The following is a 66,051-nucleotide window of genomic DNA, read 5'->3' as shown; positions in this document are numbered from 1 at the left end:
CTCGATCCTCGCTCAATTTCAAGTGCCACAGCGACAGGGTCGTCCCGTAACCATATACTTGGAATCCCCAGCCACCTTGGAGATCGAGGGAAACCGAGACAGCTAAAATCTTTTCACTCCATCCTTCCATCTTCAATGTGGTCTCCTCCTCCTCCTCCTCCTCCTCGTCCCCTCCAAATCTGTCACAACCTCTCGTCACTCATTCTCTCCACTACATCCAAACCATTTCAGCACACCCTCTTCAACCTTCCGAACCACACACTTCTTATTGATACACATGTCTCTCACCCTTTCATTACTTACTCAATCCAACCACCTCACACCACATACTGTCCTAAAACATTTTTATTCCCAACACCTGAACCCTCCTCCGCACACCCTTATCTACAACCCATGCCTCACATACAATATACCCATTTTCGCCCTCCTAGATAACGAAGAGGCCAGGTGAAAGCAAAGTCTGTGGGACCTGGTTGTGGGTAGGGAGCTGTGGTTTCGGTGCATTACACATGACAGTAAAAGAATGGATGTGAACGAATACAACCTCTCTTCATATATATGCAGGAGGGTGAAAGGAGGGCAAGAAATAGAGTGAATTGGAGTCATGTGGTATACAGGGGTTGACGTGCTGTCAGTGGATTGAAGCAAGGCATGTGAAGCGTCTGGGGTAAACCATGGAAAGCTGTGTAGGTATGTATATTTGCGTGTGTGGACGTGTGTATGTACATGTGTATGGGGGGGGGGGGGTGGGGCCATTTCTTTCGTCTGTTTCCTTGCGCTACCTCGCAAACGCAGGAGACAGCGACAAAGTATAAAAAAAAAAAAAAAAAAAAAAATATATATATATATATATATATATATATATATATATATATATATATATATATATATATATATATATATATATATGGGCCATTCTTTCGTCTGTTTCCTTGCGCTACCTCGCTATCGCGGGAGACAGCGACAAAGCAAAGTAATATATATATATATATATATATATATATATATATATATATATATATATATATATATATATATATATAGTTGATAAACTGCGGTGATCTAAAGTTTATGGGAGTTCGTATTCATTTCATGCAAGTGTGAAGGCAACATGGGTGTATGTACGTCTGGTTTAATTAACAGTAGTTTAAATATCAAAAGCAAGGATCTATATCTCAAACTTACGTACATTACAATAAAAGTTATCATCAACAACTAGAGGTAATTTCTCCAGAATCCAGATCATACGTTAGACATGGGATATAAGACTTATAGATCTTATACAAACTTCACAAGAAATCTCCCTCGCTGCTGTTTATCTGTGACATCGTCTTCTGACGGTCGATAATGGAAGGAATAAAGGGGAAAGTGTCAGCGAGAGTTTTAGCAGAGAAACAAAAATCTAACAATAGAAAAAAGGGATAAAGCTCACCTAAAAGAGATAATCCAGCTCAATTAAACTATAATCTACTTCTTTACTTGCTTTTTAACAGCTTTTGCTATTTCACCGCTGACTGAATGCAATGATACTTGTCCGTGACATCTTGTCACTGATGAATACGCCCGAGGAAGTTTTATTATAGTATACCACCAGAACTTGAAATACTCGTTTTCTATAGCTCTTTAAAGACTACCTAATCGTCTATTACATTTATTAATATTAAAGCTTACTGTATTGTTCTGGGTTAATTTTTCTATTTCATGAATAACGTTTTATAAATGTATATACTTTTTATGGAACAATGTATCTTTAATGACTCAAAATCACATATTTTTGTATAAACATTTTTCACAATCATTCGGTGCTTTATGGTATTATATATTCCCACTAACACACTCAAAAATGTAATGTCAGAATACCGGAATATGTAATTTTGGAGTCCCGCACGGGATGATGATTGACGTAATCGTATTCTTTAATTCATTATCACTTTATTTTAAATTTAGAAAATGTTTTTCAGGAGAATATGTTTGATCAAACATCTGTACATCATGCTAAACAGACGGGAGCTACTTAGGTGTTTATTTTGAATGTATGCATAAAATATCAGTATATATACAACAGAATCACTCCTATTTTAGTGATAAAATAAGATTACAGATTCCTAGTCCCTTATGAGACTGCAAATTATATTCAAAGAAAAATAAAATGATCTCGGTGATTTGACTCTGTTATTCTTCCACGAACGATAACTGGATAAAAAAAAAAAATTCAGCTCGGTTCCATAAATAATCAAAAATATTTATTACCGACAACCTTGACATAAATATATTTTCTACAGATTCTTTAAGATTATCATAACCTACCCTTTAACCTGCAATGTTACTGTCACACAATTTAAACTTTTGTTCCACACTCCAGTTTGCCCGATTTAAAAGGCTTCTTTTTATCATTAACCTGTACCTTGTGCAAATCAATATACTTATACTTTTATAAAGTTTCCATAAAGGCTTTCCAAGAAACACAGACGTGTTGGTCATCGGAGACAATATGTTTTTCAGATGTTTCCTAAAGTTCCGGTTAAAAAGATGTTCTCCAGTAAAAAAAAAAAAAAAAAATATCTTGCTTCTGTACACTGTTGGTGCTTTCAACTTTTTTCCAATTTGCGGCAAACTTCTACGTTCTTTTTTCAGATTTATGACACAGTACTTGTTAAACGTATGAAAATGGCTGAAGACCTGTGACAAGAATACGCTCAACTACGTTAAGGATACTCTACCACGAAAGTAAAATACGTATCGATAAAAGATCTTAATAGAATTACTTTAGTAATATACCCTACATATTTTAATTAAATTCGACTTTGCAAGGGTAATTCTTTATCTTCATTTCTAACATCTTGTTCTCTCAACCAAAACCAGATCCCTCATATCAATCCTCAAAAATTCTCTCAACACACAGAAGGGTTACTAGTGGCTAGCTACTGGTGGCACAGCACTGGGCCTCTGAATATTGGTTGAAAGCACTGTACTATTAAAGTTTAACCTAACAGCTAAGCAACTATTTTCCTGGGGGAAGCCTTCTGTTCCAGGGGAGTAAAAATTCAATGTCTCCATGACTGTACTCAGGCAAACCTTTCATACCGCTTCTACACATCAGACTTGCCTTAACGAAATTTTGTATAAACTTTGGGCGAGGTAAAAATCTTCCAGAAATCGATAACACTGCGATAAGAGATGACATGATTTAAGCTGGACCACAGCTTAAAATGAATATAGTAAAACTCTTGACTGGACACTAACCTTAAGGGCCTTCAAAAGCAGCTTTTGACGGATTCTCAAAAAAACTTAAAAGCAGGTAATTATGAGATGTAGCAGTCGAAGCGCTTCAGTGACTACAAAAGTAAGGGCCGCCTAACGTATTTTTTTTAAGATCCACTTTTTTTGCACTTCACAGGTTTTCATTGAACATGTGGATGATGTCACTGATGATTATAGTGGACTCCATCACTGTTCTCCTGAAATAAAACAACAGATTCAAGGAAGGTCATTCTCTTGGTCTCTTTAGAGAAAGTAATTTGGAATGTAAAGTTTGGAAATCAAAGAGCATCCCATTTTTCAAGTTCAAGCGCATTTTTTTGTGCAAAAAACATACAGTTGTGAAATAGTACCACGGTTTATATATACCTGTAATGAAACTCGTCTTTAAAGTAAAGAAGTGTAAAAATAATATTATTCTTTTGCAGAGTTGGAAAATTCCCAGACTTTGCTATGATTAGATTCTCATTATACAAATATATTAATACAACTATAATCAGAAATCTAGACAAAATGAAATTTTTGGGCTGCATTTGTCTTAATAGCAAACCAAATAAGCTAAAATCATAACTTTTCACCACAGATGTGGAAAATAAATTTTGACAGGTATAATCATCCGTATTTAAAAACCAGTGGATGAGGACATCTCCCTATATTAATATGTCTGTTTAACTGTTCAGGTTCTTGTCAAACAATTCATTTATAGCAGCATGTATATATATATATTTTCTCACAATGTGCTCTTATTTCCCATAAGCACACCTCTAAGAAAACCTCTACCTTTTCATCAAATATTAATATAGGATCTCAACAACAGTCTTTCCCCTCATAATTTGATCACCTAACTCAGGGAAGTAAAACTCAAGTTGGTGAACAGGACCTATTCTTGGACATGTGGGAGCTAACTTACTTCCTTACCTTACATCTTGCAACATACTAATATCTACACTAACTGCAGTTTTCAGAAATATCAAGTTTCTAAATCATGGATGAACAAAAAAAATTCTAAACTACTCCAGCAATAAAAAATTTATTTTTAAAAAAATACTTCCAAACGTTCTTTAATGGATAGTAATGAGAACATAATGAAGTGAATAAAACTCTCTGGTCCACAGTAACTTAAAAATACCGAGTGCTGACACCTGGCACTGCTGCCTGACACCTGGCACTTCTACACTACATCCAAGTCCTCAAAATATGCCTCCATGGAAAGTGCCAAGGTCATTCTAAGGCTGGCATCTAAGTGCTTGTTACCAAAATCTGCTTAAAATTATTGTCTTGGATATGGTGAACATCGTCCACACAACTCTACTGCAAATAGTATTCTTCCACATACTGTATTGATAAATTTAACAAATTCTAACAACTGAGAACATATCTTTGAACAGTGTTGTACTGAAGATCAACAAATTTTATTTACATCTACTGATGGGCATTGTGAGAATGGGGTTCTGAAAAATCTGAACTTGGGTACATGAGTTTTGGCACACACAATTTCCTGGTATAGTATACAACAATAAGCACCTAGTATCAGCCTTGTATTGATGTTCTAAACTTTGTTTCTGATTTTTACAAGAGAATTTTGCCTTCTTTCTCATGGTAGAATAAGCACTGTCTGTTGCAACACTCACTAGCCTTTTCTCTGAAAATAAGATATAAACTGCAAATCATCAGATAAGTTTGAGACTACTGGCAACTATATTTCTTGAAAGGTTGATATCCGAAAAAGATTAGTATTTTTCAGGCACTAAATACTGTAGTCTTCTTCAAACATATCTTCATAAACTCTTCTAAAAATGTCCTTCAAGCAGAAGCTATTTCTTAAGAAAGGATACAGTTAATTCTCACTGCTCCTTTGATTACATGAACTGTTCGTGCCACTTTTGCTTTAACAACGACTGTTACACTTCATTTTGTTTGCCCTGAAATAAGTTTAATATAATCCTGTCATAACTATTCCTCTGACATGATTTATATCTCCCACCATTTGTGTTTTTTGTAAAAAGCACTGCTTGCTTATGTATCACATAAATAGCTTTCCATTTACCTCCATCATGAAGATTTGTATAAGCACCTCCATTTCTCCCGAAACACAAAGAACTTTCTGTTTATGTTCCTCTTCAGAGACATGCTATCCCTAAGTTTTTTTTTTTTTTTTTTTTTTTTTTATACTTTGTCGCTGTCTCCCGCGTTTGCGAGGTAGCGCAAGGAAACAGACGAAAGAAATGGCCCAACCCCCCCCCCATACACATGTACATACACACGTCCACACACGCAAATACACATACCTACACAGCTTTCCATGGTTTACCCCAGACGCTTCACATGCCTTGATTCAATCCACTGACAGCACGTCAACCCCTGTATACCACATCGCTCCAATTCACTCTATTCCTTGCCCTCCTTTCACCCTCCTGCATGTTCAGGCCCCGATCACACAAAATCTTTTTCACTCCATCTTTCCACCTCCAATTTGGTCTCCCTCTTCTCCTCGTTCCCTCCACCTCCGACACATATATCCTCTTGGTCAATCTTTCCTCACTCATTCTCTCCATGTGCCCAAACCATTTCAAAACACCCTCTTCTGCTCTCTCAACCACGCTCTTTTTATTTCCACACATCTCTCTTACCCTTACGTTACTTACTCGATCAAACCACCTCACACCACACATTGTCCTCAAACATCTCATTTCCAGCACATCCATCCTCCTGCGCACAACTCTATCCATAGCCCACGCCTCGCAACCATACAACATTGTTGGAACCACTATTCCTTCAAACATACCCATTTTTGCTTTCCGAGATAATGTTCTCGACTTCCACACATTTTTCAAGGCTCCCAAAATTTTCGCCCCCTCCCCCACCCTATGATCCACTTCCGCTTCCATGGTTCCATCCGCTGACAGATCCACTCCCAGATATCTAAAACACTTCACTTCCTCCAGTTTTTCTCCATTCAAACTCACCTCCCAATTGACTTGACCCTCGACCCTACTGTACCTAATAACCTTGCTCTTATTCACATTTACTCTTAACTTTCTTCTTCCACACACTTTACCAAACTCAGTCACCAGCTTCTGCAGTTTCTCACATGAATCAGCCACCAGCGCTGTATCATCAGCGAACAACAACTGACTCACTTCCCAAGCTCTCTCATCCCCAACAGACTTCATACTTGCCCCTCTTTCCAGGACTCTTGCATTTACCTCCCTAACAACCCCATCCATAAACAAATTATATGGAATATATGGAATATATGGAATGTGACACTTACTTATTTTAAATTTGAATGATGTGTTTTCCTTTACAGTCATGTTGGCAAAGGATAGTGTCTGTTAACAAAAGAATTCAACAGTGTGCCAACAAAAAGCAGATATTCACTAGCTGTCAAAATGGAAACAACAGCAAGTCCAGCACACCCTCTGCCACGGAACACCTATCCCTATTAAATGACGAGTGGAGAAACTACTTGATATCTAAATGCCCATTTCTTCATTGTTTTAGGTTGATATATTTTTCAATTTTTGATTAATCCCAAGAAAAAATTTCAGCAAATGCTGTCAATGAACACTTGCCTGATATGCCTGAACTCCAAACTACAAATCATCTTGAGATCCAGATTTGTCGTCAAATGTACCTGAATAGTATGTAAACAAACGTAGCTCCCTATAATTTAGTAACTGGAATTATATATACGAGGAATTCCAATCAAATATTACTGATAAATGGTAATATGATGCAGTTTTATTTCAGGTTTGCAGTTGCTTAAATCTCCAGCCCTGTAGCTTACCAGTGTTATCAGCTGAAAACAAAAGTTTCTCCTGTGATGGGTGCCACAAATGTGTTAAAACATTTTGTACATGACTTCCTCTATGACCATCATGGGTAAAAATACATCCACCCTTTACCTCAGGGCATTTGAAATCAAAAACTTGTACATATGTGTCATAACCAGACACTGATAACAGTGAGTCAGTGGGACTGATGCACACCTTATGGTTAATGTTCTTTTTCTCCTGCACCTCCAAGGCACATACATATATTGCTTTGCTGACATTTCTCAGATCATACACATTTAGGTCACCACTGGCATTAGCAACAGCTACAACACATCCATCATGATTTACATCCATTGTCCACTTCTCATCAAATTTTTTTGGTGGCTCTATTTCTTGCATAACCATTCCAACCCTAGGTTCATACAGAAGTACATTTCCTTTGTCTCTTAGGCCTATGAAGAGCCTTTCAGATACATAACTCATATTGCTTATCACATCCACAGAGCTCCAGGTACTTGCTGAGATGTTTGAAATTCCTTTGAGATTCCATGACTTGTGAGAGCTCAGATCAAAACTGGAGATGCTGGAGAGAGATGCACCAAAATAAATGCTGTTATCTGTAGCAGCTAATGATGAATCCCTCAGATCACTTCTCAATGTACTAGTCAAAGAAATCACATCTGCAAGTATATGAATATCAGATGTATAAAGTACCATGTACTGTGTTATCCATTTGTAGTTATACCTAAGCAATCTTGTAAACTTTATCAGTATAATCAAGTGATAACAGACTTTCTCTAAAAACTTGACCACTGTTTACTTTTGGACTTAGTTCTCATTCACAGATTTACACCACATTTCAGTATAGTTTCCCTAAAATATCCAATTTAGTATAGTCTCCCTAAAATATACAAAAAATCCTATTTCAGAAAGCTTACTTGTCCATACTGTGCTATGAATAGCTAAAAATATACATATCTTTTATATTATATGGGTATAAAAACTAATCCTTGCTTAATATAACATCAAATCAAATGATACACAGCCAAGAATTTACACACACTTGCAATGAAATAAGAATATGATACATATTTTTTTTTTTAATTTTCCAAAAGAAGGAACAGAGAAGAGGTCCAGGTGAGGATATTCCCTCAAAGGCCCAGTCCTCTGTTCTTAACGCTACCTCGCTATCGCGGGAAATAGCGAATAGTATGAAAAAAAAAAAAAAAAAATTCAATAGTTCAAAAGAAACACTAAATAAAGATCTCTTTTTAAGAAGGATCTAATTCAGTTCTTAAAATATACTTTAGCTCATTTCTAAATTTAGAAAGAGAAGAATTAAGGAAAAGTTTCTAAGCATTATACCACATAAACTAAATTCATTCACCTAATGAGTAAATTATCAGCCTAAACAAATAAAAGCTGAGGATACTTTTCTGAGCACTATACAGTTCCCCAGTAAACTGAAAGCACATCATCTAACAAAAAATAATTCACATCTATTGATTCAACATCTTGAAACATAAATACACATGATACTTATTCACACTATCTTCCTCTTCATCTTGTACAATGAAACCTTTCTTAACTAAAATAATTCTTGTTCATACATCTTGGTTTTATGGGGGTCTAGGAAATATTTTTTTTCCCTCATGTTATCCAAATATTATGCATGTCATTACACCCATGTTAACTGAAAAAAATCTTTCTTACAATAGAATATTTTCAAATGAGTAGAGCTTTCAAAATATTCCTTTCCTAAACCATCTTTTACTAAGAAAAAGTTTTGTCTCCAAGTCAATTTGGTTATAGGATAGTTTCTGTTAAAAGTATCAGTAAGGTATTCTCAAGAAAAATACTTTTGTTACTAAACTAGATTATATGATGAAGACCTGTACTACTAAGCTATCATCCTTTAATATCCCCAGCTCCTTGTTCAAGATGTGGAGCAACACCTGTTATGAGATTCTGTGCAAAACAAAAACAAAAAAAATGGGCATAAAGCACTTTAAGAAAAAATTCTATTCCCACACTGAATGAAGGACTTTATCAAGCATAATACGAAACCAGTTTAATAATTCCAAGAATTAGCATAAAATACAATAATTAAACCCAAGACCCCTATTTATTATTATGAGTAGCACCTATAATGAAATTTCAAGAATCATAATTCTGAAGCAAATAAACCCCTAACTGCTACCTTGATTAGCACCAATGATGATAATTCAAAAATCAAAATTCCTAAACAAAAAGTGCCAAAATTTACTTTTTTCTTAATTACAAAATATGTTGATAAATGCCTATCAACAGACATCCTATAAAAAGGTACCAAGATGCCAGCTGTAAATACTTTCCTTTTATGTCAGCTGATATGGCATGGGCAGCTGAGGCCCTAATCATTACAGGTAGGCACCAAGATAAGTATGGAATAAAAAAAACACATGACTGATGAACCTTACTTATCCTGTTTTGTACTCCTCTGAAACCAAATGCAGTTCTGAGTGAATCAACACACTATACTCTAGGTTGATCTTGGCATGTCCTATTCTCCACAGAGTTAATATGATAAATAATCTCTATCTTTTGATTCAACCTATGCTAACTTTTGTTCACGTGTATTAAAACTCCTTACCTTAATACTTTATAAGTAATTGAAAATAACTGATGAAAAGTAGCTAACAAAATTTGAATTAATTTATACCTGAGTCATCCTTGGGTTGTGGAATGGTATATAAATGTACACCATCTGATCCTGAAGTTACAACATTTGATGACACATACAACATCTGTAAAAAAAGGAAAATATTCTTTGAAACTTAGGAAAGAAGACATGAGTTCCTGAACACTGCAGGAAATATAGGAAAGAACATCTCAAATCACTTTTAGTCAATTAATTAGATTTTGGCTATAAGAGAGGATCCTACAAGTGAAACTAAACCAAATAAGCCTGTATTCAAATCATAACTAACCAACACTGCAAGGTACCCTGGACCTACATCCACACTGAACTGGGCAGCCACTGGTGTCACTCACTCATCCATAAATGGTTACAATCTATTCTACTTTGTGATATAATTTTCAGTCATAAATCATATTTCTTAACATGTATCTCCCTATCCATCTATATATTTGATGTCTATTTCCTTCGAGAACTCCCATCAAGGGGGTGGCCATGGCAAATAGTCTCCACTTATCCCTGTCCCTGCATGTCTCCCTCGCAAACACTTCGAACCCCATTTTTTTCCTCCAATGCTCTTCCACTCTATTTCCCAATATCACAAGTGGTCTTCCTCTCATGTCAACCCCTTTCAGACTACCATACACTCTCCTTGTAAACTCCCTGTCCTCCATTATTTCTATACATCCAAAAGTGTTGTTTCACCCACTCTACCACTTTACAACACATTTTCTTTCGATTCCCTGCCATATCAAATCTCTCATAACCCCCTCATCACATTCTTCATTCCATCTTGTCATACCACATGCTTCTCATTTTCACAGCCTGGATTCTTTACCTCTATGATTCATCCCATGTCCATGTTTCAGCCACATATGTCAGGGTCAGGAAGACTATGCTGTCCCTTAATACTTTTTTTTTTTCACTGCCATACCTATACCTCTACCCTCCATTATTCTATAAAGGGACCCAGAGACTCTACTACCCTCTACTGCTCTCTCCCTTATCTTTCCCTCCATACCTTCTTACATACTCAAAATAGCTTCCAAATACTTAAATTCTGTCACCTCTTCCAGTCTTTCTTCCCCCAAATATATAACACAGATTAGTACACTTTCTTCTCTTGCTCTTGAGGGCTTTGCAAAATCTATACATTACTCTGTTTCCTTTCAAAGACCATTACTTTATTTTTACTTGCATTCATATCAATCACCTGTGCTTACACATATCATAAAATACACTTGCAACCTTCTGCAACTCCTCTTTAAAAAACAAATGACACAATATCATTCAGAAACAGGTTTGTCACTGCCACCATACCTCATCACAACACTCCATCTCTATACCCCTTTTCTCTAGTTTTTCTTTTATCTCTGATCACTCCATCCATATATCATCAAAAAGATGGTGCCACCACACAGCCATGCCTCATACCCATACTTATACTGAATCTTTCACTCAACTCTCAATCCACTCTTACCCATGCATTAGCTCCTCTGTATAAGGTTTTCACACCACCCAATTGTTGTCCCCCTTCCCAAATATCTTTAAAACATCCTATAAAGCATTCCACTTGACTCTGCCATATGCTTCCTCAAGATCTATAAAAGCTGCATACAGGTTCTTATCTTTCACTAAATACTTTTCCACTCATCCCCCTACCTTTTCTAAAACCCACATGTTCCTCACTCATTCGGCATTCAGTCACTTCCATCACTCTAATGGACACTCGTGTATACTTTTCCAGGTATACTGAACAGACCTATTTCCCTATTATTGCTACATACATCCTAAGCACATCCTTAGCCACCAGCCAATCTTCAGGATTCCTTCTGCTCCCACACTAAATTACATATCAAATGCACCCATTCCATCACAATACCTCCTCCATACTTAACATTTTAGCTGCAATCCCATCCACTCCAGGTGCATTTCCAACCTTCAACCTTATTACTGCCCTTTTTTCCTCCCCCCTGCTCTTGTATCCTTTTCTTTCCATCCTCCATATCCATGCGAGTAACGACTGCCAACTCACCTTCTCCTGCATTCATCAATTCTTTAAAACTCTTTCCTTTCACTTCCTCCTTTTGATTCAGCGACTCCCCTTCCATACTTATCGTATCTACATTTCCACATTTACATCCACCTCTTCCCTTTTTTACCTCCTTTTAAAGGAATTTCTTATTTTCCTTATACTTCTCATTCACCTTCCTTCTAAAACCTTCATCTACTCTTAACTCTTAACAAATCACACTAAAATGACACAACAAGCACTAAAAAAATTGCCCTCCGAACCCAGTGTTGAACATCATCCCAGCAAATAAACACTCACCTGACACTACACTCACAAGACATATATGAGTTACATTTTCTCATCTGTGATCTTGATACCACCTATATCTTAAACAGTGCAAGAACCAATTCAGCACACCACAGGACCCCCTCATGCCCAAAATGCAATTTCATAATTAAAGACATTGAAAACTTCCTCCTAAATTGTCCTGCACACACTTCACAAAGACATTCAATACACCACCACTCTCCTTGACCTGCAGTCACACCCAGTCAATGTGGCAAGCTCCCTGAGTAGCAAAGGATCCCCATAAAAGGTGGTTTCTAAGGCAGGATGGTAGTGGTATATATGATATATCCATATATATTTGTAAACAGACATCATACAATATCAGTAATCAGTTTTCAAAATTGTTATAATCTTCAGTTTGAAAATTACTTACACAACAGAGGAGAATGTTATCAAAACATCTATAGATCATTCATTTCTTGGAATATTTTTCAAATCAAGGATTTGAACTGCAAATTCATACCTACTCTGGCCTAAGCCTTCCTTACCTCCTTCACTAGATTTTCAGTGTAACCAGCTGTAAGAAGACTAAAATCACGATTCCTAGTGAGTCCAGCATCTTTCCCAGCGATTAACTTAGTTGGGATGCTCACTTCCCACACTTCATGTAGGTGCTCTAGAATATATGAAAGGAATGCAATAATACTCTTACACCTTCAGTTCTAAAGTAATATATGATATCTAGCTTCATATCTATACTTATTCAGTACCAAGTAGAAACATACTTTGTGGCTTTTTTCTAAGCCTTAACATAGCAAACCCAAACATTTACTGAATAGCTGCTCCTTAAACCACCACTGGTAAGTGATCACAAGTAGTTAGATATTCACATACTATGGAACAAAGCCAGATAAAGCTCTGCTTTACATGAATCCAAATAGAACTGTCCAAAACAATCAAACCAATGGACAGGCATAAGGGCATTTTGTACCCTTAGCTTATCCCATGTATGCTCAGAAAGTTCCTTTATAGATCAAAAAAATAATACCTGAAAAGGAAAAGGAAATCAACACTTTGCTAAACTATTAGATCACAGAGACATTATACTGCCTACAAGGCCAGATATCCTTCCATCCTGTTCTCACTTAGATGCTGGATATCCTTCTGTCCTGTTTTACTAGGAGGCTGATTAATCCTTCCCTTCTGTTTTACTAGGAAGCTGAAAATCCTTTCCTCCTGTATCACAAGGAGGCTGGAAATCCTTCCTTCATGTTTTATCACTTTCTGAAAGTGGAAACAGAGGAAGGAGCCAAGCAAGAGTTTCCCTAAAAGGCTTATTTCTCTTGTTTCTTATGCTACCTTACTGACATGGGAAAATGTCATCAGGTATTGCAGAAATAAAAATCATGAAACATATGTATTAAAAAGTATTCACTTGATAAAAGTCCTTATTCTCTTAAACTGAATGAAATATCTTCCAATTCCTTACTGGGTTTCAGTCGAAAAATAAAATGTGTTTAAACAATTCAGCCAACATGATGTATGAAAGGGAAATACAGCATTTGTGTAATTTAGAGCCAACACTAGAAATTCTCTCACACTCGTCTTTAAAGAGCTTTTCAAAATGAGGTCCTGCTGATGACGACAAGGTAACTGCTGAACTATCTCACTAATCCTATCTTCTGTACTGAAACAAGTATCACCAGCAAACTGAACTGCAATTATCCCTATCACTGATATTTGTTGATTCAGGATATCCAAAAGTGTGTGAAGGCAGAGACCAAGTTCACTGAGCCTTATGAAATGCACATCCAATATCAGACTTTAATATGGATATATATTGAGCTTATTCTAAGTATAAAAGATTCTCCTCTTACATTCCTGTCCTCCTTTTACTTCTAATGATAACCCTGAGAACACATAATAAACCACATATAGCTTACCTCTGTGGAAGGTATTAAGAATATATGGTGTGGGAGGCAAGTTGTTAGAAGCAGTGAAAAGTTTTTATCGAGGATGTAAGGCATGTGTACGTGTAGGAAGAGAGGAAAGTGATTGGTTCTCAGAGAATGTAGGTTTGCGGCAGGGGTGTGTGATGTCTCCATGGTTGTTTAATTTGTTTATGGATGGGGTTGTAAGGGAGGTAAATGCAAGAGTCCTGGAAAGAGGGGCAAGTATGAAGTCTGTTGGGGATGAGAGAGCTTGGGAAGTGAGTCAGTTGTTGTTCGCTGATGATACAGCGCTGGTGGCTGATTCATGTGAGAAACTGCAGAAGCTGGTGACTGAGTTTGGTAAAGTGTGTGGAAGAAGAAAGTTGAGAGTAAATGTGAATAAGAGCAAGGTTATTAGGTACAGTAGGGGTGAGGGTCAAGTCAATTGGGAGGTGAGTTTGAATGGAGAAAAACTGGAGGAAGTGAAGTGTTTTAGATATCTGGGAGTGGATCTGTCAGCGGATGGAACCATGGAAGCGGAAGTGGATCATAGGGTGGGGGAGGGGGCGAAAATTTTGGGAGCCTTGAAAAATGTGTGGAAGTCGAGAACATTATCTCGGAAAGCAAAAATGGGTATGTTTGAGGGAATAGTGGTTCCAACAATGTTGTATGGTTGCGAGGCGTGGGCTATGGATAGAGATGTGCGCAGGAGGATGGATGTGCTGGAAATGAGATGTTTGAGGACAATGTGTGGTGTGAGGTGGTTTGATCGAGTAAGTAACGTAAGGGTAAGAGAGATGTGTGGAAATAAAAAGAGCGTGGTTGAGAGAGCAGAAGAGGGTGTTTTGAAATGGTTTGGTCACATGGAGAGAATGAGTGAGGAGAGATTGACCAAGAGGATATATGTGTCGGAGGTGGAGGGAACGAGGAGAAGAGGGAGACCAAATTGGAGGTGGAAAGATGGAGTGAAAAAGATTTTGTGTGATCGGGGCCTGAACATGCAGGAGGGTGAAAGGAGGGCAAGAAATAGAGTGAATTGGAGTCATGTGGTATACAGGGGTTGACGTGCTGTCAGTGGATTGAAGCAAGGCATGTGAAGCGTCTGGGGTAAACCATGGAAAGCTGTGTAGGTATGTATATTTGCGTGTGTGGACGTGTGTATGTACATGTGTATGGGGGGGGGGGGGGGTTGGGCCATTTCTTTCGTCTGTTTCCTTGCGCTACCTCGCAAACGCGGGAGACAGCGACAAAGTATAAAAAAAAAAAAAAAAAAAAAAAAAAAGCTTACCTCGAGAAACAGCTAAAAGCAATCTGTCACTGTCACAAAATGTTGCACAAGAAACAAAGCCTTGTACATCATACATTGACAAGTCCTCATACCTGTGAAATAAGAAGAGGAAAAATTATAAAAAGGAAAACACTGAATCACTACACTAACATTGACACATATATTTGCTCCAGGAAAAAATTAAAAGATACAAATCTACTTAAACCATGACATGGTCCAGTGGGGCTTAGCTGTAGATAGTGGACTCTGGTTCTGTTGCATTATTCACGGCAGTGAGAATGTCTACCCTCAAAGTTCTGACTAATACAATATCTAATGATAAACTACCAAGAATATGAATACCTAAAAATGGTTCTACTAATTACAACCATCTATCTACTGGTATTTCTTAAAAAATGGAGTGACTGTGTTGCTGTTTGGTTAGTTACGATTTTCACTGTATGTATGTATCATGGCCTGAGGAATGGCAGAATGCATGCATGTCAGAGGTAAAGGGAACAAGGAGAACAGGGAGATCAAATTGGAGATGAAAGGATGGGGTGAAAAAGACTTTGAGAGATCATGGCCTGAACTTGCAGGAGGGTGAAAGGCATGCATGGGATAGAATTACTGGAACAAAATGGTACACAGGGGTCAATATGCTGCCAAAAAATTGAACCAGGGCATGTGAAGCAGCCAAGGTATACCACAGAAAGGTCTGAGGGGCCTGGCAGTGCATAAGGTGTTGTGGTTTCGGTGCATTTCACGTAACAGCTAGAGAATGGACATGAGCGAATGCGGCCTTTCTTCGTCTATTCTTGGCGTTACTTTGCAAATGAGGGAAACAGTGATAATGAATGGCTAAAAATATCAGAAGTGAATTACCCTAAGTAAAACTGAAGAATACCTGGTAGTTGAAATTTAAGCTAAGGGTAATGAAATTAACACCACCAACTCAGGTAAATTTTCCAAGGCAACAAATTGTGCATAACAAAGCAAATCTAAATGTTTTATAAAGTAAAAAATACTAGGTTGGCAATATCTCTAAATGTTTTATAAAGTAAAAATTACTAGGTTGGCAATATCTCTAAATGTTCTATAGAGTAAAAATTACTAGGTTGGCAATATCTCTAAATGTTTTATAAAGTAAAAATTACAAGTTTGGCAATATCCCTAAATGTTTTATAAAGTAAAAATTACTAAGTTGGCAATATCTCTAAATGTTTTATAAAGTAAATATTACTAGGTTGGCAATATCTCTAAATGTTTTATAAAGTAAAAATTACTAGGTTGGCAATATCTCTAAATGTTTTATACAGTAAAAATTACTAGGTTGGCAATATCTCTAAATGTTTTATAAAGTAAAAATTACTAGGTTGGCAATATCTCTCAATGATTTATAAAGTAAAAAATATGATATTGGTAGGGAATGACTTGATCCAGTTTTATATTCTATGATAATAAAGCAGGAAGTGGGGAGTGATGTGAAAACCAGAGATAATAAGAAATTAAGTAAGAGAAAAGTACGTAAAATACTTTCTGTAATGTCATTAGTATTTTTCTCTTACATCTCTAAATATAAATTTCGTTCCCTAAACTCAAGTTGTTTGGTTATCATGGATTTATTTTGTAGAGGTGTTTACTTAAAGTTTACAAAAAGGCCTATTCAAGCCAACCTTCGTAGCCCTCCCCACTATCGAGTTACAAGAAAAAAAAAAGCAATCAAGTTCCCTAATCTCTAGCATATATCTAATTCAAAATATCTAATTTCAAAGTTTAATATACTTTCAAAGATTATAGGATCGCGATATTTGAGTAACCTCTAACCCTTAAATGGCCTACTAAATTAAAAGTACCATCTGTCTGTTCTGTTTTCCATCTCATGGTATAATTAAGGAAACCAAGAACACTTACATAGTTGCCAATCTAACTTAAGGCATTATTAAATATGATGCAAAACCATTTCATACCTCTTAATAGACTCAAAAAACCACTCATCATCTGACTCTTCACTATCGGGGGATGCGTAAGAGGCATCCATCTTAAAGGAAAAGGCGATAAATGGAGGAATTGGAGATGGCAGCTGGAGATGTCATCATCTGTGTATATTTATAGTCATAATGTTGTGCCCGTGACGTCACCAGGAGGCAAACATTCGTACCCTGCGTTCGTGACGCGCATTCGTGGATTTGCGGATTCAAGTATCTCATTAAAGTACTTTTTTTTTTTTTTTTAACCTCTGCATTAACATATTACTAATGACATTAAGTTGCATCAGATGCAATAGATGTTGATTTAATAGGTTACATAGCTTATAGAGTTGTTTTTACTGACATTTCCCTATTTAAAATCTGCCAACGCTGGCCACATCATTTCTAATAATTTTTTTTTGGTTGTGTTCTCCGGTGACCTTTCACTGTGGGTCTATGTTAGGAATCACTACAAACAGATGTAGTGTTCTGGAGGAGACCGATTGATCCAAATGACATGGTTGGAGGAATAATGTGATTCATCAGCAACCTACATGACCGTGGAGCCCGGGCCAATGCCTCCCAAACCCCCGCCCAGAATTGGACCATGATCACATATGTCGTACAATACTCATTCAGAGTTCTTTTTCGCGTCAGATTTGATATGCTTGATTTTTTTCCCTCAGTAAGTCATCTTTAACCCTCCGTTTCTCTCCTCTGTTGTCGAAATAAAAATATTTTTTCAAGAGTTAGTTTCACTCGCCAGGTTGTTTACGCGAGGAAGGCGCAGATCAGGTAATGGCTGACGTGTTGAGTTCTATTTCTTGAAAATTTTCAGGCAAGGCATCACCATTTTACGGCCCTCTTCGTACGAGCTTAATGCCCCATTTCTGTAGGTTCCGTTGCAGTCATATTGGATGACTTGTGAACAGAGGGTGAGGCGGTGGAGGCCATTATCGTGTACTATACAAAAGAGCGGGAAGGACGCGGCGGCATGGCTTGCATCATTGTTGTGGGACGCCGCCGCCCACACACACCTCCTCGCGCTCCACATAGGACGGCCCTCGCGTAGATTTCTTTATAAGAGCACGTACACTCAAAGTAAGCCATGAAACCGAGGTGGGAAGACGGGTGTGTGATAAGTGCCTAGGCGTGGGTTAGTTTGGCCTAATAGGCGAGGGTTTAGGGAGGGTGGTGGGGGGTGCACGAGTGCCTGGCATTAACACTGGTGAGACCCGTCTTGACGGGAAGCTGGGATGGGTCAGGGTTTGGTGGGCCTGACATTATTTGAGGCTTAGGATATGCTACCGGGGCACTCCTTATTTTTAATTGTGAGGTGGGGTATATGGTTGTTAACGAGAGGTTGGGTTCTGCCTGTCTTATAATGATAAGCTGTGCTGGTATGGTGAACCATCACTCCGGTGTTCTATTTCTTTGTACAGAATTGATTGAAAATGGTATTGTAGTTACACTTGTTCGGCAGATGATGTGGAGCTTTTTCTCTTAAAAGTTTAGTGTAGCTTCACATCGCTGTTGCTTCTCTATATTGAGTGATTTCCTTCAACAGTATTAGTGTACTATTTAGAGAAAATGACAGATGCATATCTTGACCTTCAGCATTGTGATTTAGACAACGATATTAATAAGGCGATAGTAATTGTGATTTAAGAATAATGTGAAGGTTCAGAATAATATTCTGATATATCAACAGAATTTTTGACATTCTTATAAAATCTTCTTTGAAATTCTTATCAAATCTTCCCAGCATTTAGAGGATTTATCTTAAGGTTAAACCTAACCAAACAAATTTTGCTAAATGTTTGAAGCAGTAATAACAACAAATAGTCGTGAAAAAATGTCAATTATGAGTCATCCTTGATTGATTTTAGCGTAAGTGGACTGGATGCAGACAAACATATTACACAGCGAGTGGCCATTCAATCCCTAGCAGCAAGCAAGTATAATGTTGGTGTATTTCTCAAATAACGTAGGCACCAGGTCAAGTTTTTCATTGGTTTAGGTGATGCTATTGTTGGTTCAGCTGATATTTTAGGTGATGTTTTTGTTGGTTTAGCTGATTTTTGTTTTAACAAGATTTACAGTATTTAACCTTATATTTTCCCCTAAATACCCTTCATAATTATTGCATTATGTTATCTTGTTTGATATTATACTCTGCTCATATTCATGTTCCCCATCTGTTATTGTATTCTCTGAACAGTATACATTGTCTATGCATAATGTTGGAGATTTGCTACTGGAAGCTTAGTTGAATCACTGGATAGTGAATCCTCTTTTACCATATGAAATGGCTCCATGGCCAGTATGCATGACAGACATGGAGTCTGCAGCCTATGAAGTAAGCATAATGGTTTCATAGTTACTGATATGGTTGTCAGATGGAGAACCTGCAAATTATGCAGACGAGAGATATGCTTACACATATGGTCGTTTGTGCACAGATGTTCTAAAATACTGTCCATGTGACGCTTTATTAATAATTATTTGTAAATGATAACTTATATTGATTTATTACATGAATGAAAAATAGAAACTTCATTTACCACCCATTTCTGGGATTTATAAGCAAGTTATAAGTAAATCCACTTCATTCTGTATCAGAATAGTCAATCTGTCCATTGTTGACATTTTCTCAGGATTCAAGCATCTTGAACAGTGACTGAAAGGAAATGAAGAGGACACTTACGGGAAATTCTCATGCAGACAACCAAACAGTATCTGTTGCTAAGAATTTTCTAAAGAAAAAACAGCTGATGTGAGAGATGCTCTTTGATCACTTACCTGTCAAGCCAACAGAAACTAAATGAGGCAGTTAGAGTTATAAAAAAAAATGCTTTAAGTCAGATTCAAGAAAACAGTACAGCATTATTTGATATTATCTACTGGCAAGGTCAGTCTTCTCAAAGATTTGCATACCCAACAGACAGGAATAGATCACAAAAGAGACATTCCACGGTGAAAATATTAGAAAACAACTAGGATGGTTAGAGTCTAAGCTGGATATATGTTCCAATATGTTACTCATGAAACCTGTCAACTGTACATGATTCTTCTGCTGGACAAGTCAGTGAATACATTAGAAAAGTGTTCTGAGGAGTTATCACTGATGTTGCATGCTGCAGATTGAAAGCAGGTGTTGCTACATCTACACTTTGCTGACTACATGTGATTAACCAAGATGTGTATTTTGGAAGAACGGTGTAGGAAATACTTTTAAAGGATATAACCAAGATGTGTATTCTGGAAGAAGGGTGTAGGAAATACTTTTAAAGGCTATTTTAGAGTGGTGTGGCATGGCCAAAGACGTAGCAGGTATTACTGTTAGATGCATAAGAGCATGTTGTGGCTGGGGCTGCTGAGGAATTGTGGCACTTTGAATTGGGTAGCAGTACATATATAACAGCAGTTGATTGTGACCATCACCTCCCATTGATACTGGAATAGACATGAGGGGTTAAGTGATTGCTTGCTACTGAGTTGGCAGTGCAGCAGGAGATGGAGTATACGTAACAGCAGCAAAAGCATACTGGTTGTCATGAATCTCATGACTTTTTACTAAACTTTCTTTTCGTACCCAAAAAAATCAAGTTATTTATAAAACATATTTAACCCAACAGTTTGAAAGATTCTTGTAACATTAAGTCACTTCAGAAAATATGTTTAGTCTTTTTCTTTCAAAGAGGGTGGAAGTAATGTCTGAGTGTCGAGTGATTTGCCACTGGCATATTTGTCATTTATTTTACCTTCACCAAAAACTTGACTACTGATTATTATAACATTATCTTTTATAATGAATATTTTCCTTTATGATTCAGTTTTTTGCCCCAGCAACATTACAATCTTCACTAATTAAATACATTATTGTTGAGGTCAGGCATGTGCTGGCAACATTGTCCCCACTTTTGCTGGAAACATCCTCTGCTTTGTCTTCCTCAACTTTCAGTGCTGGAAGAGCCAGTATTCTTGAAATCTTTCTCCGTGCAATATCTTGACATTGTTCTTAGCAATTCAGGATCATCTACCTAGTCTCTGAATACAGCTTTTCTTCTCAGAAAAGACTTGAGAATGTGTGTTATTGGCATGGCTGAAGGATAACTAATTGCAGAATGAGGTTCTTGCATACTGTCCCCTCAGCTACCAACCAGGCCTAGCATGCAGTCTTGAAATACAGATGCAAAACTCAATGCATAAATATTTATCTAGAGGAGTTGCTCAGTGCACGTAAATATTTTTGTCTGGAGTGTTGTGTTCCTAGAAGCAAGTTTTTGAATTGGTCATAGTTTATTAGTGTGGGTGGTGGTGCAGTGGAAATCACCATTAAGGTGGCCAGTAAGGCTGTGGGTGGCTTTAATGGAGCTGGGATTTATCTCCTTGGCATGATAAGTCATGTTGCGGGTAGCTTCACTGGAACTGGGTTTTGTTTATCTAGCATGACAGTTAAGACAGGTAATTCAACTAATGGTTTGAGGAGCCAGTTGACTTATGGGGTTTGGAGATGGGAGTGAGTCGTGTACCCTTATGCCTCAGAGTGGGCATAGACTTTTTGGATCATGTGGAAAAATGTGACCCAGTCCAACTTGAAATAGGTAATTATCATCTTTGTACACAGATTCTTTAATTGTGTCTAATATTAAATCTTCCATGCCCTCTTCCAAGTTGGACACATAAGCCTCTGCAAGCCAGTTAGACAAATGGCCTTGGGATCTAGGGCCAGACTGGTGGCAGTTTCATTATCCCTCAAATGGGCTTTATGAATTGGCAGTTGGCTTGTTCTTCAGTTAGCTCATGGGCTCTTAGTAGAGCATCTTTTATTATATAATATTTTCAGTTATGTCAAGGCATTTAAAAACTTCAGCCAAATTGTCTTCAAAAGATAAGAATTACTGCATTTTTATCTGATGTAAGAGCTTATAACCACCATTGATATTCTTAAACCTTCCACTTGATATGGCCTCATCCTCAAATTTGAGGTTGCTTGTGAACTACATGTTAGTTTATTGAAAGGCCAGATTCGGATCCCATTGGTGAGCAAACTGCTGTTTCTTCTTCCTGTCCCAGGAGAAACTTCTGTTTTTGTTTTCACCTTTGGCATTCATACCCAGGCTGCTGCTCCTTGAGGCAGGAGTTGCTAAAGCATATCAAGTTGTTTGTGTGCTGTTCACCAGAATCAGTGAACTTGGCTTACACATAGTGTAGGATACTCATTTCCTCTGTAATGCCATAATTTAGCACTTCTTGACCCCATTGTGGTAGAGCCATGATGATAATCTCATGTATAACTCAATGTCATTTAGATAGAGTGCTTTTAAGGACAGAGTGTGTGGTGTGTGGGTATGGGTTACCAAAGAATGCTAGAAGCTCTCTCCCTACTTCAGATGCCAATCATCATACGCCTGGGTAATTAATAAAAGGAGCCCCTATTAAAAAATCAAGATCGCACTTTTACTGTATTTCACCTAAGGCAGGAAAATTGGTCAGATATAATGATTAATGATAGATGTTTGCATGACAGGATGGTGCCAAGCTAGTGAAGCCCCAGCACAATAGTTGCACATAGTCCATAGGACTTATATCATTTGGCATACTTTGCTGAGACAAGGTTCTTGTGCAACAGTATTGAATTGTGCACCAAGTGTAGTGTTCGTAAACCATGTTGCATGCCCCAGTAGTCTTCCATAGACCACCCATACATCACTCAGGTCCTCAGTTGCATCACTGTCAACATTGAGGACTCATGAACAGTGCTGATTCTTGTTGGCCTAGTACCATCTGCATCCCACAGCACAAGTAGAGTGTGAGGTTAGTTTGGAGCAAAGAGCAGTGGAGGAAAAGCACAAGCTTTATTTTATTTGAAAAATAAACTTATGTACTTCTCTTAGTCATTTTTTTTGTGTTTGAATATCCTAATTGGGACTTGAAGCATTTGTCAGTACAGTAAACCTACTTCTTGGAGTGGCACAAGTAGTGTGTGAGAGAAGTCTTGGAACAAGGAAGTGTTAGTGAAGCAAGCATATATACTTGTTTATATCAATTACTCATTTTTTCCTCAGTTTGGATATCTTAACTATGACATAGATCATTTGATGATACAGTCTTCTACAACATTTCACCTAATATAAGATTACTATGCCACTTTTAAAAACTGCTTGCCAAGGCCTGAACTCCACTGACACCTTTTTCCTCCCTTTTCCCATTGCCATGCACTTCAAGCCCCTCCTTCATCCCCTACTGTTCTCCAAATGGCTCGGCTAGACAGCCCTTAGTTGCTCACCTCAGCATTCCATCACAGCAAAACAGAGGTACACTACTGTCTTGATATTTCACTCAATAGGGAGTGGGAAATTCTGTGAATCTCAGTTGTGCAACTTTCAGTTTTGTGGTTTTCATTGTGAAGACAGTACAGGGTTAGTGACCAGGGGCCCCTGATAATACTCCAAATATTGCCCTTGAAGCCTCTCTGATTTCGAAAAAAATTTGATCTTAGATATATGTAATATGTACATATAGTCAGGAAAAGTTAATAACTATTTACACTCGGAAAAATGAAGAAAAAATTGGCAGTAACAGTAATAATTGCCTTGTATCATGAATGCTTGAATCGACTTGGGTTCAAAACACTTAACTTATAATCGATGATTGATATGGTAAATTACATTTTTCATTTACTGTGTTATTTTATTTAGGCTTCTGTTTTTGATCACATAGGAAGAGACATCATGAAGTCATGCTCCTTGTGTGGATGGAGGTCCTCCATTAGTCTACATCCTGTTTAATGGTTTCAGTACTTCCCTTGGTCTCTTATCTATCTTATAAATGTTCATGGTAGTATTTGTATTTCCTGTTCTAACTACATATTAGGTAGAAGTAGCAGGTAGGAATATTTAGGTGGGTGCGTTTGGTAATATTAGGAGATTGGAACATTAGGTAGAAGTAATCAGTAGGAACATTAGCTAGATGCCTTTAGAAACTCAGTGGTAGAGTTGCCCTCTGCCAGTTGCCTATTAAGGATAAGAAGCAGTGACTTTACCAGTTATGGAGGCTTTTGCCGTGACCACCCAATTGAGGGAATTCTTGGGGGAATGGGCATGAGAGATATAGATAGTGTTTTTTCTACCCAGTTCTCTTCAGTATGTTCTTAACTAATGCATGAAGTAATAATTCTTTACATATTTAAGAAAATATTGGAAAAATTAGGTGAAATAAAGTTTTACCTCCTCCCAGTCATTTGCATTTGTAAGATATTTTTTCTACACTGTACCTTTGAGAAAGGTCTTCCCTAATGCTTGACTTAATAATCATTGCATATTTAGAAAAATATACAAGAAAATAGCTAAAGAGATAGAATTCTTACATACCTCTTTCTGGACTGCAAAAGCATTCAACTTATAATTGATAAGCTAATACAGTAAATTTTATTTTTTCATTTTTCATACAGAATTCTCTGAAGAAGGTTCTCAGTTGGTGATAATTTGATGATCATGTACATATTTAGAAAAATACAAGAGAATATAGCTGTAGGAGCTGGAGAGTAAAAAAAAAAAAAAAAAAAAAACATTCCTGAAATGTACCAGAATAACGTAGTATGTTATCTGGACTGGTAATATTTTGTTCAGTTGAGTTAGCAGAACAATGTTTTACAGGAAAAGATTTGTAGCTAATTGAAAAGAATGTTATTTTGTCTTGGTGCTGTCACCAGACTGGTCTCCCAAACACTTATCATCTGAACTGTTGAAATTGTAAAATGAAAACCTGATTCTCCCTGGGTAAGTTGAAGACTATATCATGTTTCTTGGTTGATCTACCATCATTATTGTTGTTATTATTATTATGTACTTTCATTTCGTAAGCAAGAAATGTTCTTCCACTTTACTATTTCAGTATTTAGGATGAACTCGGTGTTTGGTAGATTGATTTGGTAATAGCACTAATGAGAACTAGTAGTATTTTGTCCTTGATTATCTACAATTATTTTCTTATTTTATATCAAACATTGTAATGTTTTACAAGCTCAAATGATGGAAAGAAAATAGAAACACCATATGATTTTGGTGTTGTGGGTAGCGTTACTGACCATGAGTTGCGTATGGACCTGCCTAGGTTAGAACCCTAAGAGCTGTATTCAACCCGCACCCAACCCAGTTGTTCATCCTTCCCTTTGGATTGTTGATAAATGGGTACCTGGCTTTCTCAACAACCAGCAAACAGGTCAAGTTAGAAGCTTAAGGCTATTTGGTTCTTTCAATCATCAAAGAGCACTGAAGGGAAGGTTCCATATCACTGATTTGACATGAGATCTGATGACCCATACATACAGGCTCCAGTCTCCTTTTGCTGTCTCAGAATTCACAGCTTTCTCCAGGATTTTATTAGATTCAGTGTGATTAGTCTGATGATGTCCAAAGAAGGGTAAAAGCTCACTGCATGTATTCTGAAAATATAGTGAAAAGGGCATTTGGGAATTCATTTTTCCCACTCTCTCAAGAACAATGAACATGTGTTTGGAAATTAGAAAAAGCCAAAAAGAAATTCATTAGTGAAAATTCTGCTCTGGTCTTTAGTGATACATATGTGAATTAAAATATTCTGCCTGATTACATGTATATGTTGGGCATTGTCCATGACTTCTTGGCTACCATAAAATAAATTGATGGTTTGAACTGTGAATTATCACAAGATTTTGGAAGACGAACTATGCAGTCTAGAGAAAAGTGAAATACGCATGGGAATCAAGCAGAAGACATAATGTGGAACATTATCAAGCTGAAAGCATCCTCACAAGGAAGATTACGTCAAGAATGATTGCTAGGAACATATCAAAATGATATCAACTGAAAATTTCCTTGTTTCAGCAGTAAAATAGAATGCATAAAAGATGATTAAAGACGAGATTTATGGTTTACGTTAGTCCTGGATGAATTAAAATGTATGACTGCAGTTACGAGAAATGGTATTATCCAGCAAGCAAGATGTGGGGTGTGCCCCCTTCCCCTTTAACTTGTTGGTAGGTATGTACTCTTTCTCTCGCTCTTTCAGGTTGTTAGACTACCTGTTCTAGTCATGTGGAAGGGTTAGTGACATCTGCATAGTGAGGTAGCATTTATATGGCTGCCAAGTTTCATTTTGTTTTGTTTTGTTTTGTTTTGTTTTTGTTTGCCTCACCCGCATATGGGCTACTGGTATTCATTCCATAATGATGTACATCTCGCACAGAACACTTGATAGCACATAAATCACATGACTTGTTCTTCATACTTAAACTAGATTTTTGTGTAGTGAGCGCAATGCACTAGTCATACCTCTTTGCAAAATCTTGTCATAAGTGTTCATAAGTAAGTATGCTCTGTCTTTCCCTCCTGTATCTTTATTAACAAGCCTTTTAGAACGGTAGACTCTCTTATAATACTGTATTTGGGAGACAGGGAGGCAAAAAAGGTAAAATGAGATCAGCATTAAATGCAGTCATTGATGTAGTCACTAGAAATGTGTGTCTAACCTTAACATTAATTGTGTACTACAGCATAAAAAATCACTAATTACACCCTCACAACTGCAAGTAATTTTTTTTTCCCAAAATAATGGTTTCTATTTATGCATACTCCAATAGCATAAATAGCTGAGCAAGGAAACTTTAACTCTGCTGTTGTGTTTCTTCTTTTATTTAATCTGACCTTACTACAATAGAAATATCGTAAGGAACTGGATTCCCTTGAATCCATGTTTGCAAACACCCATCCCTTCGGATTCACTTGAATCCATGTTTGCAAACACACAACCCTTCATATGGGTAATACTTTCTCTCCAAAATTTTATATCTACGATGATTTGTCTGTACTCCAAAATGTACATCTCAAAAAGCTCTTCGCCTAGTTGGTATTCCTTCACAAGATTTAAAGAAGCATACCTTTCGATGAACCTCAGTTCTTTACAAGCTCTTCAACTCCTCCCACCTGGAAACTTGCCAACAAACAACCAATGCTTAAAATGAAGACTTCATATTGTGCTTAAATTTCAGAGATGTAACTCAGCTGAGTCATTTCTGTAAACAAACATCCATCACATAGCATTACACATTGTAACATCAAACATGTCACTGGATTTCATCCGGGTTATTATGTTGCAGGTCTTTTTTTAATCATATTTGAAGCTGACACTCCTTACTTTAATTGCTCTTGATAACCTAAGAGCCTTCAGCAAAATTTCACATCAGTCTTTTCATCAAAGACTTACAACAAATAGCCTTCATCATCATTTCATCAGTATGTTTTTTTCTGTCCAGGTGTACTATCTTTGCAACAGATAATAGATCACAACTATATTTTGATTTGTTTTGGATTGTCCTATGCTTTGTTATTTCCATTAACTACATATTACCCCCAAAAAAAATTCCTCGTTCAGGTGATGCCAGTATTGCACTGACCAGACTTCTAAACCTTCTTCTGAAAACTGTCCGAATATTTTTTCTCATTTAAGCTGCAGCCATTGTATCATAGGGAAGCACTAACCTTATAAAGAATAATGCCTTAAAAGCACTGTAAAGACCATCTTTGTCACAGAACTTCTGTAGCACACTTTTCCTATGTAGATATTTTTGAATGTACCATGACTAATAGTCTCTTCAAATGAACAGTCAGTGAAGTTGCTTAAACTTATTTGAAAACTTTGTTTTCTTTACTTATACATGTAATGCATTCTATCTGTAATTAGCTTTGATGGAAACTGTTGGCACTGCAGTGGATTACAGCTCCAGCATATGGGAAATTGTTTCTTCATCCTCTTTAGTCTTTAAAAGTCTTTCTAAAACTATTACCAGCTTTGCAACCTAAAATGCCACAGAAATTCTTTCATGGTGTTAGATCATTTATGTTCAGCAATACTTATCTTACCTCTTACATCCTGATCCTACATCAGTGTTTTTAGACTAACCATTATTAACAGTGTCTTGTGATCACATTTCTGAGTATACAAAATAATGCTGCTGAAATATTTCATCTTCACAACTTTTCATCTTTTTTATTGTAGACTTGTTTGTACACAGTGGAATATGGAATATAGCTTTCACACCTGGCCTGCTGCATCCTCAACCACCTTATTTCGACAAATTTCGGTTTACAGTACACCTGCCATATCATGTCCTGAAATGGTTCAGACATGTGGACAGGATGAAATGAAAATCACTGATTGATAGGATCTGTGCATCAAAAGTTGAAGGAGCAAAGGTTAGGGGAAGACCAAAGAAGGAAATGGAAGGATGAAGTGATGAAGACTTTTGGATATCATTGTCTGAACATTCTGGAGGGCGAGAGGAGTGCATCATATATAGGGAATCGAATCTGCTTGTCATGTAGGGGAGGAAATGCTGTCATTGAATTGAATCAGGTCATATAAAAGTCAAATACACCATGGAATAGTCATGTAGAGTTTGGCTGTGGAAGGCAGGCTCAAGATTTGGTACTTTTACGTGACAGCTAGACAGATGATGTGTGCAGTCTTCTCCTCTATGTCCTTCATTCAGTATGCCATACTATATTTCCTTACTTCTCCAGTCATTGTCCTTTTAAAGTTAAATATGTTACTTCTCATTCCTTAACACCACATGCTCTAATTGTTTAGGGGGTCCTTTGAAACAGCCATTATCTGCTGAAAAAGTAAACTTCATGTGATATATTTTTTTTCCAAATCTGTCTCACAGTTTACAGATGACAGCAGACACACCTTGCAATCATGTAAAACCATGAAAATTGCAGTTTGTAGGAAAAAGGTGATAGATCAAAATGTACTAAGAATTAGTTTCAATTTACTTAACTGAAATTGATAAGAATGGTGAAATATCAAGCTGTTATTAACCAAAAAACATATGAATGCAGTACTGTGTACATTCCATTTTATAGAATTTTGTTAGAAATACGGGATGACCATGATTATTTTGATTGAAAATCTTACGGTGAAGGAAACTGTTTTAAAACCATTGGGTAAATCCAAGTGTTGCAGATGAGGAAAAACTTATTCAAATATCAATTGTAGCAATAGAGGTAAAGTAGAACAGTCATTTCTGTCTTGCATTGCTCATTATGAATACTTACGAAGACCTTAAACATTTCATACAATGAGATCCTTATCATGGAAAGACCTGCATCGTTTTATTTGTTTCATTTCACGAGCTTCATTTCATAGTACTACCCACCCATCACAAGCTTTTTCCTGTACAGTCATTCAAGAGATAGTAAAAATTATAGCATTAACGCATGTCATATATGACATACGAACCCCATTCCGTTAGTAAGTATAAGACAGGTATATATATCGTTGCATCATCACCATTACTCATTCCATTTTTATCATATGCATCCTCCATTGCTACATTCTGAGCTAGATTAAAATCCTTATGGAGAGTATGTCTTTACTCTATGGTATTTTATTTTTATTTATAGTACAGCAGATATATTTGGTTTAATCATACATGTGAACCTATCATTTCTGGTGTGTACTCTTATTCTTGTTTTAAAATGACAATTTTATTACAATTTCTAGCAGTTTCACCAACAGTTCTTGGAAGAGAGAGAGGAGACTACCCTGCAGCTAGTTGTAAGCTTCTGCCTTTGCTGTTGCAGAAGTTGATAAACTGTTCTGTATCTGAAGAGCACCAGACAGGTTTAATGCAGCTGTTGCCATGTGTCTACTCCAATTTTCTTCTCTGTTACAACAACTGTTCTATCTGAGATTGTTGACATGCCAGTCGATTGTTGCTGTTGAAAGTGAAGTTCTTTGCTGCTGCACTTTCAGCAAAAGGTTACCTTGCTCTTGAAGACAAAAGTGCAAATGGGTCTTCTGCTGCTGCTAATGGAGCTGAAGCTGCTGCCGCTGCTGCTGCTGCTGCTGCTGCTGCTGCCACCGCCACCACCGCTGCTGCTGCTGCTGCTGCTGAAGCCATAACATTGCCATCACTGAAGCAATCAGCTGCTGCGGTTGCTAAAACTGTGCCAGTCTAATGCAGCTGTTAAATGTCCTTAGCCCGTTGTGTGTATTTTTTCAGGTCACAAGTCTAAGCATGGTTCATTTGTAGAGAAAGGAGCTTGAGGGTTTTAACTACAAAGCTTACATTTATATTCATTACACCTTTAGTTTCCCTACGTGATATCAAGATGACCGTATAAGCTCTTTGGCTTTTTTTTTCCGTGGCTTTAAGTCATCAGGTTGAATACCAAATCCAGCTTTAAGAAAATTATAAATTTGCATTAAATTGTATAATGATTTATGTTTGTTTACCATGGCTGGCCATTCAGATTACATATAAATATCTGGAGCAAAAGTTTAATTATAGATTCCACGCTGTAGTGTAAGAACACTTGCCTTGTTACTGATAATGCCTGGGTATCAAGTTACCAGTTGATTCAGTAATCCACGGTTACGTAAATTGCACTTGATGATCGATTAACCCTTTTGCAAAGTTGCATATCCAAATTTCTTGATACACTTTACAAGTTGCATGTATACTAAAATTTGCATCCGTAGTTTTGTACGATGGTGTAACTTCACCAGAGGCCTCCTTTCTCTTCACGGACCTGTTATTTTCAGATGATTAGCTGATGTGGAGTGTATGGGGAGGCGTTTACTTGTAGTTGTGTTTCCCTGGTCTTGTCCAGAATGACAGCAAGTTTGGCTAAGTTGGTCATCCCTCTGCTTCCAGCGTAATGGCCACTAAACTGTCACCGAAAGGAGGGGAGCAGAAGAAGGTGCCTATAACTGCTCCTGAAGCGAAACCTGAGAAAGACCCAATAAAGGTAGAGAAAAATGTGAAAAAAGATGATAAGACTGTTTCTAAAGGAGGGAAAGAGCCCCTGAAAGATGTGAAAGATGTCAAGAAAACTGGAAAGGATGTGAAAAAGGTAGATCCTGCTCAGAATCGTGATCATGGACGCGATCGTCAAAATGACCAACACCGAGGCAGAGATAGGGCACGGCATGGCCATGATGATAAGTCTGGTCATCGAGAGCATGAAAAAGAGGTTTGTCGCAACTTCCTTAACAACCGATGTGATCGTGGAGCTCTCTGCAAATTCTATCATCCTAGGTCGCCCAGCCGCTCCCACTTAGGTCCAGATGACTCCAGTCGAAAAAGAAGTCCAGTACGTGCCCCTGGTGGCGATGACAGTGGAGGTAGAGTTGTATGCCGGGACTTTCTCCGCAACATGTGCAGGCGTGGAGATGAATGTCGATTTTACCATCCTCAACCTGAACCTGGCAGTAAAAAACAGCGTAGTTCCTGGCTCACCTTCTGCCATGACTTCCAAAATGGACACTGTACTCGCTCTGACTGCAGGTTAGTGTCAGCCAGTGACAGCTGTTGCATAGATAACATAGGATTTTTTTCAGATTTGTTCAATTTGCTTTTGATATTACCAAGACCATACTTTTATGTTGTGTAGTTAGTTGTTTTCACAAGCTGAAATAATTACAGTTGTGTACAGTGCTCTTAAAATCAGAGATCTGTTGTATGTTTGTAAATTTAAGTATATTATTCTTTAAATATATTTCTTGGAGCAGTTTCCCAACAGGAAAACTTGAGTATGTGAGCAGATGCTATTTCTTATTTGAATTTGGTGTTGCTTATTCCTTGATGAAACCCATAATTGTGGGGGGGATTTTCTTACTGCAGTAGGTGCATTGTACAACTGATTCTTAGTAGGCTCATGTTATCTGTTGTTAGATGGTGTTTCTTGCCTACACTAGGAGAAAGTTATTTTTAACATCTTTGCCAGCTTATGAACTGCAGCTCTTGTATTAAAAAAAAAAAGTTAATTCCCAACTGTTTTGTCTTTGCAAATTTATATTTGATGGTCTCATTGCCCCCTTTTGTATGCTGATGTACAACATAGCCAAGCTGCTGTAACCTTTGAAATATTTTTTCCTTTTGTGAAAACTAGTGCTAAACCTCAAAATACTGAAAGATTTAATACTCAATTCTATGATGAAGTAAATGCTGCATTTTGACTGAGCAGGTTTCAAGATCAGAATTTCATACATTTGTGTAGGAAGCATTGTGATTCCTGGATGGTCTCTTATTTTCAGTTTTGAAAATGAAGCTTAATGCTATTACATGAGTAAAAGGCATGAGGCTTAGTATCATCACCAACATTTTAAGAAAAAACCTTGAGATCACATAATCTGGCATTTGGTACGTGATTTTCTTTAAATCTTCTTGAAACTTTTACCAGTTTGGGAGAGAGAGTTCCAGCTGATTTCAGCCCGTGATAAATTTGTCATACTTGATATCTTCATCTTTGCAGATGTTGGATGAGACTGAATACTGCTTTAGATTTTGCTCCAGTTTTGTGTAAAATGTATTGGTTGGGGAGCATTGCTATTTGTGTGGGAAAAGGCTAGCCTGATGGTGATTGGAATTAATGCTGGTTTGTCAGAGCTGGTTCGGGGCAAGCCGTTGATGTTATAGCTTGTTGGTTTTCGGTTGTATTAGGTACATTGATACAGAAAAATATCTCTGTTGATGTAATACAGTCCTTATTTTTAGAAACAGTGCTGTTCCTGCAGGGATTGTGCATCTTGTGATATGTTGCACATAAATGAGAAATAGAAATGTCATCAACAGACTTTGAAGACTGCACAAAATTAATGGAAATATAGGGGATGGGCTTCATCTTTTCTACATGCAATTGAGTTTTATCCTTTGAAGAAAATGATCACAAAATCGTTTATTCCCAAAATGTGTTGTTAGTTGTATAACAAATGCAAGCAGTTTCCTTAGACAGACAGTAATCGAACTAGTTGGCTTCAAGTGTAAGATTCATCAAGTCAGTTTCTTGCGAGAGTTTGTTTAGCAGCAGCTTTTATGTTGGTTATTGAAAGTTACATTACTCAGTGAAATTCTTTTTGTGAATTATTGAATGCTTAAATGTTGCTGGACCATTTTCTTTGCTTCTGCCACTTAAAGGCCCTTGTCTCTCTCCCAGTTGTAATGTTGTGAAGATTATTGCAGCCATTCAAAATTGGCTGGCATCCATGGTTTGATAGGAATCTGGCATCCATGGTTGAATGAGAATTGGGAATTTTTGGTTCAGTGGGAATGAAATAGAAATATTTTTACATTTTTATCTTGAGAGTTGCTTTAAGAGTACTACCTAGGCTTAGTTACAAAATATTTTTGTGTATGCTTATTAACCCTTTTACTGTGGCAGGCTTGTGACCCAGTACCCAACTCCAGTATGGTGGATGTTTGGAAGTTTAAAAGAATCCTCTCAAATATTGAAAGGTATTGAATATGGAACAAATTTGTTTGAATGATGTGGTTACTGCTCCCACTGTGGTGAGGGGTTTATTGTAAGTGTTCATGTTGTTTGGTGGTGTAAATCATTTATTGCTACCAGGTGTACGAGTATACTGCTGTGTTTTTGTTTCATCCATAACACTAATACAGTTGTCTGATTACTTATTGAACTACACAAGGATTGAGCTTTACACTTGTGGTGTCCTATCCCAAACATTCAGTACCAAACAACTTTTTAGATATATGTGTGCTGTTTGTACTAACCTTATCCTCAGTCAATTTATTCCATTCATCTACTACTATTATACCATAAAAGTACTTCCTTGCATCTATTTTGATGTCCTTTAATAATGAAATGTTATTTCCCTTTCCTTGTTTTATCCCTACAGTTCTCAAAGGGCTTTATTTTCTGCATCATTGATCTGTTTCAGAAATGAAGTTTGTGATCAAGTCAGCTCCCTCTCTTCTCTTTTCCAAGGAGGGCAAATTAGAACCTCTATCCTTTCCTTGTAGCTCAGTCTTCTTAATTCTGGTACAATGTTTGCTTTTCTATGGACCCTTTTTATTAGTTTTTTGAGCTTTAGGTGCAGGGGCCAAACTGGAGAAGAATTTTAGTTTTGGCCTCATGTATGACATGAACAGCTTTTTTCATATTTCCTTAACAACACACTTGAATGCTATTCTGATATTTGCTAGGACACAGTTGGTCTCAATTATTCACTCAAGATGGAAACTGAGTGACAGGTTAGGGATAGTGTAAGACCCCAAAGTATTTCTCCCGTTTTCTGCAGCTTGTTTCCTGCTAGATGACAATTTTATCAAAGCCTTCTTTCACTGTTACCCATCCTCATCACTTTACACTTATTGATGTTAAACTTCATTGGAGTTTTTCAAGATTCCCTGGAAAGGTTATGATCCTCTATGCTTTTCACTTACCTTATAACCTTTGCATCATCTTAACATGTTGAGGTAGGAATCCATACCTTCAGGCAAGTCATATACATAGATCATGAAGAGTAATGGTCCCAGAACAGAACCTTGCAGCACTCCACTGGTGACACCTATTTTGAGAAGACTCTTTTGACATTTCATTAGTTCCCTTCCACTTAGATAATCTATCCATTGAAGGAGTATCCTCCATTATTCCTCCCTGGTGATACAGCTTCTTAATCAGCTTTCCATGCAGTATGGTGTCAAATGCTTTTGATTAATACAGACAGTCCACCAAGTCTTTCTTTTGCCTTCGAGAAAGAGAAGGCTTTCTTTTAGAAATATAAGGGATTTGTTACACCTGACCTCCTTTCCAAAAAACCATGCTCTCTCACTTAGGTAATTTCTCCTTTGTAGAAAGTGAGGCAGTTGCTTTCTGTTATCTTTTGTAGAACCTTACCGATCATTCATCATTGAGATTGGGCCGTAATTCAGTGCCTGTTCTTGGTCCCCATTCATATAGATAGGTATAATATTTCCTCATTTCCACTCCCATAGCCTTTGCCTTCCTTTGTTGTGCATCAACAATTACATGGAATATATCTTATAAATATATGAAATTATCTGGATTTTCCATATCTGCCATGCCATGGTAGCACAAAGTTGTGGAACAGATTTCTCTGACATCTTGAGTGTAAGTTGCGAACAGAAGGAAAGTATTGATTTGCTGGTTGGAAGTTGACTACACTAACACTTATTGACATTTCTACACCACATAGCAATTTTAAAAGTGAAGTCCAATCACACCATACGGGGAAAAGAGAAAGGATAGACGATACTGTGTGTGCGTCATCCTTATTGAAGGGGTGAAGACATCCTTTTTGATATTTGCTTCTTCTATAAAGAAGACACCTCTGTTCTGAGAAACTACACCACCCCAGCCACCACACAGAAAGCACTTAACCAAAGCAAAATCTCTTTTAAAGAACACACAGGCATACCCATGAAACAACTAAAAATTAGCAAGAAACCAACTTCACCCCTATTTAGGACAGTCATGAAAAAACTACTTAAAATCCACTCCAGAACAACTGCTCACCCTCCTTCAAAGCATAAGTAAACCTTAAAGGTTCAGAATGCATATAAAACCTTTACAAAACCCTGAGCAAATGCCCATAATAACATCTCAAACTTCCACTGAAAACACTCACCCAATTGCAATCAAAGTCACAGGTACCTTCACCTAACAACTCACAGATACTTTCAACTATTGGCTACACAGTAGATCCCAGAAATCTGGAACCTTGCCAACATTTTGTGTTGTACCCATCCTGAAACCCAATGTCCCACTAATTCTCCATCATTTTATTGTCATAACTATGCTGTTGTCATTATTCAACACTGAAAAACTGACCATTGGAAGAATCAAGCAAGCAGTTTCACTTTCACCCACATTGCACGAGTTTATCAATCAATCACAACACCCCTATCCCCCCTCACATTGTAATTTTGGCAGTAGAGATCTACAAGGCATTTGACAGTCCCCAGACACATCCTCAAACAAAGGACACAGTACACAACCTTTCAGAAATTGATAAAGTGGTTTACAAATTCATCACTGGCCAACAAGCTAGAATCATCCATAAAGGTTTAACATCTGAAACCTCAACTCTATGGTGAGGTTCCCCAAGGAAAAGTTCTTTTTCCAGCTGTCTTCAGTCTCTTTTATGTATGACATTCTCATTATCTCCTGCATACCATACTGTGAAATTCCTCTCATATGCAAATGACTTGACAGTTACATCACAACACCCCAACACTTTTCAAGAAACAGCAGACATGTTAAATTACATCACACAATTGGAATGCTGTTTCACACGCACAAAAATGATGTCTGTGTATCCTCCCAAAAAATGCAGTCGCCCTCGTAACTCCAGACTGACACAAGTCTAACTTCCACCCTTCCATAACATAAACCTGAACGGCCAACCACTTCCACTTTACAGAACTCAAACCATACTGAGTATTGCTGGGGGCATTTGGAACAGTGCCTGGGTGCTGAGTAAGCTAGGCAGGTACAGCTGCAGTTTCCTTTGGAGCTACGTTTTGAGCCAGGCATTGTTCATTGCTGTGTGGGGTAATGTAGTGATAATCACCATTTCTTATTTTTAAGGAGTGTGTTGCTGTGGATGGCCTTGTTGCAGGGACTTGGAAAGCTGTGAATAACCTTGGTTCTGATATTTACAAAGATGTAAATATCATTGATGCAGAGTTGTATAAGAATGTGAAAGCACCTGTGAGCAGTGTGATCAGATTGATGGATTGAGCACGCGTTTTGGCAATTTTGAATGCTTGTTGGTTTCTGAGGCTTACACTGGCAGTAGTTGTCATTAGTGGAGCCAAAAAAAAGGGTCAATATTGCTTGGAAATGCCAATTTGGGCAGCCCCTTTTGGCCTCAGTTAGGGTTCATTTAGTAAACATACATGTTTATGAAAACCCTAAAGTGATAATCAGACTTAATTTTCCAGTAGAGAAAAGGGCAAGGCATCATTTACAAGTCTGAAAAAAGCACAAGATGCAAAGCTGAGAGGGCAATGCATTGCACTATCTACAATTAAACTGATGATTGTTAGGGGATCTACAAAATTTTTGGAAAGCATCATGAATTAATTAGAGCTGTAAAGCTTTACAGTGATCTTAAGGGCCCATCCTCCGTCATTTTTACATAGTATATTTTCTCTGCTTATCTATCAGACTTTAAAAGAAAATTCATGGGTAGTATGCCTATGCATTCTGCTCCAAGACAGTTTCTCAGAACTTTTCTTGTGTTAAGAAAAATGAAATTCTTTCATCACAGACATCGAATATTTTGAGGAAGGAGGGCTTGAACTCCATTGTAATCCAAATATGTCTTAAGATAACTATAGAGGAGAAAGCAGAGCATTTCCAAAAGACCACCAACCAGTAACATTGATTAAGTATTAGAATTTTTTGAGTAATAGGTTTTGTTAACTATCATGACTTCTTAGAATTATATAGCTTATATATCCCTTGGAGAGAATATGGAAGAAAAATAGCATATTGGTTAACTAAGGAGGCAAAAAAGAACAGCTTGCTTGACTAGGAGGCAAAAGAAGGCAAAAAAAAAAAAAAAAAACTTGACTAAGGAGGTAAAAGAAAGCAGATGGAAGTAAACAGCTTAGTTCACTAAGTAGGTAAAAGAAGGCAGAAGAGAACAACTTAGTTGACTTAGGAAGTAAAAGGCAAAAGAATGAGGACAGCTTCCTTGATTAGGAGGTAAAAGAAGGCAGAAGAGAATAACCATGTTGATTAAGGAGTAAAAGAAAGCAAAAGTGTCAAAGCACAATAGCAGTGAGTATAACAGAATATGGGGTACAAAGAAATAAAAAGAAAATAATTGTGGGAGGAAACTGGTCGTCATCTGTTGAAAGATTTGTCTTACCAAAAAGTATATATATTTTATTTAAAAGCAAATGTTTTGTGGACATGTTAGGAAGCAGATCCCCTGCTTAATTATTAAAGATACAGAAGGGCATAATTTGACAAATAATCCAGTTGCAGAGATTGATAGAATATTTTTGGGAACTACTGACAGTCAACATTCAGCAAATAGCCAGTGAGAATGAAGCTTAACTAGATGATGATGGATGGATGGATGAAATAACAGTATAGGAAAGATAGCACATTTTGAAAAACAACCCAGTGTCAGGACCAGACTTCTTTCCAATAGAATTTGAACAAAGGATGGTGAATGTATGGTTTATGGTTAACTCCAGACATTTCTCTTTTCATGGAGAAAAAAGCAAGTACCAAAAGGTTAGGGTAAGTCATTGATTTGTCCACTAAGGCTAAAGAAGGAGAATGAAACAGTCAGAAATAAAGAGGAATTTCCTTGATGAACCAAATAGGATAGCTGTTTGAGAGAGTGTTGGATTGAAATTAATGGCTAGTGGTGTTGAATAGATTGCATGGAAGTCGGAGTGACTATTGTGTTGTGAGTACATTAATTCATTTACTGGCACAGAAAGTTTAGGTATGTAGTAAGGAGCTGGGAATATGAATGTGAGCAGCATGTGTTTTCAAGACCCGGTAATGGCATTCAACTGTATCCTCAGGAAAAACATGGGAAGCACTTTACAGAACTTGAAATACCAACAGATTTGATAAATATCAAGAGCACATTTCAGTTTTACTTATAGTTGAATTGTAGGATTTGACAGGATGTTTGATGTCAGACAGGGTAGTGTACTCTTACCACATTTTATTATGTATGAAAAATTTTTTTTTGCAGAGATGAAGGAATGTTCTGAAAGTAGAACTGAATGTCATAGACGTTTGGATGATATTGTACATATTACTGATGCCGAAGGAGGATTATAGCAGATTATGTAGCAATGGAAGGAGTAGTTAAAAATTATTATGAAAATTTAATGTGAAGACTTGTTATATAGCAATACAGGAAGAACGGGAAAAGCAGCACTTTCCCGTCAATGACAGCCTGATCCAAATCTTTGCAATTGTGAATATGGTTATTATACCAGCTGATTCCACCATTGAACTGGAAAGTAAATCACAAGATTAATTAATTCATTTAGAATTTAGTTATGTATTACCCTTTGTTTAGGGATGCAAATTTTCTGCTAGAGGTTAAGCTGTCTGTTAATATATGTTTTTAAACCAGTTCTCATATGTAGAAGTAAGATACAACTGATAGATCAAAAAATGAAAGTAAGATACTAGCAGCTGGAATTAATATACTGTTACAACTTAATACTTAATGCAACGAGAAGAAACAGAAGCCATGTTAATAGAGACAGAGATTGAATGCAACAATATTCATTGAGGTCAGCTGTAATGGTATGGAAGAATGCCACGTGAAAAGACACTTGAAGAAAATGTGACTCTGCCAAATGAGAAAATGAATGGAATGCCAAGAAGTGGCTAAAAACAACAGCTGGCCATCTGATGTAGAATAGGTTCGGCATAGATGAACTGTGTGGCAACCATGAAAGACGAAAGAAGTTAGTTCATGCACTCTCAACTGAAAGGCCTGAGGGTCGGCTTTTCTTCATGTGAAAAGGGTAATACAGCTTCAGGGTGGAAATATCTTACAAATAAGAAGGTTGATTGGTTTGAGTTTTAGGCCTATCAACTCCAATGGTCATTAAGGCCATCAATGTCAAACTACATCCATCAACCAAAAGCTTAACACCTTATTTAGATGTTAAGGATATAAGACCATGTGATTTATTCCAGTGCATGTGATCCTTCAAATATCAAAACAGCATGATCACTGTTAAATAAGTTGTGGCATTAGAAAACAGTCAGTATTCTGATATAAGATATGCAGTCCTTTCAAGAGCCTTAACCAATGTGACTGTCGAGTCAAAGCACAAAAACACTGAAATGATAATTACTGGTGAAGTAGGAAAATGTATAAATAAACTCCTGTCCAAGATACCAAGAGGGGAAAACGATAATTTTTCAGGTGTACTATTATTAAGTTCAGTTTATCAAGAATTATACTTACACCTCATCTATTTGTCATTCTCATGTCCAGCATAGCTTCATATCATTTATGAATAATGCCAGAATAAGCCTGAAAACATCTCCAGAGGGCTCCAGAAAGTTTACAAGTAAATATGAATTAAGTCTTCCTGCAAGCCATATGACATAACATCAAGGAAAGTTTCATCTCCTTTGTTTTGGGAGATAGAAAATCAACTTTATACAGACTACTGGACACAAGCAGACAAGGAAGAGGGACATCAGAGACGATGTAAAATTAATATGAATAATTGTTTTAGATGACCTTACTACCGTAGATACCATAAAGCAACCATCACAGTTGCAAAGAAGTTATTTTGTGAACTTATGGAACATGGAAATTATGACAGATTCTGAAGCCCATGTAAACTCTCCATTAAAGGTGGAGAATTTTGCTATTTAATAAATCTTCAGAGAATTCTCAAAATTCTTACTAACTCTGCTATGTATATGCTACCTGGGATTATTGAAATCATTTTGACTTTATTCTCTGTAGTATTGGTGAGGTCCTCAATCTTGACTTCAAAAATATTAAGGAATGAATGACAGAATTCAAAATAAAACCAAAGAGAAGGGCACCATTAGTATGGTTAGAAAAGAAAATAAGTGGCTTTGCCCATAGCCTGTGACTATTCAGTACACTACCTTTACGAACTGTATCATAATACTGTGAACTAGCTCATGAAAAATTAAAGATTTCACTGGATGAATATTTACAGTTTATTGTACGAGCTGGGCTGTAAGAGTTATATAGGCCTGGGGACTGCAGCCACAAATAGCCTGATAAAACAGAAGACCTGCAGTGTGTCATGTTACCAGACCAAGCTATTTTAGTTGAGATGACTCCCTAAAATCAGCACATGTGTGTATGGATAATGGAGCAAGAACAGTGCAGAACTCATGTATACAGAGTTCCAGACAAAATCAGTTTAGAAGCCATATTACGTATTTTATGATTAATCAGGTATGTAGGTCGTCCTTGTTTCCACAGAATTTAGTGTTCATATGGACAGACTTATCCAAAGGTCCGGTGCTAAATATTTCATGCCCCTCAGGTTCTTCCATATTACAAAGGAAGATGAAGAGCTTTACCGATCAACTGGAGAAATTGCACCACAAGTGGTGGATCAAGCAGTGCGGAAGGCCTTGGTTCTTGATGTTGCTCTTACTGGCACCAGGCCCACCTGCAAGGTTAGTATGCCAGTGTGCTATGTAAAGTGAGTCTAACCCTACAAGATTTTTTTTTATTTATATATATATATATATATATACATATTAAAGATAGAGCACATTAACCCTTAAACTGCAGCTGTTGTGACTTGAAGATCTGATCTGAGATGGCAGCTCTCATCACACGACAATTAACTTCTCTTGCCTCTTTTTGAATATCCAGCTGACTGATCTCACTGTTAGTTGCCCACTGAGGTATTTTCCATCACCAGGCAGGCATAAGAAAAAATTCAACTCTCAATACTCCTGCAATCTCCGCTGTAGGTAGATGTCCATTCTACTCTGAGGCCATGTGTACAGCATTAACCTGGTAGAAAATACATAAATTGTTGGATGACCTAAGTGATGATGAGGAAACTTATCACAACTAGCAGATGGTGAGGAAGGCAAAGAAGACTAACAGGTGAAATTTGAAGTGACCCAAAAAGTGATTTTAGCAGGAGTAAGGAGGAGGGTAACCAGCACAAGACCCAACCACACACATTCAGCATTTGATAATCATGGAGAGCAGTAGATTTCCTTACAGCTACACCTAATTTTCATGGATGGAATGGGTGATGGAGGACTTTGTTAAAAAGTGGTTTTTAAAGAGCTAGCATATTTCTAAGCTCATTTTGGTTGTAAAATATCATTTAAGAAGTATGACTATTTCTACATATAATTATGTTGTTTACCACCATTACTATGAAGAAATAAGTATAAAGTGTGATTTAAATAGACAAGACCTCCATGGCTTTCCCTTTTATCTCAAGGTGAGGAATAATTGCCCAGTGTGAAGGCCACCCCCTTTTCTCCCACTAATTTTTAGTGTGCTTGGCATAATATTTCTGAATATATTCACCTGTGTAAAATATAAGAATAGAGCATGATAATAAGTTCAAGAGAGTGTAAGAAATATGACCTCTATATTATCTCAAGCTGTCAGAACTTTGTCAGCCACACCCCATCCTGGCACTTATTGAGCACTCCACTAGGACAACTCAGAGATAGTTATATTACTTTTTTTTCTGCATTCCAATTTATCAGTTGATAAACTGAAAAAGAGTTTTTTCAAATGCACTCATGGTGGTGGAATCTTGAGACAGTTCCTGCATTTAAGGGTTAATGTCTTTAACAGCAAAGTCTGGTAAAGATATATCTTATTTTGTGAAAATGATTTTCTGATATATTATTGATTTTGAAGATTAGACTGCACTATTAAGAGTAAAATATAATTGTCTTATGAAATGTTTTATGTCTTGAATTGTTATGTACAACTCAGTTTACCAAATCTTCACTCTTTATTCTTCCTCAGAATATTTAGTAGGTTAAGCAAAATTTCCAGAATGTCATTCTTCTTACATTTCACTAATATGAATATGCTCACATTTCTGTAGAGACACTTTCTCATCATTGAATTAAATTTATCATAACTTCCTTGTTTTAATCATGTTCTTCATCCTGATTTTCTGTGTAAGTCACACCTTGTAATCATTCTAATTTTTATATCCTTCAGATTATATGAAGGTATTACTGATTTTCCTTTCGTTTTCCATGTGCCTTAGCATACATTTAGAAGTTCATGTTTATATATTTATTCTGGCTGCTTTAGTACTTTCGTCACTCGAAACTGCTCAAGTTGGTGACGAGTTCAGAAAGTGTGTGAGAGGAGTAAGTTTAGAGTAAATGTGAATAAGCGTGAGGTTATTAGGTTTTGCATTGTAGAGGGGCAGGATAGTTGAGGTGTGTAAGTTTGAATGAAGAAAAGTTTAGTGGATATGGAAGAAATGGAACCATGGAAGCAGAAGTGACTCGTTGAATATGGATGAGGGAGGAAAGGTTCAAGGAGCATTAAAGAATGTTTGGAAAGAGAGGTAGTCAAAGAGGGCAAAAATGGGTATGTTTAAAGGAGTAGTAGTCCCAACAGTGTTGTATGGATGCAAGGCATAGGCTCTGGATGAGTATGTGCACAGGAGGGTAGACGCTCTGGAAATGATATGTTTGAGGGCAGCATGTGGCAGTTTTGTTGAGTAAGAAATTAAAGGGTAAGAGAGAAATATAGTAATAAAAAGAGTATGTGAGAGCTAAAGAGGATGTGGTAAAATGGTTTGGAAATAAGGAGAGAATGAGATGGGAGGTTGACGAAGAGGCAATATATACCAAGAGTGGAAGGGACAAGAAGGATGATACCAAATTGGAAATGGAAGGATGAAGTGAAAAAGATTTTGAGTGAATGGGACCAGAACATGCAAGAGGGTGAAAGGCATGCATTGTATAGACTGAATGAGAATGATTCTGTATACTGGGGTTGTTTCTGTGAAGTGGCCTGGGGAAACCATGGAAAGGTCTTTGGTACTTAGTTGTGGAGAGGGGACTGTGGATTTGGTGCTTTGCACATGACAGCTAGAGAATGGATGTGAGCAAATGCAGCCTTTCTTTTTGTTTTCCTTGTTCTACCTCGCCAATGCGGGAAACAGGAATCCAGTATGAAAAAAAGTGTTTGTGTAGGGTTTTAGATAAAAGAGAAAAAGAAAATAAAAGATGGCCTGAGAGTATTAGTCAATCCAGAGTTTCATGGGGGTGTGTAAGCCATGGTTAAAGTAGAATCCCTTATGATATTAATGACCCAAGTAGGCTGAAAGACTTCTGAGCTCTCTGTGATAACTCATTTTCCTGCTGGCTAGGGAGAGGCTGATAACATTCATACATTTGATTATTGAATCACTGAAAGCATAATGTGTCGCCATGCTTGTGTAAAGGTGCCAAACCAGGGATAGAAATATTGGGGTTGCATATAGATGTCATTATTATCAGTAATCACTAGTGACATAACTCATACAATACTAACTGATAAGAAAAGGAAGAATTATGGGAAATGAAGTTAACGTAATTACATATTAAACCCTGCAAGCTACAGTAGTGTCCACTGCACAGCATGATAATGAATTGACACTCCACTTCAGACCTCTGGTGTTACAAGTCACTTAATGGTATACTAGTCCTAAAAACATGAGCTTAGCTGTATTGTAGACAGGCTGTGTCTGTGGATACAGGTAGCCATTTTCCAGTGACAGACCATGTTCTCTAGGTTTGGCTGGTCACTGGGTATGTTGTTCACAGCTATGTTCCACACCTTCTAGGTCTAGTACACCGAAGCACACCGTTATCATGACTTGCATTCTTGTGATGCCTTGAGTGTGTCCTTGGTATGGCTCACCTTCTGCTACTCCACATGGCTAAGACTTTGTCCTCCGTAGGCACATTATTGGCCCATTACCCATACAGGGAATGAGCCTGACACCTTAAACACATCCTATTACAAGATATGACACCAGGATTATGAAAGGTCCACACACACATACACACACACACAAACAAACAAACAGGGTAGGGGTAGGCAAAGCACCACATCATATAAATCTTGTCTTATAAACGACGCACTACAAGTTGTCTGTGCTGATCTAGATCTGACTGACCCTATACTGATTCATTTATGTTCTGAGAAGTACTCGATACCAAGTGGCATGTTAACAGGCAATTAATTCCTTTTCCTTAATTAATCACTATACTAAATCTTACCCTCAATTTTCTATGCTTGATTAATTTTCTTTGTCTTTAATTATGACTCTCTTGCTACATTTTCTTATCTTAACATTGAATAGAATATTTTTGGTCACTTTTGAATGTACAGCAAACTTTTGTTGTGTGTGTGTGGATGTTACTGGACTCCGCTTTGCTTGAGGTTACACTCTGAGTGGAAAGTCACCTTTGGCAGCCTGTATCATTGGTAATACATTTTCATCAAAGAACCTCTCAATTCAAAGGAGTCTGGATTTCCCTGCAACTGGAAGTAGTGCAGCCGTGGGCTGCAGATGTCTTTTGAAAGGTCTTGGGTAACACCCGAACTCTTTCATAGAAATTGGTCTTTGGGTAATTATAAGAAAATAGTTAATAGTCACCTTTGGCAAGTTTCTGCCACTAGGGGTAAGTCCCATCAAAGAACTTCCCATTCCAAAGGAGTTCACATTTCCTTCTGGGCTGTAGGAGCCATTGAAAGAGGTCCTGGGTAACACTAGGACTTTCTGGAAAGAGATTGTGTGGTAGTTTTAGATAATATATATTCTACTTATTTCCTGCCTTAGGAGTCCCTTATGTCTTTATGAGGCTCCAGCAGTACTCAGGAAGCTGGGCATGTCTGCTGGTTGGGACCATAGGTCATAAAGTGTAGTGAAACTATGAACTGTGTGCGTGTGACTTAGTACAGAGAGTGCACGTTAGTTTTTTTTTTTCTTTTTTTTTTTTTTTTTTTTTTTTTTTGCGGCATCATGAGCAAGGAGGGTCTTGGGATATGGTGAAACAAAGTGTTTGTAGTGTTGTAGGGATGGGTGTTATCTAGTGTTGGTGGGAAAATGTATCATATTTCCCTTGGGGGAGAGTGTTGCTTATGATAGGTGTATGTAGGTGAGTTGGAGCTTAAGATTTTGTTGGATGGGTAGTTTTTAGAGCTTGACAAGTTATTCTAGTGTTTACATGTATGTATTTTGTTAGTGTTATATTTGTTGCTGGTGGGTTGATCTGTGAGTTGACATTGCTAAAGTGTGTGACAGAGGTAAGCTTTTTATTCTTATCTACTTGGGGTTAATTGTTGGTTATAGAGTGGTGTGGGTGGGAGGGGTCAAATGCAATTTCGTAAAATTGACTGCTAATTATGTTGTGCGATTGTATTGGAAGGATCTTTGTTTCACTGTGGGTGTTAAGTGTTTATGGTTGCTAGACAGCCAGTGATTTTTTTTTTTTTCTTTCTTTGTGTGCATGTGCAGCTTTCTTATCTTTTATTTTGAGAGGGTGGACGACCAGGTAGGTGAGGCATAGTTTAAAGTGATTTGGATGAAATTTTTTTTTGTACAGGATGTTAAAGAATTCTTTTTATTGTCCAAGTGTTACTACCGCACTGCCTGCAAGAGGTTACTCCAAAGTGAATAGTCACCTTTGGTGAGGCTTTGATAATGGGAGTACAGCATCATTAAAGAACTCACACTAAGCAGTACTTTGGTTTTGGAACAGTATACATATCAGCTTAAGAGTGGGTGCAAGGAAATTTCTTTGTTCCTTGCACTCCCTTGCTAAAGCATGAATTGGGGAACAGTGAAAAATATATATCTTATACATTTCTTTCATGTGTGATTCTTATTTCCTTAATGAGTGTATCAGTGTCAGGAATAAGGTGAATGGACCTTAAAGAAAAATAGCTCTGCTGGGCTCTTTCCAATGTTCCCCCTTTTGGAAGTTGTACAATAGGAGAGGCTCTTCAGCACCCCCCTTTCACCACACTTAGTCACCTTCTACAACACACAGGATAGAAGGCAGCATTCTTTCTTCTATGTCTCTAGGGCATATGTATGCAACCCAAGCGCTAGCAGATATCTTCGATCACTCCTGGCAGTTCAACAAAATTCTTGATATCTTGAAGCTTGTAAACATGGCACCAATCCTAAAACCTTGTCACCCAGACTCCTTTGAAACACTGATCCTACTCTTACCTACGCAACATGGCTTTAGACCAAATCACTCTTACCACCACAGACCTTGCACAACACTTCCCCAGAAGGCTTAAACCAAGCACAGCATCTCTCCTGCATGATATTAGTATCAGTAGACTCAATATAGTTTTTGACAGCATCCACTGACACACCTTCACACAAAAGATACTTAACCCTCCTCCACAACAATGACAAAATGTGGTTGGCCATTTTTATAGCTGACCACCAAGCCAGAATCTCTCAAAAAGACTTCACCTCTAAAACCCCTAAGCTATATAATGGAGTTCTTCAAGGAGCAGTTCTGTATCCACCCCTTCTCAGTCTCCTCCAACAGGACCTCCCATTACCTCCTGCAGGACACAAAGTGAAGGTCATTTCATATGCAGACAACCTTACAATCACATCACAGGACCAAAATACCACAGAAACAACGTATACACTACACTACATTGCACGTTTTGGATTGGTTACTCACCCACAACAGAATGCCCACACTTCCGCCTAAGTTTTTATGTCAGTCTTTTCACCCTCAAACAGAGAAGAATTTAACTTGCACGATCCTGTCACCATGAATAGCTAGGGGCTTCCACCCAACAAAACACTAACTACTTTGGGCATCCCATACAATACACAACATTCACTTCCCATGCTACGAACAACAGCATAAAAGCAACAAATTAAATATACTCAGAACAGTAATTGGCATCAGATTTTGACAAGAAAAAGAAAACATGAGTGTTTTCTTCAAACAGTTCTTCCACTGCACCGTAAACTATGCCTCACCTGCATGATTACCCACCCTGACAAAAACAAAAAGCAACAAGCCACACAAATCAGAGCACTCAGAATAATCACTGGTTGCCTAGCAACCACAAATACCCAACACATTAGGGGAGCAGGCACAGAAAACGAGACCATTTTACAACAACCAAGATAAACAATGAGTGATGGAGTATCCTTGAGGCAAATTATCCAACACTACTTGCTAGCCCTGCCATCTTAGTAAAATCTCATTATAGGTACTTGTAAGTAGGTACCTACCATCAAAATTTTCTGCCTAATAGAATCCCACTTCAGTACATTCAGCAATCAGCTCTGCAACAGCTTTAGACTCTTATCCAAACCACTCCTTAACGAACCACCTGGTAAAAGCTTACTGTGCTTCACACTTTAGCAATCTCTATTCACAGTTCCCCTCCTCTCCTATTGAACACAACACTGATAAAAAAATTGCACATGCACACCAAAATGTCTGCCAAGCACTTTAAGGAGCACCCTACCAACTTAGTCTTAAACAGCACCCCACATACTGAAAGGTTGGTGTTTTTCCCAAATGTATGAATATTCAGGCTCTGATTGTGTCAAAAGTACAATGAATCCTTGCTTAAGCACAATACCTACTGATTTTACTATGCAATTGTGTCATAATTTTTCCAGATTTTAATATGTATCCTCTATATATATATATATATATATATATATATATATATATATATATATATATATATATATATATAAGTACATATTTATTGACATATTGACACATAGTATGTATTTTCAGTGCTCTTTGTATATGGTAGACCTAGATAGATTTCATCATATTTGCACATCTTTACCCATTCTAAGTTATTAATAATGGAAGAAAAAATACATGCAATAGTGTAGTAAAACTTTACTTATAGTGTGTGGTAAACTACTCAGATGAATAAATGTTCTGGTTACGACACTGCTAGCCTTCCAATGTATCCCGTTTTGCTGCTTTGTTAACAAATTCTAGTATGCAGCTGTGCTAATTTTACAAAATCCAGTTGTATATGGTCTTCATACATATACACGTATTCCTGTATTTACACAATCTTTTTGTATGTCATCATACATCCAGAAATGTGGTTATAGGCATGATGACACATTACATCATTTACACATGAAGCATGTAATCCCTTTGCTTTATCATTGTAGTTTTTTTTCCCCAAAACAAATGATATATGAAATTATATTAAAGATTTACCTGTGGTGAGCTTAGCAAATGAATGAATATTTACACTTCAAGACTGCTTTCCATATGTTAAATCCTTACTCACCCTGCAATATGTTACACATTTCATCATACAATTGTGTTATGACCTTACAGTTTTCACTGATATGTAATCTAGTGTCTTTTATTCACATACATATGTTCTCATACATAATTATGCATTTCAGTACTTAATTTCAGCGGAGTTTTTTCATGTATGTTATTGTGCGTATAGAATGTGGTTATATGAATAGGGGAATATTACAGCATTTACACATGTAGGATGTAATTTCTTTACCTTACCACTCTACATTCTGGTCATTTTTCTTTTTTTCTGAAAAAAATTTATATATTATAGAGAAGCTTTACCTAAGTGCATGGTGAGCTTCCTCAGTAATTATTCACTGGGAAAGCTAGAGTCAGGTATATGATGTAATCTCTCCTCTCACCTCACTATGTACACATTTTTCAAAGCACTTACCACGTGTTATAATTTTTCATCTTCAGACTATTTCCTACATATTTTGAGTAATATCTATGCAGTACCCCTAGAAATATCTCAGATGTATCGGAGGAAATAATGTTTACCCATGAAGTATTTATTATTTTTTGCCTTACTATCTGAGTTATTTTTTGGTGAAACAAATAATATATAATAATTGATAATATTAAACCTTTACATATGTGTATGGTGGTTTCCCTGATGAATAAATGGTGTAGGTGCTATGTAATACATACACAGACACATATCTCAATATACTTATAATCTTCAACTTTCAAATGATACATTGTATGTACCAATATTTAGATACATATATTTATGCCTGATATTGCTGGGCTTTCCCTGCAGGAGGTTACACCTCAGGTGAAGTCACCTTTGGCATGGTTGTATTGTTGAGAGTAATTTCTCTTCAAAGAACTTCTCTTTCCAGAGGAGTCCCTTGAGGTACATTTCCCTTCTGGAAGTAGCATAATCTTCGGCTTCAGGAGTCTTTAGAAAAGTCATGGGTAACACTAGGGTTCTTCCATAGATGTTGGTCCTGGGGTAATTATAAGTAATGAAATGTATTTGTGCTACTTAGTACTTATTTTTAGTGGTGGTCTTTACATATGGAAACATGGGTGAACACATAGAGGAACATCACAGTCACAATTTTTACAAACGTTTTTTTGAAATTTTCTTTGCCCTCGAGTATTGTGGAAGTAAATACCATCAGTAAAACTACAAGATACACAGTTATTTGGAATTTTCTCTGCTGCCCTGTTTGAGTGACAGCATACTGTAACTGGTCCCTCCTCAGTGACATTTTGATGGATACCAACCTGTCAGTTTGTTGAAAGTATGGGTTAGGATGTGGAAACATGAAGTAGTTACTTTCTGACTCACTTTTTGCTTGCTTAACACTTTTTTTTTTTTTTTCCTTTTACCCTTAGACCATATACAGAATACACATTGTCAACTGTCAAAAGCCGTGTGTAGCACATGGCACATTAACAGTCGGTGGGTAAATACTTCCATCTCTGACAGTTATTTTCTTCTCTGTCTCTCTGAATATGAAGATAATTAGTAATTCATCCATTAGTGAATTGCGTTTAAAAAATTTACGAAAAGTAGTTTACCATATCATTCACCAATTATAAGTTGACTGTCTTCAAGCAAAGTTAATCACAAATGTTTGTGGGACAAATGGCAATTCCAACTCTGACACCCAATTTTTCGTTATATTTCTTAATGTGTAAATTTGAATTAGTTTATCCTAACAATATATTGATATTTTACGTTTAAGATTTCATGTTATTGGTTCAGATAAATATTAGGACAGCATTTAGTGTATTCTTGGGGCCTCTGGAAACCATTAAACTGAAATTTGTGGAACTGAGAATCGCATGATTCCTCAGTCCCCATGGCACAAATCTGGGCGACATTTGTGTATCATATATACGTAGATAGGTAGCCCTTAAAGTCCCTTTCTGGCATTTATGATTATTCTGATCACAAAAGAACAAGGTCTTGAATACTCGTCTGTGAAATATGTTAAGCATTATATTTCATTAAATTCAACAAGTTAGGGATCTGACTAGAACCCCCTAATTCAGATGAGGGTTAAGCAGGAATTAAACACGTGTTATTTATTAGTCCTCAAGGCCATGTTTGACTAAATTTAATTTTCATGAATTCTTTTATTTTATTGTAAATAGCTGAATGGCATATTTTGATGCTAATAATTGTCTGCATATTATGAATTAAATACTTTTTAATGAAACTACTATTTTATCAACATGTCTCTTTTGAATGGTAATTAATGCTGATCATAATGTGCTATTAAAGTATTCTTAATAAATAGTATTATATGTTTAACAGTTGTACATTATAGTCCATGTGTACATGTATTCCAATCATAGTTTTTATGGATTTGTATCTCATTTTTTTTATTTTAATGAAACAAGGTTACTTATTTTATTTATCCTTAAAGATATAGCCAAATCACACCACTATCACAAGTTTATCCCAGAATTTGATTTTGTATACATAATATAGATTGATTTCATTAGATGTTAATGAAGCATGCTATGATTCCTGTTTTTCTTGTAAAGATTTTGTGGTGGAGATTCATCCCAAGTAGATCAAGTATGTTTTTTCTTGCATGTGTTGATCATACACTTCCCTCTTTGTTCATTCCTGAAGCCCTCAGTTCTAAATCAGTCTTTTACTCATGCTGCCTGTCAGTTTTCAAACAATTTAACTGGTTTTTATATTTTGTGTATTTCTCTTTCTAGGAATTCTTGAAAGGAATTTGCAATATGCAAAATTGCCGTTTCCGACACCTGAGTCAGCGTGAATACGAAGATGAAGTTTTTCATGCTTTGCAAGATGAATTTGAGATTGTTTTGGGTCCCCCAGAAAGACGTCGATCCCCTTCGTTTAGGCCCATCTATAGTTCTTTGAGTAATTACCATGAGCCTCCAAATTATAGCACACCACCAGTTGATTATCGTGATGACCTGCTGGCAGCTGATGACTTGCGTACCACACTCTTGTCACGTACTGATTATGAACCAGAGGCCAAAAGACCAAGATACTTTTCCGAGGAGAGAGCATTTTCATCAAGAGATGACTATGGTGACACTCAGAGGAGATGGGATGACAGAGTGGACTATGATCGAGATAGATTGGATTTTAATTCAACAGAAACAGAAAGGATGATGCAAGAAATTTATCATTTGAGAAATGATAATTTAGACATGAGGAGGAATTTAGAACAAAAAATTTCTGACCTCAGAGAAGAACTCAATACTATAATGCAAGAAAATGAAGGTTTTCGACATGAAAACACAAAACTTAGAACAGCTGCAAATGAAACTAATTTAGCACATAAAGCTGATTTAGAAAAGCTCACTGTGGCAAACAACAACTTGACACAAGATTGTAGGAAAGCTCAAGAAGCTCTTCGCAGGTTGGAGGTTGAAAATGGTGAGATACGCAAAGCTTTGGAAGCTAAACAAAAAGCTAACAATGCAGAGTTAGAAAGGAAACTTGAGACTTCAGGAAAAGAACTCATCCAAGTTCGGGATTCTTTAACTAAGGCTAATGCCACTCTGAAAAAGACTCAGGAAGAAAAAGGAAAATTAGAAACTGAGTTGGAAGGGCTAAAGACCAAGATGCAAGAACTTCAAACCGAGATGTCTAGGAAGAATGCTGATGTATCTAGGAAGAATGCCCACAGCAACAATCCTCCTGTTAATCATAGGGATGAATATCACAGAGAACCGGTGAGAAATTACTTATTCAGTATTGGCATGCACATTTTTAATAATGAATTAAAAAGGAATATTTACATGTGACTATGTAGGCTGTTTTGATGTAGTGTTTTTGTGAGTATAGAATTTTTTAAACAAGGAAAAAAAAGAGTGACATCTATGTGATGGATTGAGTATGCCCAGATGGAAGACCCAGGGTATAGTTAGTGAAGAAAGAGAAGTTAAATGTAAAGTTTGAGTACTAGCAAGGCTGTATCACTGACAGTACAATCTCATCAAAGACCTTTTCACTCTACAGGAATTTACAGCACAGCTTTAGAAAGGATTTGGGTAATGCCAGGACTTTTGTTAAGGAAATGGTACCAGGAGAATTATAGATAGATACTATATCAAGTTGAGTGTAGATGTGATTAACAGTTAAATAGCATTCTTATATGTATAAGACTAAAGTGAACTGAAGTCAGTGAGTATTTTATTAAATTTTCTTTGTTTTAAGTGTTTTGGTTAGATATTTTTAATATTCTTTTGGCCATATTCTGAAGTTATGGTTGATTTTCTTTAACAGGCAGGAAAAGGCCGACCAGGGGTGGGACTTTCAGAGCTGCTTCACCCAGAGAGAAGAGGACCAGAGGTTAGAGATCAAGATATGCGAAATATGGGTGTGCGAGGTCAGGAAAGGTATGGCTCAGATGTTCGGGGAGCAGACAGTAGAAGCCAGTATAACCAAGGAGCAGACAACAGAAGCCAATATAACCAGGGAGTAGACAGAAGCCAATATAACCAGGGAGCAGACAGTAGAAGTCAGTATAAGCAGGGAACAGAAAATAGAAGCCAATATAGTCAGGGAGCAGACAGTAGAAGTCTTCATAACCAAGGGACAGACAATAGAAGCCAATATAACCAGGTTACAGAGAATAGAAGCCAATATAACCAGGGAACAGAGAATAGAAACCAGTATAACCAAGGAGCAGAGAATAGAAGCCAATATAACCAGGGAGCAGACAACAGAAGCCAGTATAACCAGAGTTATGGTATAAGGGGATCAGAGAGTGATGTTCCAGACATCCGAGGGCAGGATACACGATCAGACAGTGATAGACCTCGTCCTTGGTCAGCTACAGGTCCAGTACAGTCTGCATGGCAAACATCTGCTCCATCAGCAGATAGTGGTCACCCCCGATCACAGAGTTATCTGAGTGAATTTCAGTCCTTGGATGATCGCATGAGAACACAGAGTACTTCATTTCTTCGAGGACCTAGTTACCCACCCTCTTCAACACCCACTTCAGGGCTGTTGAAAACTCCATTAGATATGTCAGAGTATGGCAGCCAATCCCGGTCACAGGGTCTTTCCCGTGGGTCAGAGAGCCAATATTCATCCCAGAGCATATCACGCTTTGAGGACCGAGATTATAGTTTATCAGGATATGCTAGTGACACAAGGAATCAGTATGGGAATCCTTCACGTCCACTGAATTCCTCAGTACAGTGGCAGAAGGGAGGTGGAAATGATGGAGAGGGGGAAAGAGGAAGAGGCATGTCTCAGCCATGGAGTAGGAGAGGGAAACCCATGTCTAACTACTGAACAGATAGAAAAAAAAGAATCATGCCAATAGTAGAAGTATTGCCGTAAAGCTTATGTATGACGTATGCTTTTGAATAGCCAACACTTTGAGGTCACTTATGTTTCAAAACAACCAATTTAAATTGAATATTTGTAATAATTATCAAGCTACAGAATCTTGCATAGAATATGTAAGCATTAGTTTCCTTTTTTTTGTTATTAGCCTCTGATTATAGTTATTTCATGATAGTATTTATATACCCACATATGGACATCAAGGTATTTAATTTGTAAACTTTGAAGAATTTTACTTTTTACTAGAGTGGAACTGACATGTTTAAAATGATATGGAATTATCTAAAGATAATTCTGTAGCCACAGACTATCACAATATCAGCACAAATTAGAATTTGTGATAAGCTTGTTTCTTGTTATATGCTGCTGTTTTGAATTAACTGAATTTTCGAAAATTTGCTTTATTTATGTTAATGCAAATACTGTATTGTATACATTTAGTTATTGCATGGATTTTTTTGTAAATAGAGAAAATTATGGACAATGTCAGGATAACATCATGAGAAATTGTAATCTGTTGTGGGTGTATAACAAATATTTGTACATAAAACAGTAAGATGTACTATCTAAATAGAAATAAATGAACATCTGGCATTGGATGAATATTTCAAATGCTTGGAATAATTGCAAAGAAGTAAAGTATCTTCTAGGCAGGCATTTATTGTTAGTTTACTGTTCACAGGTAAAAGAAGTATCATTAGTTTTAAAAGTATAGGGGTTTTAAAATGATAGTAATTCCACAAGTAGTTATCACATTTTAGTTAAGCAGGTTCTTATCACCTGGATAATCACAGTTTATAATTATTTCTTGGCAACTTAGTATGTACTGAAAAATGAATACATAATCTTCATAGTGAGAAACATTTGTCCTTTTTTTTCCTTTGTAAGTCAAATCATGAAGATAATACAGTTCTGTAACGTGACCTACTAACTTGGCTTGAGGTGTCAGATTCATGAGCTGGAAAAGGCTTTACAGTGAGTTGTCAATTAAGTGTAAACCAGCCATTCCTTTTAGTCTTTGACGGAAAACATGGGTAAATAATATTTTATGTATATTAGCAATCGTGTGAAATTAGTTTTAGGAAATTGTTAGCCATGTGCATTGAACAATATCAGGAATTATGATGGTTAACAAATTAATTATGGCTAATCAATTATCACCAAAGTGAAAGTTTCTCTGTAATTAGGATGGTTAAAAATCAGATTGTAAGTGCTGTTTTATAGAGGCAGCCCATTTAATTTATATGGTAACCCTTGCAGAAGTTCCCAAGTCTCATGACCATGAAATATGATAAATGTAGGCTAAGGATCTTGAATCATAGATAAGACTGTCACTTCATAAATGTTGCAAATGAACTTCAGTTTATGTAGAAATAATGGAATAAGTAGTGTTTAAGATATAGACATACTTTGTGTACAGATATACTAAGGGAACATAGTTTTCATTAACTTAATGGAAAAACGAGTCATACAGGATCATGGCTCTTGTGTGGAGTTGGTAGTTTTATTGAGGTGAGAAATGGTGACCAAAATGATGTCAACACAGTCCAGTGAAGCTTGTTATGGGGAATGTTTGCAGGTTATATATTATGAAGTCAAGACTAAATGGTAATTGTCAGAATTATAAGGTGTGACTGCATGGTAGTGCCACTTAATCCCTTGATATTTGATGGGTTATTCTTTGGCCTCCAGTATATGTAGTTTGTTTTGTTGGGGATTTTCCAATACACATCAAAGTTATACTAGTGTTATGAGTAAAGAGTATATACCGTTTTTACAGAGGTCAGTGATAATCTAAGTGCAGTTGTAACAGAAATTCCTATTGCAATGTATGTTGATAAGGGATTTTTAAGCATGAGGTTTACCCAGTGTTTGAAAAACATCATATTGTGGAAAATTCTTGTAGTGTTCATTAAATCTAAGGTATGTTAAACATTTTTTTTTCTTTGAAAGCACCCCTACTACTGCACTTTATTTTTTCAGTGGTGTAATATTACAAGATAAATGATTTTACTGAAGTTGAAAATATGACATGAATGCTATTTTATCTTTAGAATTTTTAGTTGAAGATTCAAAACGTTAAGCTTCAAAATACTTTTATGTATTGGGTAATTTTTTCTCCTTATCAGAGTGTCTCTTAACAATCATGCTTATGCCCCACCCTTACTACTATAAAAATGAAGCAGGCTTAGATTCTATGTATCACTTTGTGTAGCATTTGACACTATACTATTGCAGACAAATCAGCACTGCATAATAAGCCTGCTTGTGGTTAAAGGATTTAGTGGCTTGATTTATGTAAATTTAATCTATTCAGATCACAGGAAAAGTTGTTAGAATAGTGTATACTGATGTTCTTTGGATTTTTCTTGGGTGCATCTTGGTACAGATTAATGTCTGTGATTGTACTGCTGGCTGTGACCAGAAGAGCAACTGCTCTTTGAACTCATCCAAGAGTTGTCCTGACTACTGTCGTAATGCATACAGTAAGATGGTACTTTCTGCATTGAAAGCAGAATGGTACCAGCTTGCTAGCTTCTCCACACTTGCTTATGTTAGTGACCCAGGGCTTGAAATGAATACAAAGAATTGTGCATGTTATTTGGTGTTTCAAAAATTGTGTGAGTAGTTTATCGAGTTAATTATATTCGGTTCCCTTTCGTTTCTGATCATTATAATAAACCCTACCCTCACATAGTAATTGAATATATCCTGATGTAAATTTTTATTAATTTTTTTATAGTAAACTAGCAAACTGTTAAGTACGATATTTTGTATTGGTGTCATGAGTATAGTTGAGGGTAAGGCCAAAAAGACCCCTTAACCCTTTGGCTGTAGAATTAATTTCCAGTTGAATTCCTGAGGCTTGTGAATTCTACATCAATATATGTAAATGGTCCTTTTAAATTTTTTTTTATTAAGGCAAAACCAAAAAGTTTTCATATTAGGTATTAATATTTCTTGAAAACATCTGATGACAGGGAATAACAAGAAAAATGAAAATAAAGTATTTTTGGTTTGATGCCTAAAAAATGGCATAAACTTTTTCAGGTTAAGATTTCATGTACCTTACATTTATAATGATGAAAGAATTGTAAAGGGCACAAAAATAAAAGCCAGATTTGGACATGTTAAGCATCTCCATGTTGGCAACTCATAAGCACCCGTCATAAACCATGTCTTATGAATTTTTTTTTCATACTCGATCACCTGTCATAAACCATGTCTTATGATTTTTTTTTTCATACTCGATCACTGTTTCTTGTGTTAGCCAGATAGATAGTGCCAGAAACAGTTGAAAGGCTGCATTTGCTCACATCTATTCTCAAGCTGTCATATGCAAAGCACTGAAACCACAGCTCCTTATCCACAACCAGTCCCCACAGACCTTTCCATGATTTACTCCAGATGCTTTACATACCCTGGTTCAGTCCATTGACAGCACATCAACCCCAGTATACCACACTATTCCAATTCACTCTATCCTCTTGTAGGCCTTTAACCGTCCTTTATGTTCAGGCCACGATCCCTCAAAATCCTTTACACTGTATCCCTTTAACCCTCCTTTATGTTCAGGCCACAATCCCTCAAAATCATTTTCACTGTATCTTTATATCTCCAAATGGGTTTCACCATCTTGTTCCCTCCACTTCTGACAAATATATCCTCTGCCAACTTTTCCTTGCTCATTCTTTCCATACTTCCAAAATATTATAGTACATTCTCTTCTGCTCTCTCAACCACAATCGTTATTATCACAGCTATTGTTCCATTACTTATTCTGTCAAACCTCACAACATACTGTCCCCAAACATTTAATTTCCAACACAAGCTCATCTATAGGCTCATGCCTTGCATCCATAAGATATATACATAGCAATACTCAGGACACACTCATGTTGATGAAGAAACTGTAGAAGTCATGAAAGAATCAAAGTACCAGACCGAATGAGGCATTCAGCAACCGTATGCTGCTGTCTCATAAAAACTCGTTATTAAAGCTATTACCACATTGCAAGAGAAGTCACTACATTATCATAAATCGAAGAACTTGTGCCAAAAGAGTTCATCATTGTCTGGCAACAAGAAATAGTGTAGCTTTGGAGCTTCTGGTGAAGGAGTCCTGTGTTAATACAGGAACTTTTCACAAGGAGATTTGTTATGTCTCTACTTGGTCAAACTATACATCCAGTAATGCTATATCCATAGTGTTATTTGATATCACTCGTGCGCGGCCCCCTAAAAGCTATCCACATTCACAATAGTTATCTAGCCTCATTTTTCAAAAGCTGCCAATCATTGTCTCACGATATTTCCATCACTTAGAAATGAACCAAGTTCAATGGAAAAAAATTAATTTTTCCGTGTCATCTACTTTACATAGAGGCATCTGACTCAGGAGGAAAGTTGAGAGTAAATGTGATTAAAGGTAGGTTACTGAGGGGCAACGGGATGTGGGAGGATAGTTTAAACATTTCTTCACAAAACCGGACGCATAAAGGAAGAAGCAGAAGTAATTCCATCCTTTGCGAGAAAACGTCAGGGAAAAAAGACAGAAAACTAAAGAAAAAACCTAAACTTTGCTCCTTCATGTGTTCCTTTGCTTTGATGTATGAAAGTAGGCGGCGAGGATTTCCAGCTCCTGCATGAAGGCAGCCTCGAAACTGCAGGAGAAACCCCTGGATTGTATAATAAGAGTAAGAATATAACACGTTTGACGTGGCACGTGCAAGAGAGTTCTTCCACTTGTGGGGCCAAATTCTTCGTGTATATATATCATGTCTCTGCTGGTCGAAAAAACACATGATAAAAGTCGACGGGAGAGGAATGTAGATGAAGAGTAGTGAATTATGCACAAGAATAATAACTATGATGTATTGACACAAAACAATGTGAAATATATGCCACTAGTCACAAAAGGCGTGGAGTTAGTGGTTGATTAGATGTGGCTATGGATGCTTCCTTGTCTTACTGCAGCGAGAGAGGCTACAACGCGAAACGGTTGCTACTGTGAGGAATAGATGAGCTACCGAAAGTGTAGTTGAAATGCGTGTTTTGAGAGTGCGTATATGTGAAAATGTATATTCAGTGTGAATGTAATACTATTTACTGTAGTTACGGCCTGGGAGAAACTGCAGGTAATTTCCCCGTCTTCGTTATTCTTGAGGTGGGGCGTCGCCGCTCAGCCCTGGTTAGCAAGGTGTCCAAGCCCAACACACTCCATCCGCCACTTTGCATTACCAGGCTACGTGTTTATCATTCCCCCACTAGAGGGCCATTAATTTCACTGCAGTCTGCACCCCAAAAACCCCCAAAACTAATTAAGAACCAACTCGGACAATCAAAATATCTCGGGTCACAAAACTGGGTGAGTTCTAAGCTCACTGAGTCCAGTGAAATCTTGGAGCGATGGGAATGGGTGAGGTCTTGGGCGACCCAAGATGGCTGGCGGCCGCGCCTCACATTCCGGGCGGGACGTGCGGTGAAAACGGTAAACTCGGGAATGGAAAAAACACCGTCATCGTGGTCCAGATGGCCTTTAGATATCCCGGGGATAACGTCGGGTATCCCTGAGCAGAGAAGGGGCGGATGATGCTAACGAGGCGGTGATCGAGAAGTGTGAGAGGGGGTGGTGATCCTTCCCGCCTTGGGCGACGCGGTCGGGAGTCGCGCACTCCCTTCGCGGGTTAGGCTGCAGGACGGCCACTAGGAACTCCAGCGACAATGGCCCTTGAGGCACCATAAGGTAAGGATGGAAATATCACTGTGTGCGCGAGGTGGGTTAAGGCAGACGGGCAGGCGCATGTCGGCATGGCAGCGCCATAATACAGCGGTGACCTTTACTGAAAACGGGAATCAGAGTCTTATTGGAATTCCTCCGCGGAGAACACCCGCGCCGAAGTTAAGAAATTTTCAGGAATTCTGTGATAAACGATCTCCTATTCTTCATATGGTTGCCAGATTCTCATCCCTTGTATGCTAGTATCATGGTACTTTTAAAAATTTGCTGTGAACGTGAAAGACGCGCAATTTGGACCTTCTGAACTGTTCCAGTACAAAGAATAATTTTCTTTTATCCCTAATTGGTGAGAGAGAGAAAAAAAAAATGTAAAATCACTTGGAAAGTCGAGTCTTCAGTCCACGGGCGTCACTTCGCAGGTCGGAGTCTCTCGTCAGCAGGGTAGAGTGCGGCAGATCCAGCCGAAAAAAGTGTGGAGACTTCGCCTCCTGCTCTGCCCGGGGATGACTCCAGGAGAGGCGTAAGTCAATATACAGCGAACAAGGTGAAGACTGACCACACGATTAGTACTGAGGATCGTGAAAGGATCTCAGGGCACTGGGCTACAGGAGAACACTGTGAGAGGAATGTTCGGTTCTGAGCAGAGCAGAAACTTGTTTTCCAAAGGGTGGGCGGGTATGAGGTATCAGTCGTGGCTTTGTCACTGCCCGACCATTACGTAGGTGGCACCTTTTCCACACACTGATAGCAATAATCAGAATTCAAAGCCTAGAAATGGCCCAGCCTCGTACAACTCTGCCCGACAAAGTAATCTACCAACACAGCTCGAGAAATAATTGCCTGGCGACGGGAGTCCTATGTTTGTTATTAAGGAGGGGTGGGTGGGTGCCTCGCCCCTCTCCCCCGGTATTTTCGCCCCTGGTTTCGAGGAAGACTTCCGGGTCGAGGCGGAGACTACCGGTGGAACCTCCGGGTGGGGGAGGTGGAGTGCTGCCAAGAATGACATGGGGACGAATTTTTTCTGCATCATTAATGATGGCGAAGACCACCAGCTGGGCTGGGTTATGACTTGCGCTGAGCCCCTCCCCCCCACACTACAACAGGATGCGCTCCTCTCTAAAGTACGACGTGCCTCCCACCCCGACTCTAGCAGGCTGTGAACTACTACAGCAGGTTGACCTCCCCTAACCCCTTTTGCTTCAGCAGGCTGTGATCACCATATAATAATAATAATAATAAAAAAAGATTGTAACCCTCACTACAATGGGCTGCGGCTCCCCCATTGTAGCAGGATGTACTCCTTCTATGGTAGGCTGTGGTCCCACTTTAGGAAGCTGTGGCTTCCCCCACTCTACGGGGCAGTAGCACCGACTGTACCAATATGTACCCCATACTGTAGTAGGTTGTGACTCCCACTACAGCGGGTCTGTGGCACCTCTAACATAGCAGGCAGTGGTCCCCCTCCACTACAGGAGGCTGTGACCTTTTCAGTGTAACAGATAACGGTTCCTCCCCCCTGGTATAACAGACTGTTGATCGCCTCCTCCCCTCCCCATTACAGGAGGATGTGGCCCTCCCCAATATAACAGACTGTGGCTCCGTCCTACTGTACCAGGCTATGGTTACCTATTACAATTGGCCATTGCCACCACACTGTGGGCCACGGGCTAAAGCCATCGAAGCAAGAAAGGGAGAAGCCCGGAGCCTCTCCCACATTAATCGTCAGGTATGTAATAATAAAAAGGAAGAGGAGCGGAGGGGGAAAAAAGAGAGTAATCCAAGAGGTATGGATGAAGTGGCATCTTACACTCTCCATACGTTAAGACTGCTGACCTTACTTTCTATTTCACCAAAATGGGACTACCGAGTTAGCCCTGCTATCTTGTCCTTACAAGCGCCATCCACCTCATCAAATCTCGCTTATTTTCTTCTCGTAAGTTCTCTTGTCATTTCCTGTGTGAGCAATCACTTTCAAATGTTATCAGGATGGTGTCTAACAAACCTATGGCCCCTAGTCCCCGGCATCATGGAACTAAGAACCTCCAGGTTTCCGCCTGACTCTACTGCCAATGAGAGGGAGAGATCTGAGAGTAATAGCACCGGCCCCCTCCCACGACCCATCACTCTCTAATATACTTACCTCTTTTTCTATTCGCTATACCAACCCGTGATCTCTCTAGTAACGTCTCATCTGTTGAACACCATCTTGTCTAGCACTTGTCCTGATATATTCTCAATGAGACACAGTTATCTCATTCTGTTCTCATTTGCCCACTTCTCAAATCCACCTATCATCTCCACTCACGATTCTAGTTCGAAGGTGGTGTCTGTGCTTCTGTCAACATCAACACACCTGTGGAACGCGTAAAGGACCTCGAGTCTCCATGTTTTGATGTTATCTGACTCAAGGTCCTGTCTCTTAACTACCAATATTTTCCTGTTTCGCCTACCGCTCTCCTAATTCTTAAAAATATATAAATTTCTTCGACAATCTTACACTCCAAGCAGAGAGCGTGTGCCTAAGACATTTCAACGTTCACTATAGGGAATGGTTGAAGTTCTCCCATACGTATGGTAAACTGAAGCCCTCACGTTCTCCATTCTCAATGATCTAGAGCAACTATGATCTCCCATTCCACGTATATTCCTGACCGCCACGACCACTCTCCTAATGTTCTGGATCTGCTTTTTCACTTCTAATCCTTCGCGTTATAAATACGAAATCGCACCTCCAATTGGTTCATTTGATTACACTCTCATAAATGTATCTATTCTAAGGACATCTCCCCCTCCAGCAGCTCCTTCTAAACGTAAATATTAGCACCTCAACAAAACTGATTGGAATAACTTACAAACATTCTTTGCTGACTTTCCTTGGGTAAATTACTGTATCTTACGTGGCGATGCTTCAGCATGTGCCAAACGCATAGCAGAGGTTATTGATGCGGGAATATAAAGGTGTTCCTTCTTCCTCGAAGACAATCTCTTCAAATCCATGGTTTCAGGGATCAAGCCTTCCTGTTCTGAGGCGATTGGAGAGACTCTCGTTTCTCTGACTCCCATTCAGCATACAGCACTGCCAGTAATCATTGTAAGTACGTTCTCCGTCAGACCAAGCGTCCCCTTTATTCAGAGGAAGTGCGATAACCTCTCCTGGTCTTTTTGGCCTTGAGCTAAGAGCATCGCTGACACCTTCCGTCGCTCTACCTTTCACTATAGACAATGCAACTCTCTTTCGTTCTTGTTTCCCCTCTATGTTGGAAGACTCTAAAATTCCTTCACTTCCTGACGTTCCCATCTAAATAATGTTTGGTTACCATCCCTGAAGGATTTGGGGAATTTCTATATCCAAAACTTTTGACAGGGTGTTACAGGGGGTCTCATCTCTAAGCCTCCGCCCCCTCTCCCCCACTTTTGGCTTCCCTTCCTCACTTTACTCCCTCATATCTAGCGTCCTCTCTGGCTGATCCACCTCTGTGGTTGTTGATGGAACTTGGGGTGCCTCTCCCCCTCTCTCTATCAACAGCTGCGTCCCCTACGATTCTGTTCTGTCTCCCCCATATCTTTTTTTCTCCTTTTCATCAACAATATTCTTTTAGAAATATACTAATCCACTCACACACTGACGACTCAACGCTGCATTCCTCCACATCCTTCAATTCGGCTTCTGCTGCTCTCACTTGATCTGCATCCCGCCTTGACACAACTTCGTTGATAAACTCAGATTTGGAACATAATACCTCAGTGGGGTAGACGAAATCTGGTAAAGTGCAATGCCTCCAAGACCCAATTTTTAACCATTTCTCTCTTAAAAATTCCCTACAAGTTTCTGTCTTCACCGACGGTTCTGCAGTTCCATCTCTTGACTCAGTGAACACAGTGTAATTGTAATATCCACACTTATCTTCGATACCCCACGATACCAAAATAGCTAAGTTTGCCTCTAAGAAACCATGAGTCCTGTTTCAATGTCAAATTTCTTTTCTTCCGAACAATTGCTCAACTCATACAAGGACTGATGGTTCTTGCTGTCCATCCTTACCTGACAGAGTTGAATCGAAAGCGGTCTTACTCACCAACTCTCCCACGCTGACTTCAAAACTTGACCCACTTGCCCCACGCGGCAATGTTGGTTCACTTTTCCCCACTTCTACAGCTATTACTTTGGTTTTTGCTCTCGAGACTTGGCTGCTAATGTCCCCCCCACCACCATTAACTAGACCACGCAATACTCGCCAAACTGCTGCATCACAAGATTAACGTGTGACCATTGGCAACTCATGGGTGGGGACGTTTTGTTATTTTTTATCCTTACCATTTCGAAGCTGTGGACCTCTCTATCCTCTCATGTCTTTCCTAATAACTATGACGTGCTTTTTTTTTTTTTTTTTGTCTTTTCTCGAAAATTCGTAAATACTTTCCAGTCTCTTTGTTCCCCCTTTCATTATCCCCTTTGTATTTCAATAAAGGCTTGACCTTGGTGTGGTTCCTTGCGAGCGACTGGAGCTTCCAACGGAAGGGGAAAAAAAAAACGAAAACGAGAGGGTGCAAAACTAGTGTGTAAGAAAACGTTAGAATAGCAGAGAGACTTACTTAAAAGAGCTTACACTACAAATACACATTTCTCTCATCTTCTAAAGGTACAGTTAACAAAATGTTGAAGCATAAAATCCAACTTTTGTTCTTCCTTTTAAGACTATAATACTATTTTCATCAAGGACATATTCTTTAGAAGAACGAGAAGAAGAAAAGAGTTTGAAAATTCGAATCCCTGCTAATTGTTTACTGCAACTGAGCTGGAACACTTCCGCCTCGTTTTCTGTTCCCGGAGATGAATACAACACACACTCGAAATCTCAAGACTGCTGTTGCACGTTTATCTAAGCTCTACCAGCAGCTAATACAGTAAACCCGACGTTGACGTGTGTGTGTGTGTGTGTGTGTGTGTGTGTGTGTGTGTGTGTGTGTGTGACAGGCATCCGTGGTCTGACCGACGGAGAGAGAGAGGGAGAGGGAGAGAGAGAGAGAGAGAGAGAGAGAGAGAGAGAGAGAGAGAGAGAGAGAGAGAGAGAGAGAGAGCGATGTTCCTCTCCCCCTTGCGTGGCCGACATGATGAGTCACAGTACACAACAACCCCGGAGACTCCCAGAATTCTGGCAGGAAGGTAAAGCTACGACCATTAGTACCCGAGCACCTCACACATAAACACACACACACACACACACACACACACACACACACACACACACACACACACACATGCACTCTCTCTCTCTCTCTCTCTCTCTCTCTCTCTCTCTCTCTCTCTCTCTCTCTCTCTCTCTCTCTCTCTCGCCTTCACAAATGAACGCTTTTGCCCCCCATCCCCCTCATCTCACACACATATACATACACACACACGGACTGACCCTTAACTCGCACATACACACGTTCTTAATCTCTGTCTCCTGGACATACACTAAACAGAATAAGATAGTTCATTGATACTTTATCTCGTGATTATCATCCATGAGAAAGACTCTCTCTCTCTCTCTCTCTCTCTCTCTCTCTCTCTCTCTCTCTCTCTCTCTCTCTCTCTCTCTCTCTCTCTCTGGTCGCTAATGGAAAAAAATAAGCTTCGTGCAGCACACAATTAAGTGAGATATTAGATAAAGTCAGTCTGGGGGGGATAAACTAGAGCACTCACTCAATCAGACGGAGGACGGGTAGAGTCTGGTCGGGCAGGAGTGCGGGGAGGGTGCAAGCAGGTGGCGACCAACACCCGCGCCCTCACCCAAGCACAACCTCCGCCAGGCCACCACGGGTGCAGGGGCCAGGGTCGCGTCGGTAGCCGTCTCGTGTGTGTGTGTGTGTGTGTGTGTGTGGAGGTAGCCTCACAGGCTACTATGTGTCTCACCATTGTTAGCGCCATGCACCAGCCCGGGGCGTCTGCATAATGCACGCCGCCAGGCGGAGAGCGTCCGCTGGCGTACAGCGTCATAATTATTCCCGCGCGGATTCTCCCCCAAAAGATGAGGACGTGTTTCTAACGGACTCCTAATGCCTCGGTACATTTGCTCATGCGCGTGATTAAAGAGAGAGAGGGAGTTAAACCGTAACTTGATATGCCATTCTTGCGACCAGGCTTTCACATAGTGTAGATGCAAGTCTATGGATCACAACAATCA

The 66,051-nt window shown here is 38.1% G+C and overlaps 2 protein-coding genes across 5 annotated transcripts; one reads left to right on the top strand and one right to left on the bottom strand.

Moving 5' to 3' along the window:
• Positions 1 to 6,089: 6,089 nt before the first annotated feature.
• LOC139752105 (WD repeat-containing protein 73-like) lies at positions 6,090 to 17,351 on the bottom strand. Of its 2 annotated transcripts, XM_071667998.1 has the most exons (5): positions 17,185 to 17,349; positions 15,236 to 15,327; positions 12,565 to 12,692; positions 9,739 to 9,823; positions 6,090 to 7,717 (listed from the first exon to the last, which is right to left on the bottom strand). In XM_071667998.1, exons 1-5 carry the CDS (start codon positions 17,253 to 17,255, stop codon positions 7,008 to 7,010), a joined length of 1,086 nt encoding a protein of 361 aa, XP_071524099.1. In that variant the 5' UTR covers positions 17,256 to 17,349; the 3' UTR covers positions 6,090 to 7,007. The 2 variants fall into 2 exon arrangements, with proteins under 2 accessions (XP_071524099.1, XP_071524100.1); XM_071667999.1 differs by lacking the exon at positions 15,236 to 15,327 and having other exon boundaries at positions 17,185 to 17,351.
• A 595-nt stretch (positions 17,352 to 17,946) lies between these two features.
• Positions 17,947 to 56,837, top strand: LOC139752104 (uncharacterized). 3 transcript variants are annotated; one of them, XM_071667997.1, is made up of 5 exons: positions 17,947 to 17,979; positions 30,890 to 31,522; positions 41,039 to 41,174; positions 51,525 to 52,517; positions 53,071 to 56,837. In XM_071667997.1, the coding sequence occupies exons 2-5, from the start codon at positions 30,894 to 30,896 to the stop codon at positions 54,088 to 54,090; spliced, it is 2,778 nt and encodes a 925-aa protein (XP_071524098.1). In that variant the 5' UTR covers positions 17,947 to 17,979; positions 30,890 to 30,893; the 3' UTR covers positions 54,091 to 56,837. The 3 variants fall into 3 exon arrangements, with proteins under 3 accessions (XP_071524098.1, XP_071524097.1, XP_071524096.1); XM_071667996.1 differs by lacking the exon at positions 17,947 to 17,979 and adding an exon at positions 18,049 to 18,285; XM_071667995.1 differs by lacking the exon at positions 17,947 to 17,979 and adding an exon at positions 18,049 to 18,285 and having other exon boundaries at positions 30,778 to 31,522.
• The last annotated feature ends 9,214 nt before the right edge of the window (positions 56,838 to 66,051 follow it).

This window comes from Panulirus ornatus, chromosome 12, assembly GCF_036320965.1.
Source record: "Panulirus ornatus isolate Po-2019 chromosome 12, ASM3632096v1, whole genome shotgun sequence".
Lineage (NCBI taxonomy): Eukaryota > Metazoa > Arthropoda > Malacostraca > Decapoda > Palinuridae > Panulirus > Panulirus ornatus.
Note: the sequence above shows the minus strand (reverse complement) of the source record. Positions and strands in the feature narration are given on the sequence as shown.

Excerpts from the sequence above, each read along its gene's own strand:
- LOC139752105 (XM_071667998.1), bottom strand. The coding sequence starts at position 17,255 with ATGGATGCCTCTTACGCATCCCCCGATAGTGAAGAGTCAGATGATGAG. Across the intron at positions 9,824-12,564 it reads CTGAAAATCTAGTGAAGGAG|ATGTTGTATGTGTCATCAAA; the intron begins GTAAGGAAGGCT and ends CTTTTTTTACAG. Across the intron at positions 7,718-9,738 it reads ACAACCCAAGGATGACTCAG|ATGTGATTTCTTTGACTAGT; the intron begins GTATAAATTAAT and ends ATATACTTGCAG.
- LOC139752104 (XM_071667997.1), top strand. The coding sequence starts at position 30,894 with ATGGCCACTAAACTGTCACCGAAAGGAGGGGAGCAGAAGAAGGTGCCT. Across the intron at positions 31,523-41,038 it reads TGTACTCGCTCTGACTGCAG|GTTCTTCCATATTACAAAGG; the intron begins GTTAGTGTCAGC and ends CATGCCCCTCAG. Across the intron at positions 41,175-51,524 it reads GCACCAGGCCCACCTGCAAG|GAATTCTTGAAAGGAATTTG; the intron begins GTTAGTATGCCA and ends TTCTCTTTCTAG.